Here is a 72,089-nt window from a genome sequence, read left to right on the forward strand (position 1 = left end):
TGAGTTTGCACATCTTTTACTTTGAAAATATTTAAAGGAAAAATCCTATAATCGAACAATTTTTCTTATTTTCATGCTAGGGAGACTTTAAAAATCAGAGTAAAAAATAAAATCAAAGTGCAAATTGTGTCAAAGTGCACCAAGTGCAAGATGCCAAACCTTTAAAAATCACCTGAGCTTTTATAATAAACCACATGGATTTCTTGTATCCAGCCTTGGCCTTGTCTATACCAGAGCTATGCTGTATTTATTGTTGTGCAAAATAACAAGCATATTAATGTTGAGGGGAAATGTATTTATTACCAAGTTTCTTAAAAGAATAATGTTAATTTTATTACTGTTTTCTATCTAATAACTTTTTTTCAGATTATGCAAGTTTTTACTTACATGCCTTGTAATAAAATAAATAAAATATATGACTGCCTTTGAGCCTCACCAGGAAACCCCTAGGAATTTTTTTAAGTTGAGAAAATATTTTGAATGCTTGGGAAGATTGCTACATGACAAGTGCAATGAGGATTCCTTACATGCATCTCTAAATACAGATTACTTAGCAACCTAGAATCACAAAGCAAGAATCACTGGCAATCTCCGTGCTGTTAATGCACACTATCCCCTGTGTGCAAATGAGGTTGTGATGACAGAGAGAAAACTAATCCTTTCTTAAATAAGGTATTTGGCCCTAAGCCTGAAAACACTTTAGAAATGAAGATAACTATCATTACCTCCATTTTAGAGACAGAAAGCAAAATGCTGCATTCAGGGACTAAAAGCACTTCATTGGCGTGGCCTCCAGGGCAGGCTCTGCCCTAATCCTCAATTAGTGTTGGAAATTATTTTACTCGCCCTGCATCCTAGATTATACTGGCTTTTGTGAGCGCACCTCCAAGGTCAGTGCGGATGTATAGTTACACCAGAAGAGCTGAATGGCCAGCCTGACGCCTCCTCTTCCTTGCCGACGAATGCAAAAAAATGAACCACTACAAAAGGAGAATTGGGTTCCGCGTCTTGGGCTGTGGGACATGTATCCAGCAGATTCTCTGGAAAGGCGTGAACTTACTGTCTGCCGAAAACTGCCTTTGGTAAGCGAATGGAAAAGGGGTAGCTGTTCTCTAGGGGTAAAATATCACATTACAGTATTCAAATCTCTCTAGAAGGGAATTCCTGATCTAGAATAAGATGTTGGCAAGAGCAGAATGCAATATTTTGAACAGCACAAAGACAAGATTCCTGCTGTTATCACCCTATATGTGTAGAGGATTTTAAAGGAATGTGTTTTAGCATGCAACATAAGGTCAATCCAGAGGAGTCTACAGAGCAATACTTGCTCCAGCACCTGAGGTCAGAACTTTTCAACTAGCATTTCCTCTTTCAAGGACAGAAAAAGTAGAAAAACTTAAATAGATATTAATTTTCAAATATTTAAAGTATAGTTGAGTGCAGGCAGAGAATTCCTTAGCTTTTTCTGTATCTGTCAATATATGGGCCCTACAAGTTTAAACTAAACAGGCTTTGAAGAAATATAAAATGTCTATGCTGATCATATAGACTTTATGGGTAAAAGCCTTTCATGTTCATGGCATCACTGGATGGTGTCATAAATGGCTGAAGTCACGTAGGCAGTTTTCACCCCCACCTCCTTCCAGAATAACAGCATTTCTTTATAAAACATGTAAATTTTGGGGGGAAAGCTTTTGACTTTTTGGTGTTCTATTTTCTGAGCCTTAAAAACAGTCTTTATGTTTTCAAGCTTTTCTCTGGATTAGATAAGTCTAGAATGTATTTTTAAAGGAAAATGGTGATGGCCATGCAGTAGGCTTCTTCCATTTAGCTCCTACCACTAGCAGCTCCGCAGTTGCAGGTCTGCTTCTGGGGGTGCTGCTAGGCCAAGGCTGGTCCTGCTGTGTAGTGTGGCAGTGACTTCAGACCAAAATGCTTTGGAGAATTATATCCACCTTATTATATGCATCCAAGTCAACTTCACACTGGCCATTTTGGCCCATCCTGCATGCTCCTGGCTTACTGCGAGTTTCCAGGAAAGTTTTCTGAGTGTGGAGGAGGCTGAAGAAGAACCACTCACAGAGCCCGCCTCTGAGGAGCTGTCACTTCAATTTGCTCAGGTATCATCAGCACGTGCTACTGCTCAACCACTGTATGTGGTGTGAAATGGTTGGTGCTGAGGATCCACTCTGTGCACGTGTCAGAGCTTTTTCTGCTTTGGACTTGGTCTAGTCTGGGCCTATGGACCGAATGACCATGTGAGGCTGCAGTCCTGAAGGGCACCTTTAATTTCATCTGAAAGTCGTGTGCTGCGAGACTCCTTCACAGCCCAAGTTGCTGGGCACAGAGAAAGGGCCAGGGTTTTATTATGGGATGAATTTTTGTCACCTTTTTTGGCTGATCAACACCAGCTTATCAAATACAGAAATGCTCACTATTTCTAACAGCTAGTGTACCTGGAATGACTACTTAATACTTAATTATTACCTGGAACATTGACATTTCGAACTCTTAATAGCCACAGTCCTGTTCATCTCCTATGTGAGTGTCCAAAATCATGGACTGGCTCAATCAGTGATTCTAATCCCTGCTCTGACTATTTGTGAAGTCAGGGCTACAATAACAGATCCTAATGCGATAATTATAATGTCGGCTGCAGAGATCTGGCAGTAACTATGGAATCAGTGAGTCACAGCAGTGAGTGCACCAAGACCAGAATGGCAAAACTCACGGAGTCCAAATAAAATATAATAAATAGAGCAAAAAAAGAAGAGTCTAAGAATACATTAAATGCCAATTGTAGTGTAATAGCTCTTACAAAAAACTTTTTTTAGAAAGCCAGATCAGATCAGCAAGAGGCATTAGGAGGAATGTCCAACTTTAATTAATTTAATCATGACAGATTTACTGCAAGAAGAAAGGTTTACTTATGCTTAGGATAAAATTACCCTGTTTCATTACTTTCCCCTGATAATTTACCTAAAGTACTATTCATTGCCTCTACTGTGGCACCAAGTTGATTGGAAGGTGCTACATATGTTCATATTTGGGAGAATTATTGATAAAATCTAGTTGAGAGAGACATCTTCAATTAAATCCATAGCTACACTATGCTTTTAACCCTCACCTTGACAAGCCTTTTAACATCAGTCCCTTGGAAAGCTATAAAGAGCATAGACCAGAGTTAGCTCACTTGGGCTGCTTTGGAGTGTAGATGTAAATGGAAGAAAAGGCTCCCAGCAGCAGTTCTGGAGATAAAAACATGATTAACAAAAGGCTGCACCAGTGGAAGGAGGCGGTTGCGCTCTACACAGCATTAACTCTGGAGCAGCCACACTTCTCACACCTCTCCCTTCCGGCTGGGCAGGTTTCTTACAGAAAGCTGTGGCACCCAGAGAAGAGGCGAGAGGGTGAGCTCTGCTACGGGTGCTTCAGCGGTGAGATCCCCCAAGTGATATATTCTTGAACTCTCAAAAGTGAGCCCTGCACTCACATTCTTTGCAACACCTCTGAAGAGCTGTCGAGCTGCAGCGATTGCGTGAATCATCCTTGGATGTGACCTGCAAATGCTCTTGCCTGTGCGGGAGACAAGAGCCAGCGCGGCAGGTCCTCCTCTGAGTCTCTTTTCTGGACTTGCTAGAGGCCATTGCTCAGTTAGAATGGCAAATGCTGCAGGCTGTTCAACACACTGCTAGCACTTGATGGGTGTTTCTTCCAGATGCACAAAATCATACTTAGAGTTGTTTCCTTTGACCACAGTCCCATGTCAGTTCTAGTTCAGTGGGGAGGCACCGGTCAAGCACAGGATAAAATGTGGTTTCTTCGGTGCTTGCCTACTTGAAGGACCAATGCAACTGCTAAGCATGATGTAAAGCCCAGGCTAGACGTGGCCTGTGGGATATTTATATTACCACCTTTAGGCCTCTAGATGTGGCCTCTTCCAGTTAAAGACGGGAGCACAAGTCTGTTATGCTGTTAATTACCCTCCAGAAAGGCTCTGGAGAAGCCTTGCTCCTTCTGCAGTTTACAGGAGGGGTCGCGGGAGGCTGCCTGCAGGTGCAAGGACGCAACGGCAGATGGCTACAGGAACCAGGATGAGTCTTGGTTCTTCCCATCTAGTGTACAGTGAGTGCGGCACATAACACTAGCCTGCAGACTGCACGTGGTTTCCCCGTGTGCTCCTTCCTTACGGCACTCTCACTCTAGAAATCTCCTACAGACATCAGGGCAAGCAGGACCTCATCTCTCAGCGACTACCCCGCACAAGTTGGAAATCTTTCTGATTTTATTCTCTGAGATTGCATAGGTAAGACTATCAAATCAATGGCTTTTTGCCTAGAGATATGGAAATTCAGTGTGCTAATTACTTGAAATTTTAGTTACTTTGCTGCAACACGTTGCGTTCTGTCAGAGAGCGAGGATGATACACCCACAAGACTGTAGTCTTGTGCAGCTTGTTTTACAACACCAGCAATGTCTTGTCACTGGGCTAATAATTTACTAAGAGAATGATTAGTGTAACACACTTCCTCTAAGACTTGAAACTTGTACCTGAGTAACTTTAAAATCAAATTATTTTTTTAGTGGCAGTCATGTTAATGTAGTTACGCCTTCTGGGTTGAACATCGTGTTTGTGAAAGTGCTCCTACACCAAGAAAACATGGTATTTCTGAACACCGCAGCATGCAGAAAGCAGAGACTCTCTGGGCGAACTCATAAGCCTCGGATTAGACACTGTTTGCGCTGACCTGTGATCCCAGAGCTGAACTCTACCTGCTCGTTGGCAAACAGTCCTCCCTCCCCTTTGGGTGAAACAGCAGGAGATGGGCTGCAGGAAGGCAGGGCAAAAATTCAACCGATCATACAGATGTGCTGGATGATCTTTGACTTAGGCTACTGTGCACACACATGCTGCCTCTGCACAGCCCAGCGCAGACGATCGGTCCCCCAGTCCCCTATGCTTGTTGGCCTTGGATGCCACAGTGCCCGTCCCAGTGATGCCACTTGCCTGCAGTCAGGCTGCCAGGAGGTCATTGGGAAAAGGTGAGCGCAGCCACAACCCACCTGGAGGAGGGACCCTGGCTCAGCTGAGCCTTGTGCCCATTCTCAGAGTGATTTTTGCTGAATGGTTTAAATCATTTAACTTCCACTGAAGTCAGAAGTGACCTCCCATTAATGTTTACATGAGCAGGGTGTTATTTGTGGGTCTACAGTCCCCATGTACAAGGTGGCCTTCACTGGAGTGCGTATTTCTCTGATTCACAATCTTGCTCTGAAGGTACTCAAAATATATTTCCTCTCTAAATACTGTTAAAGCCCAACTGATGTCTAGAGAGATTTCTCAAGCTTTGCCACTAGGATATTATTTTAATCACTTTTTCATTACATTTTTAGTAGTCTAAGTTTTAAGATTTTCCTCCTCACTGTGATGAAATCTTATTGTGTAAATGGCTGCATTTGCTTCTCATCAACTTGCTCAATTCAGAAGTGAGCAGCTGGGCTGGAATGATCCTTTCCCACCCATGGCAGCATTTTTGCCACCGTTGGCTCTTGGTAACCACCTACCTTCTCGCCCCACCTCTCCCCCTGCTACCAGGATTTACCTAAAATCTTTTGGCACCTGGGCTTGCATTGGAGAAGCTCCCACAGCACCTGTGCCGTGGTCAGGATGTTACGCACAGCTATGAAGCTCTGGGAATGAAGCTGCTTAGTGTGATTATGTGACACTATCCCATCAATAAATGGGAAAGCACCATGGCAGAGGAGTGCTGGGCTCTGGGCCATGTCCCAGGTACCTCACTCCAGGCTGTTGAGAGAGAAAGTGAAACATTTCAGTGGATGAGGTGGAAAGAGCTTGCTACCTGGGAATTACAGAGGTGATGAAAGAAACATGTCACTCACATCCCAGATGAATGTGCTACAGAAATCCCTCCTCTGATGTTTTTGTCAAAAGCGATTCATATTCTTTAGTTTATGGATTTCAGACTGCCACTGGAGAATGATCAGAAGGAATCTAAGAAATTGATAAGAAAAAATTCCCTACTGGCTTAGACCCGTAGTCCTTCTAGCCACAGATGTCTCTGAGAAAGTGAGGCAAAGCAACATGGTCGGTGTTCTTGGCTGCCGTTACACCATTAGCGAATGATTTCAGGCCATGGTCAACAGTGATGACATGTCACTTTCCTGAGTTGTAACTACCAGTTCCAAGTTTATCACATGGCTTAGATAATTTTTTGCTAGATGCATTATGTTACATTTATCTGCACTGATTTGCATTTGACATTTTTACCCTCTCACTTGGTTTTATGAGCTCCTTAATCATCAAAACAGTTTTCATGTAAATTATACTCTATTTAAATGCACCATACCACTCTCATCCATTATTTGAAAATGACAAGATAATTTGTACAGTTAATAATTTGTGACTCGAACGCATATATTTGGTTGCACTATACAGCTCGCGTATTCTGAGTGCAACAAAACTTGCCTTCGTAAAGATTATCAGAGCGAGCCCTTCTTGCAGATAAAAATCTTAAATAGAATCCTAAAAAGAGGTGACAAGTTGATAAAAGACAATTCTGTCACCCCTGCCAGTGTCTAGTGTCTCATCATACAAAGAGCAAGCAAGAGGGACACCTGCAGCTAGCACTTATAGATGTTTGCTCATGCAAACTGTCCAACGAATGTTATTTGCACTAGTGGTATTTTTAGGACTAGACTGTCTTTTCTGTTGAACTGAGAAAGAGCTACGTGCCAAAAGAAGATCTGTCATTTTGTATGTGACCAAAAAGCTACGTCATTCTCCTGCATGGATAGGAATATACCATGATTTCTTCTGATTCATCTAAGACTTTATGATGTGCTTTTATCTTTGTTGGGTAGGGCCTGAAAACATTCTGCACTTTGGCACACACTGAAACAAGAGATTGTATTGAAACTAAACACAGGCTTTTCTCTAAACTGTTCACTGCTGAGTGCATGTTGGATGGAGAAAAATTCAATTTTTGTGCACATATACTTCTCCATTTAGCTTATACAGGCACCCTCCTTCCATCAGTCACTGCCTGGGTTACCAACAAACATTTTAAAATGGCCAGAAGCCATGAAATAGCATGTAGGTCTACTAATTGACTCACATTTGCTCTGAAAGAGTGATTTCTTGCCTAGAGGCTGGTTGGAAAGAGGCCTCTCAGAGGTCTCAGTGACCTCAGGGCTGGGAAAGATTAACAAAATTATTCCTGATCCTAGCTTTGACTTTGGATCTGATTATAGCCAAACAATAAATTCATATCTCAGTTTGCCCTCTGCACCTGAGAGAAATACTGCCTCCTCTTATAACATACATTATTGAAAGATATCATTTTTAATGTCTGTTCAGGGCTCAATATTGCCTGCTTCATTTTGGAGGTATCTGAGACCCCTTCCTCAGGATACAATAGGTGACCTCCAGCTCTGCCAGACATAATGTGCAGCATGGTGCACCTGGTCCCTAGTGGATGGGAGAATGACAAGAAACATGTCCCTGTCACAGGCAGGCTGAGGACTCCTGGACCCGCCAGCTGGAAGAGGTCCAGGCAAAGCTTAACAGTAGTTAAGCTCCACATCTAAAGGCCACACCTGTAGTAGCTCCTACCTGCAATATTTCATCGGCATGATTATTGAGCACTTCTGTTTAAATGGAAGATGGAAATGGCCAGACTCTGCCTAAGATCCATAAAAGAACTCTTACTAGCTTTATACACTTTGCTCTGGAAGGCAGGATTTGCTACCAGCACCCCATGGACTGTGTAGAACTTCTGCATTGACAGAATGACGTTGACAGTACGTAGTTATTACCTCCTGCAAGAAGACTGCTGAAATACAAGCTTCTAGTAATATTTTTGGTTTCCAGAGCAGTAACTCAAAAGGGAAAGATGAGTTTTTGTTCCTAGAAAAGGAAATCAGAAAATCGTGCTTGCAATAGTCTGGACTAATATAGTAAAGGAAATCCTTTTGCAGATCAGTAGCTTCAGAAATTTAGGCTCTATTGGTGCCCATTTGCAATAGAGATTTTGGCTATACTTGGGAATGTCTTTTCCTAAATTTGCTGAAATACAGATAAACTAATAAACAAATTCTTCCCTCTCAAATTAGAAAACAAGCTTCGCATGAGTGCACGCCAATCTATGTAAGAATTCAAATTCGTACATAGTGTTGGGATTATGACCTGAAACCACAGGATTAAAAATTGCATATGCCTCCAGAAACCACATTATTGTCTGCATGCAATATGTACTTAAAACAGTTACAGAAATATTAGCCGTGTTTATAGAAGCAGAATACCATAGTCAGCTATTGATGCGTATGCTAGTGACTATCATAAACTGCAGTCAACCTATCTAAAGAAACTGAAACAAGATTCACATGTAAATAAGAAAAAAAGCAGAGTCTCTAATATGACTCTCCGTATGTCTGCAAGAATGTTAATACAAGATCATACAGCAGATGCCTCCTTGCACAGCACCTCTGAAAATCCTCCAGAAGAAATGCGCTGCTATCACCGAGCTCTGCTGGCTGAGGTCCTGCTGTAGGGGGCCGTGTAAGTAAGTAACACAAATGCTGGTCATTTCATATGGCTTCTCTTTCTATCGTGATCTTTGCTGGTTTGCAACAGGACTTTGCATCAAAAGTCGTGAGCAGAAACATGTAATCAAAGGTGCTGCCTTTGACCATCTGACCACCGTCTAGTCGATCTAACGACGACCCCTTCGCTGTAGCAGGCTGCTTGGAAGCTGACCTCTGCCAGTTCACAGCTGCTTGCTAAACAGGTCATACAAATAATGGCTACAGGTTCCTTGTCAAACAAGAGAGTCACAAGCAAGCAAGAACCTCCAGAGGCACATGAGACTTACTGCTGGGTCTGGAAAGGGAAATAAAGAGAGAGGGAACTAGTGAGCTGTTGGCTTTCAAATTATTCCAAGTCAATATTATTTAGACCCTTGAGAATACTGTGCTTTCTTTTCTTTCTTTTGCCTTTTCTTGTCTTCCTCTTCTGAATGGTGTCTTTTTCAGCGCATGTAGATGAGAACTAGGTGTGGCTTGGAACTGTAATACAGTGAGCCAGAAATGTTCCTTTCCGACTGTAAAGATAGTACGGCAACAACAGAAGTGTCAGCTGTGAATCCAGATGTGTTCCTCCTCTGAAGCAGTTTTACTATAACTACAGAACGCCTGTGCATGCTTTGTGGTACCGGCCAGCAGAACTTCCTACAGCACTGAACTCCAGCTAACCATGAGTAGAAACCACCAGAAAAGCAATTCTTGATTGCAGACACAGTTTGGCTGGCTGCACAATAAAGCCTGCATCTTGTATAGATCCTCACACAATAGCCAATGTTGTCCAAACTGAGGAGCAATAATCAGTTACGGAACTCCCCAATGACAAGAAAATATAATTCTGGAAGATCTACAACTGAATCTTTGCTAAGATACTGGTACTTATAAACTGAGCAAAAACTAATAAAAAAAATTAGAACTATATTACAGATATACAGAATAGTATTAAAAAGAAAAAGTAATGGGAATAAATTAACCATCTAAGAGATAAAGAATTAATATTTAAAAGTAAATTAAGAAGAAATACATGCATTTATATGTTATATAAATAATATCTTTATTATTTATAATAAAGAAAATAATGGCATGCTATTTAAATAAAACTTGTGCAGTGTCAGATTCCCTTTCCCATGTGAATGCCATTCACATGCCAGTCACAGCATTTCTATTGTTCTTTATGTCAAATACTTGTGCCTGCTTGATGGATAGGTTTCCATGCAGCAACTCCATGCAGCAACTAAGCTTTTTATTAAAAGAAAACCAAAACAAACCTAAAAACATTGAAGCAGATTTTTTCTCTTAAACTGTAGCAGAAAGTCTGCAAATATGGCATATTTAAAGCTAGCATACCAATAAGAAGTCAAAAATCAAGAACAAGACCAAAATGAGTGAAGTAAATTTGTTTCTGTCATGTCCATCAAGCTTAATCTAGTAAAAAAATTCCAGCGGTATGAAGTAAGCAACTGTAAGAATAATTAACACTGTGTAGGACGTAACTGCAAAAATAATGTTGCAGTCAAAACATATAGTCAGAAGTCTATCTTTCAATTTTCGTTTTCCCTGTTGTTGTCAACTGTTGCTGACAATTGCAACTTCTCCCATGCTTGTTTTTAAAACACAAATGGAATATCAAATGCTGTGAAAGTTCTGTGTTTGTATGTTGCTTTACAGGTTAGGAAACTACCAGAGGTAAAAGGACTCTAACTTAATGGGGCTTAATGAAAATAATAGGCTGACTGGTATTTTTAAAGTAAAGATGATTCAATTCCTAGTTTTAAAAAATAATTTGAAAATAAAAATATCATTTAAAAGATAATTCAGAAAGGTGTCAGTGTCTGACAAAAGTGGTCTTGCAGCTGATGCTTTTGCAGTTTTAGAAATGATTGCTCCTCAGCTGTGCATTCCACTCTACAGATTTCTGGTCTCACAGCAGAGAAGAGGGAAAAGTGTCCAAACATCTCAGTCACTTTGGTGCCAAGTGCTGCATGAGGCTGAATGAGGCTGACTTGAATGTCAATGTCTGTGATCTTGTCACAGCAGATTGCACAAGTACCAGGGATGCTGGACGTGTTGTATTGCTTCTCTTTCTGCATTAGATGCTCATTGTACTGTTTAACTTTGCAGCAAAAGTCATTCATAAAATTTTACTACCAGCACTACTGCTCAGCGAACATAGCTCAAAGCCCTTAGACAGATACCACCCTCTTTATCCTTCAGTTTAGGTGAGGATTGCTAAAATGTTTAGCTAAATTACCGAAACATCTCTGTAGTTCCAAACAACTTACTAATTTATTTGAAGAATACATAGAAAGTTCAGACAAAGCTGTATTTTTATTCTTTGAGCATACTGGAACAATCTTATTCTTCATTGTTTGTCTGATAGATCTACAGGCCTATGAATATGTGAGAAGTATTATTTTGTTCAATCTAATCTTCACAGCTGTAAAGAAATATAATGAGTCACATGGCAACAAGTGAATAAAAAGACACTCATTCACATGAGTGTTCTTATTAAGATCTTCTTAAGTCTGTCATGGTATTTTGGGGTCTGAATTATGTTTTCTTAATTCCTGGAATTGGCAGCAGCATTACATTTGTAATAGGGAGTTAATTTTTATTACAGTGAGGTTGTGAGGTTGTTGTTGGGATTAATCCAAGTCAGCAAAATGCTTGGAACACTTAAAATGTATTGTCAAAATGTAAATGTATTATTAACCATTAACTGATAAAGTTTATTCAATATCATGATCTGGCTATATATATGGAATGTGTATCTAGAGGGTCTGTCATTCTAAGTTATATCGTTAGATGTTATGCCTAGCAAATAGGGAACTGTTCCGTAAAATAGTAGCAAAGTATTTTACAGTTTTGCATACATAGACAGTATAGTCCATTTCCAGTGAGCCGAATACCTGTCATCAGACCTCCAGTGGCAAGACTGGCAAAACCGAGATATTCTCATGAAGTTCAGCTCACTGAAAGTAATAGAATATTGATCCTGAGAACTGTCCATTAGTCGTTCAAAAGCACACATCCAAAACCAAAGTTGGGAGATCATCTATTTTATTTAGAATGAACTTTGGGAACTTAGGGCTGTGACACAAAATCAGTATCACTGAGAAATATCTCTGCAAAATGATGCAGAAGATTGTTGCCTTTGTCCCCCTAATCATTTTGGGGTTGATGGTGGTAGTAACTGTCATTAGCTGTACAAGTCTGCAAGTACAGAGCATGAATGTTGCGGTAGGAAGCGTGGTTTCTTTGGGATGCTATAGCTCTCATGACTGGAATGCTGCCACGGATAGATATGTGCTTTTTAGGAGAGACAGGCCAGGAAGGCCAGGTGGTGGAGTTGCTCTTTATGTGAGAGAGCAACTGGAATGCATCAAGCTCCGCCTAGGCAGGGAGGAGGAGGAGGAAGTTGAGAGCTTATGGGTAAAGATCAAAGGACAGGCCAACATGGGGAACACTGTTGTGGGTGTCTACTACAGGCCACCTGACCAGGAAGAGAAAGTTGATGAGGCCTTCTATAGGCAGCTGGAGGTAGCCTCACAATCACAGGCCCTGGTTCTCCTGGGGGACTTCAACCATCCTGACATGTGCTGGAGGGACTACACAGCAAGGCACAAACAGTCCAGGAGGCTCCTGCAATGCATTGATGATAACTTGTCACAAATGGTGGGGGAGCCTACGAGGAAGGGTGTCCTGCTGGACCTTGTCCTTACCAACAGAGAGGGACTGGTTAGAGATGTGAAGGTTGGGGGCAGCCTTGGCTGCAGTGACCACGAGATGGTGGAGTTCAGGATCCTGCAGGAAAGAAGTAAGGCAACAAGCAGGATTGCAACCCTGGACTTCAGGAGAGCAGACTTTGGGCTCTTCAGAGACCTAATTGGTGGAATCTCATGGGTTAAGGCCCTAGAAGGAAGGGGGGTCCAGGAGAGCTGGCTAATATTCAAACATCACTTCCTCCAAGCTCAAGAGCGGTGCATCCCTATGAGTAAGAAGTGCAGCAAAAGGGGCAGGAGACCTGCATGGGTGAGCAAGGAGCTCTTGGCCAAATTCAGACAGAAGAAGAAAGTACACAGAATGTGGAAGAGGGGACAGGCCACTTGGGAGACTTACAGGAATGCAGTTAGAGTATGTAGAGATGCGGCGAGGAAGGCTAAGGCCCAGCTGGAACTGAGTCTGGCAAGGGATGTTAAGGAACAGGAAGAGCTTCTTCAAATACATCAGCAGCAAGAGGAGGACTAGGGAAAATGTGGGCCCGCTACTGAATGGGGCGGAGGCCCTGGTGACAAGGGATACAGAGAAGGCAGAATTACTGAATGCCTTCTTGGCTTCAGTCTTCACTGCTAAGGGCAACCCCAGAAATCCCATAGCCTGGACGTGAGGGAGAAGTCTGGAGAAGGGAAGACTTTCCTTTGGTTGGGGAGGATAGGATTAGAGACCTTCTGGGCAGGCTAGACATCCACAAATCCATGGGCCCATATGGGATGCACCCACGGGTACTGAGGGAGCTGGCGGATGTTGTTGCCAAGCCGCTCTCCATCATCTTTGAAAGGTCCTGGAGAACTGGAGAGGTGCCTGAGGACTGGAAGAAAGCCAGTGTCACTCCAGTCTCCCAAAAGGGCAAGAAAGAGGACCCAGGCAAATACAGGCCGGTCAGCCTCACCTCCATCCCTAGAAAGGTGATGGAACAGCTCATTCTGGATGTCATCTCCAGACATATGGAGGAGAAGAAGTTGATCAGGAGTAGTCAGCATGGATTCACCAAGGGGAAATCCTGCTTAACCAACATGATAGCCTTCTATGATGGAATGACTGGCTGGGTAGATGAGGGGAGAGCAGTGGACGTTGTGTACCTTGACTTCAGCAAGGCTTTTGACACTGTCTCCCCTAACATCCTCCTGGATAAACTCAGGAAGTGTGGGTTAGACGAGTGGACAGTGAGGTGGATTGAGAACTGGCTGAAAGGCAGAGCTCAGAGGGTTGTCATCAGTGGCACAGGGTCTAGTTGAAGGCCTGTGGCTAGTGGCGTCCCCCAGGGCTCAGTACTGGGTCCCATCCTGTTCAACTTCTTCAACAACGACCTGGATGAGGGGACAGAGTGCCTCCTCAGCAAGTTTGCTGATGACACCAAGCTGGGAGGAGTGACTGACACACCTGAGGGCTGTGCTTCCATTCAGAGAGACCTGGCCAGGCTGGAGAGCTGGACAGAGAGGAACCTCCTGAGGTTCAACAAGGGCAAGTGCCGAGTCCTGCACCTAGGGAGAAATAACCCCATGCACCAGTACAAGCTGGGGGCTGACCTTCTGGAGAGCAGCTCTGCAGAGAAAGACCTGGGAGTGATGGTGGATGACAAGTTGACCATGAGCCAGCAATGTGCCCTTGTGGCCAGGAAGGCCAATGGTCTCCTGGGGTGCATTAGGAAGAGTGTTGCCAGCAGGTGGAGGGAGGTGATCCTGGCCCTCTCCTCGGCCCTGGGGAGGCCTCATCTCGAGCGCTGTGTCCAGTTCTGGGCTCCCCAGTACAAGAGAGACATAGAGCTGCTGGAGAGAGTCCAGCTGTAGGGCTACAAGGATGATCAGAGGGCTGGAGCACCTGCCCTATGAGGAACGGCTGCGAGAGCTGGGCCTCTTCAGTCTGAGGAAGAGAAGGCTGAGGGGGGATCTGATCAACGTGTATTAGTACCTGAAGGGAGCATGTCAAGGGGACGGGGACAAACTCTTTTCAGTTGTCCCATGTGACAGGACAAGAGGCAATGGACAGAAATTGAAGCACAGGAAGTTCTGCCTGACCGTGAGGGGGAATTTCTTCCCTGTGAGAGTGACGGAGCACTAGAACAGGTTGCCCAGAGAGGTTGTGGAGTCTCCTTCTCTGGAGATCTTCAAGGCCCGCTTGGATGCAACCCTGTCTAACATGCTGTAGGTGACCCTGCTGAGCAGAGAGGTTGGACTAGATGATCTCCAGAGGTCCCTTCCAACCTTACCGATTCTATGATTCTATGTGATCCCACAAGCTGCTGGGTCCATGCAGCGCTTGCCCATAATAGCCAAGAGCATCAGATCATCAACAAAGCATTTTTATTTGATTGATGTGCTAACCAAGTGCACGATCTCCTTTTGGGCTGTAAGCAGAATGCTGCCTGTGGCAATGTGTTTGCTAGGCATTGAGCACTTGCTTGCTCTGCCTTACCCTACTGTGCCTGAGCTGGTGATACAGTCTGAGAAGTAACTGTAAGGAAAGGAAATGTAAAGCTGAGAATGGACTAGAAGCTTTGCTGTGGTCTGAGTTGATTGCAACATCTTGCTGGAATCACTGAATAAAAGGAAATGACTTTATTCTTCTCTTTCTTCAGTGAAACCTTCAACCTCGTTGTTGGATTCCTAAGAAAGAAGTCTGTCCTGTCTTCTGTTGTCTTTGACCACGAGATTAACACTGAGATTCACAACATATGGACCTAGTTTTGCTGGTCCTGGATTACTGAGGTCTAGGATGTACCAGCAAACCAGGCCATCACCCACTTAGCATCCCCTGGCTGCACTAAGCTTGAGATGCAACAAAGGCAAATGTAGCTATTAATTGAAGGATTTATCCCACTTACTGCCCTTTCACCTTGACAGGTAATGAAGCAGACACAAGTTTGAGACTTTCAGGTGGGAGATGGGGAAGGGCATTAAGTCATACAGTTTCCATTAATGTCAACCGAGCAGAGGTGTGTGTTCAATGAGTGATTTCCATATAAGTTGCAAACGAAGAAAAGAATGAGCTAAAATGGTGGTATTACAATCTTTGAGAGTACAGAAAAAGTGAGCGTAAAGTACGTACACTGATAGCCTAATGCCACAACTATTTAGTCAGACAAGTAGTCCCATGAGGTCCCAGCTTGTGTATGGCATGCCAAAGAAAGCGGGTTAGCCACTGCTTGCAGAAGTTAAAATTACATGATATTTCTGGCATTTCCTATTTTAAGCATAGGAATTAGTACTTTAAATAATGTTCGTGGTAAGCGGCTGCAACACCAAATGTGCACAATCCTCTCTTGCAGAAAATAGGCCTTATTGTCTCTAATGGCTCATCCATGTGACTAGCTTTTGATCACAAAAGTAGGTAATTGAAGTAAATGAGATTATTTATATCAGAGTAGGCCTCTAATGCGTGTAAAATTCTTTCCAACAGATAAAAGTCATTTTCAGAATTGATTCAAGTACCCAGTTTGTGATGTAGGCCATATATTTTGGCTCTGAAATGAAATAGTCAGATCTCTTGAGGGCTCAAGTCCACTTCTAGTACTTCTGTGGGAGTTTATAATGCTTTCAGTAAAGGTACTACTACAACCAGACCTCATGTTCCTGCTGAGATGAGAGGTAGTAGAACTGATATGTGGCAATTTTTCCTGCACGAAATACGTTTATGCTCATCTGGCAGTGCCTTTGAAAAGAACATACACTAAAATGAACCTTGAATTGGATGTTTAGACATAATGTACCTCCACTGCTGGTCAAAATCAATGTGAATATTCAGTTCCTTGCTACAAATTCTGACTCTCGTCAAAGGCTTCAGAGAAGGAAATTCAGAGTGAGAAATACAGATATTATTTAGGGAAACTTACTCTAGCAACTCTGCTCTCAGGAAGAATCCCTGATGAGCTGGAGTTTGCTTGCTCTTTTCACTATTACAGTTGCTGGCACAAATATTTACGAGGGATACTGTGCTCAAGGAAGCCACTTGGTATCTTATCAGGCTGTAAAAGTTCCACCCTGTGATGTAAAACAGTGTCATTCTGAATACTGTGTACGTGGGGGAAAGAAGGGCTAAAACCCATGGGAGAATGAATGAGGTGTGTCTGGTCCATGCTTATGAAAAAAGCGGGACTTTTTTAACCTGGTGGACCAAGTTGAAACTCTCAGTACAATTTCTTACGTTTAGCTGAGCATGACAACAATAAATGCCGCTGTTTGGAGGACTCCCCTTGAGATGAGGGTGTTGCACTGATCCACTGTGGCTGCTTACACAACCAGGCATCCACATCTTGACTACGAGGGACATCAAGGGAGAGCGACAGCAATCCCCAAACTCCTCATCTGCGCTCACCCTGCCAAGCATGGCGGGAATGAGCGAGGCCTGAGTGAGCAGCAAAAACTCAGTTTGCAGTCTGAGGTGTGGGGGCTGGAGGGAGGGAGAAATAACATCAGCTTCCAATTGCAGGATTGTGGTCCAGCTACTTGTGTTGGATTTTTAAAGCTTTTTTTACCTAGAGGCCAGTTTTCCATGTTCCCAGCTGGGCTCAGGGGCAGGAGGATGCCCAGCCACTGCAGATTTGTGCATCTAGTTCGGTAAAATTCAGTTTGGCTTTACAGACCTTTGTAGCTGTCATCATAGCATACTATAGTAGTGGTTTTAATAACAAAGTTAGGTGTCAGATCTAAGAAAAAGCCTAAACACTGCTGGGAATTTCTCTTAAGCACCTGAGCCTCAGAGTAAAATACAACCCCAGAGCCCAGAGGTTTTATTATTTTCCCACTTAACAGGAATGGTAGAAAGAATGTACTTTACCTTCCTGTTGAATCTTGTTCACGATGCAGAAAGAGCAGCAAACTGTGGGGCTAAAAGGAAAACAAAGAGTCCTCAAGTCATACTTCAGTCTGGAGAGGCGAGTCTTGGCAGCTGGGCTCCGCTCCCAGATTTATTTCTGATTTTTTATCCTGTGACTGCTATATGTAACAGTCCAGACAGTAGAATCTGTGATTACTGTGATAAATATGGTCCTAGAGACTGGTTTATTTTTTCACGGCTATTTCAATGTCCTACAAGTGGGCACGTACACCCAGATGACAGAGTGCTCACAGAACATCTGCTTCACGGATCTAGGGTCATTTGCAGTTGTATATGCATGTGGATAAACAAAAAACAGTATCAGCCTGCCAGCTTACTGGTTTTCTCATGTAATAATAGTGTGATGCTCTTTTCTAAACAGGGCATCTGAAAAAAAGGTTTTGGTTTTGTATTGTGTTTTGATACAATGTCCTCATAAGAATTAGCTGGAGGATACCAGCATGCTCAAAGAAAGTGAATTGCCCTGTGCTTCAGCATGGAACACAACTTTTAATCTCCTTTGGAGGTCTTGCAATAAGTAGTGTAAACAGAAGTAATCTCTGGAATATGCATTGTTTATTCCAGAAGAGCTATTTGGTTCCATTATGTCATTGCTTGCATGAAGAAAAAGAGGAACTAAAATCTATCATCGTGACTGAGGCATGTTTAAGAGCTTAAGAGTTAAATAGCATTAGCTCAACAACTAGCGGGGGCCAGGACATGGAAAGGCAGCAAATGGAAGAATTTATAACGGACCTCTTGTGTTAATGATGGAGAAGGCAAATGGTCTCTGCATTGGGCTGTGTTGTGGGAGAGGTCCGACCTCTGTGCCTGGGTGACTTTGGAGCTGTAGCTGGAAAGACTACACATCTTTGGGAACTGCTGCAGGGCTGAGGCTGACTGAAGCATTTGGGGAGATCCTCTGGGAACAAAGATGTAGAAGTGCTGCCACTGATGCTACTGATTCAGCTTTTGCCTGCATGGAGGGTGGCCACATGTAGGTACAACTGAATGTAGCTTGGGACAGCGCCACTCAAGTCCTGGTCTGGATTTACTGAACTGCAAAACAGTATCAGTATCGATGGAAGCAGAAACGAGATACTACATAGGTGAAGGGCCACAGGAGGAGGGGGTAGGCTGAGACACTTCAACGGCCATGATAATTTCATCAATGTAATTGGCATGGGGAGGGAAGCCTAGATGATAGCAATGTAGTGTTCCACACTTCCCCAGCAACCGTGGGGAAGGAGCAGGCCCATTTGTGGGGTAGAAATTGGCTGTGAGCTCCCTGACACAGGACAGAGGCCTCATCTCCAGTGGCTGTGCAAGTAACAGTGACATCTTCAAAAAAGAAAGCAGACAGTGCCTGCCTTTGAGATGGTGTGGGGAACAGTTTATGTACTTCTCCTACACTTCTAGTGGTCCATTAGCTGCTGTCCCAGCAGGCCCTAAGGATACTGCCAAGTGTTATGGTTAGTAGGTCAGAACTGACTATCAGGTTCTGGTGACAAGAATGGTACAGGTGAAGTTTCCATCATCCAAGGTATAGTCATTCACAGGCCAATCAGAAAGATATATATCCTTGGGATAAGTGCAGCATTGGCTGCACTGGCTGGGTGGTTTGACTTCATTGAACCTGGACATGAAACACTGCTGGATACATCTGCTTGCCATTTTGGGCTCCTGTTGCCTAAACAAGCAAGAATGATTTAAATTAGGATCAGAGAAGGCTGAAGATGAAGGCCCATAGTACAAAAACCATACTGAGAGCTTGCTAAATAATCAATGCTCTGCTTTGTTCTTATCCCACATACGTCTACATCCTTATCCCCCTTTACCCCATTTACCATGGTGGCCCCTTGTTTTGGATGATTTAGCTCATTGCTTACAAAAAGCTGCGCCCATCTGATTGTCCTTGTTTGTGCTTGGTGTCAAAGGTCCCTCTCCCCAACACCACAACACCTGGTACCATCATATAAACATAAATAATCTCAACATGGACAAAGATCTAAGCACTAGAAAGGGCAAGGCTATCAAAACAGAGTGAGAGATGTAAAAGGAAAGTCTGATGAACATTTGAAATGCAAGTAATACGGGGCCCTGGAACTCTTAATACGTTATCAAGATTATGAGAACTGCAAGGATTTTGTTGAATAGCTTGTAACTGGGCTGTTTGTATAGAAGGGTAAAGTGCTTCAGAGAGAACTGTCAGGAAAAAAAGTGAAATGTTTATGGGGATGAATATATTTATTTTGAAGTCCAGAGTATAGGAGATAGGGATGATGTAAGTCCCTGGTAATTATGCTGTGGTGAAACAGAGTCTACAATTCTTGCAAAGGGAAAGAGCGAAGGGGAAAAAATTAGAATGGACTTCAAGAAAGCAGATTTCTATAAAATCAGATTATTGATAAGAAGGATTTAATAAGAAACATATCAAAGAAAAGCATTAGCAGAAAAGACCAGGCCTCCGTATAAATGTTTTGAAGGGCATATTCTGTCTCAGTGTGTCAGTAGTGTTAGGAAGGGTAGCAAGAGCAAAGCATTTTATTAAATCAGAACTCTTAAGTGACATCAGACTCAAGAAGGAATCACAAAGACAGTCATAAGTAGATTTTATTACTAAAGGTGAGTATATAGCACAGGCAAATACAGACAAAATCAGAATAATTGAGGTACAACTACCAAAAAATAATAAAAATAACATGAAAATACTTTATAGCTAGATTAGTAAGACTTGCAATATTCTCAGGGAATATTATTTGTGGAAGTCTGTCCTCAGCTGCATTGGGAAACCTCATTTGGGGGGCAGAGCCCACCATCAAAGATGGAGAACAACTGAACAATGTCCAGAGGATGATAGTGTTAATTACCAGGCATCGGGAAATACTCAGATGAAGCAGTTGTGGAGACTAGGAGTGGCCGTTGCTTGCATTTTTTGCAATCAGGATGGTTGCAAAAAGACTGATTATGCCTCAGAGAAGTGAAGGAGATAGATAACTAGCAACTTGAGTTTTCTTTAAGCATTGTTTTTCTATGCTGCTATTTCCTCCACTGGTGCTAGCCCGCTTTCATACTTATTGATGCTGTTGTGAAATTATTGTGCCCTAAGAGATCTATAAAAGTAATGGTCTCAGAAGAAGCAGAAAAGGAAAGAAGCTGAGGTTAGGGAGGAAATGAAAATGAAATGGAAATTTCATTTTGGAAATGAAAGAGGTACATGGAGAGACATCAAGTGAATTAAAATGAGGAGAAAAAGACAAAAAGAAGAAGTGGAAAAGGAGAGAGGGAGGAATTTCAGAGCTGATAAATGGGAAGAGTGAAGAGGATGTGACTAATGATATGGGAAGAGTTGTTTCTGGAAAAACTGACTCGTTTAACAATGATTCACACAATAAACACCTAGACACTTGCCTTCTTTTCATCAGATTTACTCGAGAAACAGCTGGCTCAAGGAACCAGTCTCACTGCTGAGTTTCTTCTTGTGATTTTATCTGTGGCACCATGTTATGACTGTTGTAAAGCCTTAAGTGCTTCTGGACTTTGTAATGTTTTTGACATGGGAGAATTTTTTCCTGTGTGGTTACAACCTGCAAGCAGTTGCTCTGCAACTGAGAAATTATTTCAGCCAGAGAAAGACACTGGGGGTGAACAGACTCAGCTCTTCCAGTGACTTTAAAAAATATATGCATTCAGTTAAGCACATAATAGATCTTAAATTTGTATTTCAAATACCCTGCTGCACTTTCTAATAATAAGAGTTCTAAACATGGACTTCAGCATTTTAAGGACAAATATCTGACTTGTTTATGTGACTCTGACTCATAACATCATTACATGAGTTATTTTGCATAATTTTAATATAAAGGAAGAAAAGAATGAAATTCAGAGTTTGTTCATGTGAATTTGATTGTTACTGCACTATAAATTCTAGCCATTTTGAAACATTTCATACTGAAAATACTGCTCATTCATGTCCAACTAATACACAATTAATCTCCATGTAAGTCACTTTAAGCCAATATATTTCCAAGAAAGTTCAGTTCCCTCCCCCTTATTATATTTATTTTGATATCATTAACAATGAGTTGTAATGCTTTAATGGAAACTTGTTTTTGAGCTGCGCTCTAAAGATAACTCTCTGCTAGCAGCAGCTTTTGGAAAGTCCAAAACATGCTGAGTCTGTGAGCAAATGGAGAACAGTTGTGTTTGAAAGCATGCTGCAAGCACAGTTCAGACATTTTTCCCCTCAGAAACAAAAATTGATTTTGGGAGAAAAGCGTGATCTGAAGTACAGAAAGCTCACCTTTTCCAGAACTGTATACCTTCCAGCTGTAATCAGTTCAAACCATTTCTTTCTTTGAATGCATAGGCCAGAAAATGCTTAATACACTGCACAAAAAACAAGTATCAAGAGTTATACAGCACAAGCAGGAAATCGAAGCCAGAAGTTGGAACCTGGATGAAAATTAACATTATGGGAGAAGAAAATAAGGCTGTTCAAAACATCTGAAATAAATATGATATTAAAAAGTGAGCTAGCAGAAAACATACATCTCAAGGATTAAGACTTTTAAAAACGTCTATTTTTTCCACTTATATTTTCCATGGTATTTTATTTATTATTAATTTTACTATAGACCTTTATAGTCCAGTTGATTTCCATTCCCCTTAGTATAGGTGCTATGACACCGAGACTAGTGGGGATTGACTCCCTTGAAGAACTGAAAACCTAAACAGACATGAAAGATAAAACATGGGGGAGAGGAGTTATATCCATTATGAATATCTGGAAACACCAAAGAGATTTGCCCAAAATTACCCAAAGTAAATTTGTTGCAAAGCTCACAGAAAACTTAACTTTCTGAGTCCATATCTGATGATTTATTCCTATAAATAGGCTGAGTCCTCCCCATGCACCGAGCTGCTCTGAAAAAAGTCACTTTAATGTCCAAGTTCTTGTCTTCTGAATGTGAATTATCATTTTGACTGGGAGAGTAGCAAACGTGATCTCCACCAGAGGCCCATGCCTTCTCCTCTCCACCTTCTCTCCTACAGAAAGGACAACTTGCCCCAGGGGCACCGATCCAGGCACTGCTTGTTCATTTCTTGCAGCCACACTGAAAAACTGAATTCAGACAGAAAATCCCAAAGGAAATAAGGAGCCATAAATTATCTTAGAGCTGCACTGCTTCCTTACATGCCTGCTATTTCATACCACACACCTAGTCATTAAGGATCAATAATTCTCCATGCTGTTAATGTTTGAGCCACTGAACCTCTAGGGCGAGTCTGAGAAGCTATAAACTGTGTGGAGAAGCACAAACGGACACTACCACCCTGCAAAGGTGATTCCCACAGCTAAAAGAAAGAAATATTTTTAGAGCAAAACAAGCTTTTCATGTTACAGGTAAGAGGCGATCTGTCATTTCACTGAAAGATCTTTAAACCCTGAAACAAAGGGTTTGACGAAGTTTTTTTTCTGGCAATGTTAGGAACTTAGCAGTCCTTCTCGTAAAATGGATGACTGCTGGGCTAAGGCTAAGGCTAAGTCTGGTTTGTATTTGATTTGGATCAATTTCTTCCGTTTTCTCTTTACTGAATTTTAACATCTGAAATCAATCATTTAAAGAAAACCAACAATTTTTTTTTTCATGGAACCAAATACTTTTGACTGTTACTGATCTTTAACCTCCGGGAATTTTCTTTGTTCTCTGAATGTTTATTATTGAAAGTCACTGTGATATTTGTATGTTGGTTATCCTAGAGATTTCCTTTCAGGCAGAGGATCCGTAAGGGATTATGAGGAATATAGCAATGAAATGAAACTGAGGGGAAATATGGGTCCAGTCCTCAGCTAGATCTCAGGCTTCTTTCAGTTGAGCTGATCCTACTCTAATCCTGAAGCTGATCCTGTCTATTATTGAAAACTTTTGCATGAGCCTCAGGGGATCTGAATTTTATACTAGACTCTGTACTAGGTGCCAGGGAATATGGTGTTTTGGGGCTCTGGTTCTTGGCAGTGCCATAAGATTCCATGAGATTTAGTAGCAGCTTCCAGCTGCTCAACACTTGGCATTGAAAACGCCCAGGATAAAGCTTCAAATGCTGATCAAGCCATTCATTCTCATCTTACAGAAGGCAAAGCAAACGACATGGCATTAGGGAATTATATTTGCTTTCAAAGGAGAGGAGAACACAAAAGACATTTATCTTCCAAACCCATGATCTACAAAACGGCTCTATTTCTGCTGCCGCATTTCACCATCAGTTCTGGACAGAGCTACTGGACACAGCACACTAAAAAGACTATGTGAAGGAGTACATTGTCCAACATTTACTGTCCCTCTACTTTAAGGCCAGATGCGTCCCCTCCTTAAACTGTTTCCTTGCCTTAACAGGCCTGGCTCCCCGTCTTTTCCCTAAACCCAGGCTGCCGTAACCCTGCACCGCCGATACTCTCTTTTCCTGCCCTCTTGGTAGCCCCCAGCACTTCCAGCTCCTCCTGGCCTTGCAGCGGCAGAGCTGAGGGCAGGTGGCTGCCCTTGCTGGGCTGCTGGCGCGATGGAGGGCAATGGCAGGGCGCACAGCACAGCCTTGCCTCTCACCCCGGTTGTTCAGCAGGGAACTGATTTTTCAGAGGCTTCTGCCCTGTTGTTAAACACAGCTGAAATTGGCCAATGTATTCAAAAAGTCCTGGGAGGAGGGCACGGGGGAGGCTGTCTGACAGAGAGAGGAACTGAACGATCTTCCTTAGCGGATCTAACTGAAATATCAACAACAATTGGCTCAGACTGGCTTTTTGGGTGGATGCATCTAGGGCTTTACCCCTCTGCCCTGTCCTATGCGCCAGGTCCTCTGGCTCCTGGCAGGACAGCGAGGGACTCGCTCAGTAAGGACCAGCACCCTGCAGCAGAGGGTTTCACCCTTCAGCCCCAGTTTCCTGACAAATAGTTATCTCCTGATTACATCGAGTTTCAATGGACTGCCATTTTATTTTGTTCCTGTACCCATGCAGCTGGCTTCTATTCATGGAAGGAGCCCAGTAATTTCAAAGGCCATAATTGCATGAGTAATAAAAACCTGCTCAGAATGGGATTTGCAAGATGAAGCCCTATGGCACATGGCACCAGGAGCGCTGGGGAGACCAGCAGCGTAGGCAACAGCTTCTGTATTTACAGGTCCTGTCTTGTCAGCTGCTGGGGAAAGAAAAGGAGAGGGGAAAAAATAACGATGGAAAGCCCAGACAGGAAGGCATCTGAAGGGCGCTGGCCCTTCACCTGGTTTTCCTCTCCTCGGGAGCCCCCATGGGATGGAGCTGTGGTAGTCAAAGGACACCTGCAGCTCCGAGCCGGGTAACAAGGCACAGCGCAGAGGCAGTCGGCACTGTGCCGCGCTCTTTGCCCCTTACGTTAACATCGAGAAGCAGAGAGAACATCAGATTTCGTTTTGGGGGAACCTATTGATTCCCAGGAGGCTGCAGTAATAATTTTTTGTGGTGTTGCTGAAGGTGTTCCCTCGCGGCTCTTCAGCAGCCGCTTTCACTGCTCTGCGTGCTCGGGGTGTTTTTGAAGCTCAGGCTACGCCACGGCTGCAGCGCTTCGCACACCTGGAAGCCCTGCTTTTGGTAGCCGGGTTTCTGTGAGGGGTGCACAGACCCCCTGGCCCTCTGCAACTTGCACCAAATGGTTGTTTTGTGTACTCAAAAAAAGACAGGGGTGTCAGGATGGCTCTTATAAAACCTTCAGCTTTTTGTGGTTATAATATTTCCTGTGAACGTGTCGTTGCCTTTAGTAAAGCAGAAATAAAAATAGGGGTTGCGTGTGGCTAGGTGGTCCGTTAGTGAGGTTATATGACTTGATGGCTTGTGCCGGTTCTAACCTCTTTTTGTCAGCCCTGGGAGGCTGCCGCAGCATGAGGCAGCCTCGCGGGAGCCGCCGCCGCCAAGGTGGGGCCGGCGCCTGCTCCGCCCGTCCCAGCGAAGCCCAGGTCCCGGCAGGCTTCGCCCCTCCACCGCTCCTGGCCTCCAGCTTCGGAGAAGCTTAGCCATAGCCTTTCCTCTCAAAGCGAGAGGGCCCCTTCTACCGAGCTGAGGTGTCTGTTGCCTCTTCTTCACAGGAGCAGAAGCGAAACGTCCTTCGGCATGTTTAGACCGTGCGGATTTCAAATTCTGCTTGCTATTCCCTTGGTGAGTTACAGCTTCTCTTTCACTCTTCGGGGCACAAATGGCAAAAGCTGTGTGTGAGCCGCTAGGCTATAACCCGCAAAAGGCGCCTCAGGGCTGAAAGCCAGACTGGCAGCGGGCTTCGGGCAGGCTGGGGGCACCGGCTGTGGGTGTGCATCCCCAGTTCCCCTGCACACGTGGTCAAAAGTTCAGCAGTCATGTCAATCTTCAGGGAAGGGCTTGAAAAGTGGAAGAAGCCAACAACCCGTTTTGCTTCTTGTGGTTCCTCCTTAGATGCTACTTTTTCCAATAAATAGATTTCGTGCTAGTAAAGAGTTGAAAATACTGGAACCAATCAGCAAACAATGAAGGTATTTTTTCTTCCTAGCACTGAATTCTGTATTATAATCCATACATGTGCCGATAAATTGTATTCTGTAATAAATGTACTCCATGTATTCAATATGTATTCTATAACATGCAGTGGCATATGATTTAAATCATGCTTATTACTTATTTATCTTCATTTTTCTATGTGACTTTGTTTTCAGGTTTTTTTCTGGAGCTGAATTGTATTAATTATGTCATTTATAGATCTGATTATTAAGTAGATTTACTGATATTTGCTAGGGCTACAGATTTGGCTCCTACTTTATATTTGAAATTAAAAAGAACTGAAAGAAGAGTCAAACTGAAAGCTAACAAAAAATCCCGCAGAATATGGAGACCTTGGGTGTGGGGTTCATATGCAAAAGCGAACATCTAGCTGTTGCTTCCCATTTCAAAAATTTGCTGACCACAGCATCACCAGTACCTGGGAAGTCACTCCGTAGGCATTACAGCCAGCTTCAGAAGAGCCGTCAGCCGGATGTGGCCCAAGGAAAAAATCCTATTTTCCCTGCAGGCCCCTGAGTCATGATTCATACTGTAGACATACGTTTGAAAATATTTATGGTCCATATAAAGTAATTTTAATCGACAGGAAGAGATAACTCTTATGTGCTTCACAGCCTGCACTTTGAACCGGCTGGGTTTTATGGTGTCAGCCTTTGGGCTTTCATGGGCAGGCAACCTGCCCTATAAAACATGACAGAGCAAAAGCTCCCCACAAAACATCCCTGGGAAAAAACTCTTAGTTCCAGGTAGTGCCCACCAGTGTGGCATGGGAACAGTGATAATGGGTCAGATCCTGGTCCTGCTAACCTGGTGTCTTGTCCCTGGCAGAGGCCGGTGGCGAGCAGTGAGTGTAGCCGGAAAGGACACTTTCCTAGCATGCCTACCTACTACATGGCTTTTAAAAATGCGCTTCTCATGTCATTAGTGTACCCTTAACATCCTCCTGCCCCCACAGCTCTTTCTCTAATTCTCACAATATTACAGCTTGCCTGATTGCAAAAAAGTCGCAAACCCTTGTGGGCGAGGAGGGCAAAATCTTTGGCTATTAATAAGCAGGATCCGCCGTTCTTCAAACACAACTTGTGACACGCACACAGCAGTGCTTTAGGGTAAATTACGCTGAACTTAGCCATGCTTTTGTCATAGTCTGAATTAAGTTTTCCCTTGGTAATATGTACGCTGTGTCTTTCTGTGAGAGGCCAAATAGCTGTCCCACAAGCAGTAGGGACAAATTCAGGGGAAAAGTCATGCAGCAGAGAACATCCACTGGATAGTATCACTGCAACAGCAGTCCAAATTTGTATACCAGAGTAAAGTCATTTTTCCTCTGGAAGACTTGATCTTGATGGGGAGTTTCACCTGCTCAGCCAAACGACAGAACCCAAAATCTGGTAGCCAGCTCCTCAGCATTGGCAAGACCTCAGGAACAGGGAGAGAAGAGTAGGAGTTTAAGGGGGCTTGGTTTTGCCTTTTAAGAAACAGATATATTATCTGAATCACAGGCTGAATGGTCTTGTGTATGCAAAAGCTGCTCTAAGAGACTGATTCTGGTTTTGCTCTTTTTGATTTGCAGCTCTGAAATGCTAGTGCAAAAAGGGCACTAGAATGCGCCCAGAGGTCTTCAAGAACTAGGGAGGGTCTTGTTCCTAAAACTCACAAAAGTTTTGCCACCCGGTGAACCGAATGCCAGCCACTAGGAAGAAAACAGAGGCTGAGACAATTGTATGTGTCATTTTTGCTGTGAAGTGGAAGTCAGAGATCAGCAGAACAGCTTTGCTCGGGTTATTGCATCTGTTTAGCAGCAGCTGATGAGAAGGGACAGGGCCTGAACTCCTTGCTCACGTGGCCAGGGCAGCTGAGGGCAGTAGGGCAGGGGACCTAGGGATGCACAGTTTTTCCACAAAATAATGCACGGCCACGTTTGGTTTTACTGAAGAAATTGCAAAGGGTACAGCCCCAATTTCTCCCAATCCCCAGACCACTGTTTGGGGTGTTGGGTCATCTGACACACTTGTGGCCACAGGATTGTGCAGCTCTTAGATGGGGTGTGGCTGATCCTGCTGGGGGCAGAGGTGGTATTCAGAAATGCTTTTATGGGCTTCCTCTTGCTCTCAATCTACCCTCAGCTCTTTGATGCATGTTTTTGCTCCTCAGGATAGATAAAATCACATTCATTTATGTAGAGGTTTATAAAAGGGCAGGACCTACATGTTTGTTTTGAAATCAAATTAAGATGGTTATACATTTAAGAGCCAGGAGAGGCTCAGTGTAGGCTAGCAAGTATCTCTTCCATTATGCTACACCAAAATAATCCATGATAGCCTCTGTGAGGGAGGATTGCTGTTCGTGCTTGATGACACTAAACCCCTTCCACCAATTTCCTCCACTCCATCTCTCACATAGGCTATGTGCCAGAATTTCGGGAACCTACATCTAACTGGACCTCTGAAGGACATGAATTTCTCTGTTCCAGAGGGATCTGGAGTGCGCCTCATATACCAGGTAATCAGTGTGTCTTACTATCCATTCAGATCAAAAATCTCATACTTTTCGCACTCATCTCATAGACAGTGTGGCTGACTGTGTTGGTGGGACAGTCTCCAGAGATGATCTAAAATGAACTTTGACTTTCACAATCTGAGAATTCAAGTGTCTTCATCCAAAAAAATGAAGAAAACCCCTTCTGTCAAATGCATTTTAAGAGGGTATCCTAAAACAGGGGTTATCACAATCAGCAGTCCTAGAGAATGGACTTCCATGTAACTTGTGTCACCATTTTCTTTAGGCTCTGTGGTTCCTTTCCCAAAATCATAATCACAGAAGGGCAGATCCAGCTCCCAGGCAAATGGAGGATGTGTGTCATTATTTTCCATTCCAGTGCTCAGACAAACTCCTGTTTTAGGCAGACATTTCCTGTGGAGGAGAAACCACAGCTCAGATTTCCTGCAGCATTCAGGAAATAATGTGAAAACTCCTCTATTGAGGACCAGAAAAGGGCAGCTTTGAGCAGACTCTGAGCATATCATTCCTCCAGCCAAACACACTGTTGGCAATAAATTTTAAAAGACACAAAAACATTAAATTCTTTAAATTATTTGTGAAAAAGGCATTGAGTTTTCCTCTGATTTTCCCCCCTCTCCAGTTCACATCTGAGCCACCTGCTGTGAGTTTCAGAGCGACTGGTGAAAAAGACGGAATACTCGACGTCACGCCGGAGACGGGAGTCCTGTACCTCAATGGGTCTCTAGACTGGGAGAACAAAACAAAGTACAGCCTGCAGGTGAAAACTCAGTAAAAAACAGGAAGAGATAGTTATTCATGTTTACTCTTTCTTTTTGGAAAAACTTGAAAATAGTGGAAAACTGTGCTGACATTTCAAATTGTTTCTTACCTCTCCGTTTACAGCTACCTTCTCCATTTCTAATGCTGTTAACCTAATGATGGCTGTGGAGTGTGAGCAGTTAGAACATGAGGGTGCTCTTTAGCCTAGAAAGGTTACGTTGAGAACAAAATTTACCCTGATCTGAAAACTAATTCTGTAATTGGATATAAGGAGAAAACTTGATAGGAAGTGAAATGATTGATCTGGCACCATGAATGAGACCTTCTCAACATCGCTGAAGACTGGTGGTGCGAACCCCAGGGTTGGAATGTAAAAATAAATGATTATAAACTATTTAGGAAGATTATAATTTATTTGATGACAAATGATGTGACTAAATAACATTCAGACAGAGAGACACAGATCTAACCTCTGGCAGAAAACTGTTTGACAAACATCGGAGGCTATTAGAGGAAAGATCACTGTGTGTCTGTCCTGTCATTATGTTCTTTTCATAAGCATTTCACTGGGAGCGTTGTTGGGAGCAGGGTGGTGAGCAGGAGATCTCCTTGTCAGACTCAGTACAGCCTTGTGTGCTTGTTCTGTGTTAAAACTGGCACTGCCTTTTTCTGCAACACTGTCAACTGAGAAGAAAATAATCATGAAAGGGTCACTATCTGAAAAGGCAAAGTACACGGTGATGTTTTAGCTAGCCTTAGCTATCTTTTAAAGAACAAGATGCCAGGCACTTCAAGCTTAATGATTTCGTGTTCTCAGCTCTAAAGCACCCTTGGATTGGTAGTATTATAGAGCACAAATCTTTTAACCCTAGAAGTTGTTAACCCAAAACTTGGAAATCCTTTACAGATAAGAAGTGATGACAGAACTAAAAAGTGATGCTTGCTTAGGAAAGAACAGTCATGATTTGATCTATTATGTGCAAACAAAATAATGCCTGACAGACATAGCATATACTTAAAGAGCATTGTACGTTCTCTAAAAATCACACAAGGCTGAAAAATGAGAAGTCATATTGTTTGGAACAAAAATATTATCAGAACTAAGAATTAAATGTTCCTAACAAACAGTTGGATCAGCTTGTTTTTGCAGCTGATATTTACAATAGCACACTCAAGTCCTCTATATCATGTTGGGGTTTCTCCTTGTTCTTTAGAAACTATTTATTTCTATTTAAAGAAAAGCATGAGGTCTAATTGCGCAAGAGTCCCAGTAGTCTGCTGAGACTGGAGGTCAGAAATAGCTTTCTGAAAAATATCAGCCAAAGCAGGGGTAGATTATTCTGTGCTGTTGGCATTATATACTGCGATGAACTATTGTCAGTGAACTACTTGAGTGAATTTGTCCTTGTGGATGGAGCCACACAGGGATGGCTCTCCTCAGATTTGCATCACAGTAAGAATGACTTGATGTTTGCCATCCTGATTGATTTAGATCCTTTAAACTCAAATGTATGTATTTGAAAATGTTTCTTTGTTTCTCCTTTTTCCAACTCAAGGTGGAAAGTCTGGATGAAAAGGGACAGCGAGTGAAAGGTCCATACACTGTTATAATTTTTGTTGAGGATATCAATGACAACCCACCAGAATTTGATCAGCTAAAGTACACTGGAGTAGTGAGGCAGAACTCCCGTCCAGGTAATTGTCATAATAATTAAGTATTATAGTTAATAAGAAGTGAAATAAAATGCAAGTGTAGCTATGTGGCGTGAGTTTACTGTGACTGATGCTTCTCAGAATCAGACAGTCTTAAATTATGGGCTGCAGTAACCCTGTCCAGAAGAGCAATACAAGATCCACATCCTGGAAATGAAATAAGTAGTTGGCCAACTATTACCACTATGACTATGGAGTCAAGAAGAAATTTTTGCTAAAGAATGAACATGTAGGGCCCCATGGAGCCAGAAAATCATTCTGTATTTTTTCAGTATATTCTTCAACTCCGTCCAAGTCAAAAAGGTTTTGAATGTTGCATGGATCAACAAAGGACAAAAAATCATTTATGTAGCCATGGGTCTCTGTTTTCCCCATTATCTTCCACTGTGCAATGGCAGTGTGTGATTGTTTGTATGACTGTTTCTTTAATCCCAACTGTGTCACAATAGCGAGGCACTTTGCTCAAGGTGCTTTTGATTGAACTAATTTGTATAAGGACTGTAAAGCGGCCTGAAGGAATGAGAGATGCCAGTGGCATACAGTCCCTGTGCTGGCCTTCTTTGGCTGGTGGATAGCTCTCTCAGTTGATTCTGTCACCTCTGCGTCTGCTAGTCTTTGCCTCTAGTGTGACTCTACTGAGCAAGGCTGGTGGAAGGGTGACCTGGAAGTACACAGGCAATGTAACCTCCACATAAAGCATGGCTTGCCATGAGTAATACGTTGTGGAAAAAAACAGCAGCTCCCTAGGAGCTGCCTTCCCAGCTCCACTCAGTTGGTCTTCCTGTTGAGATTTCAGTCTCCTCTTATCACACCTCCTTCTCTAATCTGAACAGGGAAGCCCTTCATGTATGTCCATGCCACCGACCGTGATGATCCTTCAACTCCTCATGCACAGCTGACTTACAGCATTTTCCACCATTTTCCCAACCCTTATTCGAAAATGCTTTTCCAGATCAACAATGTAACTGGAGCAATCTCACCGAGTATTACAGGTATGTAAAATGATCTTGTATGTTTGTCAAAAAATAAGCATGAATTCCTTGTGTGCATAGGAACATGGAGACAACCGTTATGATGTCAAATTTTGAGTAAAAGTAGTCTATGGGACATGCTATACTGTGGCCCTGCTTCTGGACAGTTTGTTCATGTTTCCTACCAAATTCAAGAGAAGTTAGCAGAGCTGGACATTGGGATCTGAAAGGACAATGAGACATGATGTAAATCCTTTTGCCCTCTGGAATGTGCAGTCAGATCTTAGGGTAAATTCTGTTCCTTGAAATCAAGAAAACCAAATGCAGTAGCATGAAAAACGTGGAGAAAATTGGGCCAGCCACATGTTTTTATCTAAACTGCAATGACGTAAATAAGCAGGCTCTTCAGCTGGCCTGGACTAATGCTTAAAGAAAAGAACGAGACCTGTTCAGTGATGCACGACAAAAGAGACTGCAGCCCAGAGACGTCCTGAGGTTAGCCAGGACCAGTGGAGTGGCTATGTCCACACGATGCAGCGCTGCATCATTCAGAAAAGGGAGAGAAAACAGCTTGCTGAGATTCAGCACAGAGGGCCGGCTAAGGAGCAAGCCTGGAGCAGATGCAGAAGCAAGGTGCATATATGGGACGATGGGTCAGATGAGTGTGTAGATGTCCGCAACCATTTCACTTTTGGCTCTTTGTTCCATTCTCTAGGCTCCTATTACTTAGATCCCAAAAAGCAGGACACCTTCACTCTTGTGGTCACTGTGAAGGACATGGCAGGGATGACAACAAACGCTTTCACCAATAGTGCTGACGTGGTCATCACTGTGAAGGAGAGTCTGTGGAAGGCACCTCCCACCATCCACATCCAAGAGAACTCCACCCAGGACCACCCTGTCAGAATCACCCAGGTAGGGCCTGGAGCTGCAACAGTGATGGCTGGCAGCTTGGCTGTGCTCCTGGCATATCTCCTGAGCAGCATTGAATCATCTTCTCCCGATGAAGGGTGAAGATGCACTCACTGCACTCAACATCGAGCTCTGCAGGAGCTCTGCCTGGCCTGGATCTGAGTGAAAAGGGACTTTGGCACCTCTGAATTCTGTTCCATGTGGCATCCTCTGGAAATGATCAGTAGTGCAGGTCTCATTAACCCATCTTTAGTATGAAAGTAATGGCTCAAATGTGACTGAGATGCAGCCTAAATCAATATAAATATCAGACTGACTAGGCACTGCCCTTCGGTTTAGAGAGGCTGTTGGCATTGTCCATACATGAGAACATGATATGAAATGGACAATTTTTTTACGGCTTAACAACTGGAAGAAAATAGGTACTTTTCAAGGCTGTTTGGCACAATATGAAAGATAAAGGTGAGGACATATCGAATTAATTAGTTTAGGAATTTAAGCAGAGCTTTGAAATGTACTAGCCTGGTGGAAAATTTCAGTAGGACAGTAATAGGTGATACTTCCTGTGACAGTAAATGTGTTAGCCCAGTTTCCTTGCCTGAGGACTTGCCCTTATGTAGGTGTCCCAGAGAGAGGAAAGCCACGTGCTACTTCTGTTGGGAGGTGTGTTGCTGCCTGCCGGAGGCAGGACAAGCAGCATGTCCTGCTATACACAGCGCAGTTGTGTGCCTCCGCAGGTGTGCTACAGTTCTCTCTTGCTGGGTTTCTTGGTAGTCCCAGCCTTGCTGTAACCAAATGCTTTGGATGAATCAAGAGCTAACTTTAAGGTCATTTTGATGTTACCTTCTTCCACCAACAAAAGAGGCAGTAAGGGGACCAGCTACATTGAAACCCTGGTGTGATCAGTTCCTTACCTTCAGAGACATCTGCTGTGGCCAGTTTTGTGTGATATATCACACCTGCTATATTAAAAGGACCTAAATGCCCTATTTCAGTTCCCTGAATTCCCATACTGTTATTTACCACTGACACTTCACAGTGCAAATGCAAAATATTTTGCCTTTAATTGCACAGTAAAAGTGATGTAGACAGCAGTAAATATTGACTAACAGGCAAACATCCTTTCAGAAGTATCTGACTTTATATTTGCTGCATTTCTTTTTAAATCTAAACACCCCACATCCTTTGTCACAGGCTTTGATGAGTGTAAATAGCATGCACACACACATATGTGCAGATAGGTACTAGATATTTCCTTTGATATTCCACATTTGTGAGCTTGCTAAACCAAAATCAAGAGACATGAATAGATAGTTTAAGAAAATGGACTAAATTATTGTCAAAACATTCAAATCGTAATAATATTTCCCTTTCCTGTATCACCTTTTATCTGCACATCTCAGAATTCTTTCATACAATGGTAAATGTTAGGGCCTATCTAGGACAGCTGAAGAAACTGAGGTAGAAAGGCTTTGCTGGAATAGTTTGGTGAATAGATGTGGATTATCAGTCTGGTTTCCTGAGGTCTGCTTTCAGCACTGTCTAACCATTAATTTTCTCATTTATAACTTAAAGAGAAGCTAATAGGAAAGCAATCTTTTCTGTTTGTGGCCCACAAATGATTCTTGCTAAATCGCAGCCTACAATTCTGACTTCCTATTTTGACTTACTTTTTTGTTTTTAGGTGCACTCAAATGAACCAGATGTAATATATGAGCTTTTTGAAAAAGAACAGCTGCCCAAGCTCCCATTTTCTGTCGATCAGAACGGAGTTATTTATGTGACTGAGCCACTGGACAGGGAAAAAAAAGATGCTGTAAGTAAACATAAACCTAATTGACAGGAGAGACCATAGCAGGAAGCTGACCTGGTGTGTGAGCAAATAAAAGCAAGCTAGAGAGGATAGAGGAAAAAAGGAAAGAAAAGCTTGATTTCTTGTCATTTCTGTATGGAAAAGAATGGCTTAATAGACACAAAAACACATTCATCTACTACACTGTTAACGGTCTTCAGCTTCTACTTAACAATACTTCTCTGTGTGGTAGCAATCACTATCCACTGCATATTTGGAGCGCAACATGGAGCTTGCCATGGCAAAGCTAAAGGTATTTGAGCTGTGGCGTAGCTGGCAGCAGGAGCTTTGGATGTTTCAAATTGTCCTAATCTACTCCAGCATATAGATCACAGGGATCTCTCCAAAACAGAGAAAGCCAAGAGCTCACCAGGTGCTGTGACCGAGTCCTGGTGCTTGCTTTCTGCTTCTTGGTACATTCCTACCTGTGACCTTCCTGTGCCAGGTTAAGCTGTAACCACGTGTGTACATGTGCATTTTGTTAATTAAAGGAGTTTAAGTTGCAGTTGTAACTGCAAAGTTACTCCAGAGTTTCTCTTCTGGGGTCTTTTAGACAGAAAACCCTCTGTCCCGTCTTACTCTTGGAGGAAATTTGAGAACAGAGAGGCCAAGCTATGCTGGAGAAACCCCATCTTCGTATGTGACAGATTCATCTATGAAATGACAAAACTGAGTTCCTGCCTTTCTGGCGGTTTTGAAAAGACTAATTTCACAGGGCAGTGAGGTATTCAGGCCTTTTCAGTTCTTTAGAGAATCCAGCTCATAAGCAGTAAGATGTCGTGGAGTATCTCTGAAGTAAACAATGAAGGATATTTTGTTGTACACATCTTGTGTCCATAGTTATCAATTCAAATATAAAATACTGTCATTCTGGAAATGCAACACATCTAATGGCAAGGTTCTCATTGCAGTATTCATTCTTTGTGATCACAAAAGACAAAGAAGGAGAACTGGTGGACAAGCCTCTGAAGATTTCTGTTGAAGTGGAAGACATAAACGACAATCCTCCCGTGTGCCAGAAGGCTCTCACTGTCTTTGAAGTTCAAGAGAATGAAGGTGCAGGTAAGAAAACAGGCCCTACTCTTTTATTTACATCATTTTGGTCCTGTTATTGTTTCCAGCTGGACACAAATGAGGCTAAAAATTCTGATCCCACGTAGTCTTCTGGAGGAAAGTTTTCTAGTGCAAATAGCCCCTTTATTTTCACTTTGATAATTCATGTGAAAAGGATGTCAACAACCTAAGAATGGCTGACCACAAACCAGTATTTAAAAAAATGTTTCATTTCAAATATAAAATTGCTCTGTACCACAACAAGAGTTTTGTACAACTGTTTAGACTGTAAAAAGAAAAATATCCCTCTATTATCAGTGGAAAAAATGTTGTTCTAAATAGCATGAGCCCCTTTTCCCAAATCCAGGTGCTCCTTCACAATAATTCCTTTTGACTTCACTAGACCATTACTGAAATCTGTCCCTAAGTGCTCAAGGCTAAAGTGATCTGCTGTGATCACTTTTGATCAAAACACACAGCGTTGTCCTATGGACTGCCCAAGCCCAAAACAGTTGGCTGGGATGCTACAGGAAAAGCTCCCCAAAAGTTGAATGATTGTGTGCATTATAATGTTTGCCACGCACTTGTATTTTTATTGTGACTTCTACTGTTTGCATTGGTATCACTGTCATCAATGTGTGCCTCTATGGGGAGATGGGACTACTGCATTATCTAAATAACTCAATCTTTCCTTTGTTGCAGGAAGTAATATTGGAACTGTGTCTGCTACGGACATGGATGAGAAAGACACCCTGAATTCTCGTCTGCAGTACAGAATTGAGAGCCAGGTTCCGGCAGTTCCTGCAAGTGATCTCTTCTTTATTCAGCAAGACACTGGGAAACTGCAGTTAATTAACCGTTCGTTAAACAAGCGTATTGCTTCCAATTATTCCTTGAAGGTGTTGGTGACAGATGTAGGTATGTTCAGCCTGTTAAACACCAGAAAAACTTTGTTCACCCTGACATCCCCAGTGTTTATTGCCCAAGGAGTTACAGGAATTGTGAAGGATGTATTAAAGAGAGTAGCAGCACTGAGCTGTTTTTCTCTGGAAGTGTACTTTCTTGTTCTAGAGATGCAAGTAGGTTAATAAATGGAAAACTACAAGCTCTAGGGCAGAGCACAGGAAAACTGGGTGGGCAGTTTGCTAACAAATACTCTTCAGTAAAAGATTTCCTTCTATAAGGCTAAAAACAGAAGTGATCATATGATTTAGGGTTTATATACCATTTCCCCCTAAAATCTTTAAAAGGCCTCACAAAAATAAAAAAGGAGAAATTAAATGCAGCTGCACAGAGAGTCCAGATAATGTATTTTAAAAGATTAAGAACTTAAATTCATCTTCAAAAATAACCTTGCCCATCATGCAAGATCCTTAATGATTCACTAAATGGAAAGGGAATCAAACTCCATGCTAAAGGTTAAAGTAAGTTTTATACTGGAATTCTTATAGCTAGACAAAATTTATTCTTTGGCAGGAACTGGCATGTAAATAATGGAGTCATGTATCACTTAAAAAATAGTGTCACTGAAACAGATGATATGAAAACCTTTGAGGTGGAGAAGGTGGTGATTTGTTTTGGATGCTTATTTGGACTTCATCCAAATGGTTTTGCTTAGGATATTCCCTAAGTTTCAGTTCATGAAGCACATGCGGAAAATACAAAGCCCAGATATGTCTGATCAGATAGAGCAGACTTGCAGATCCCTTCCTTATGGGCACCTCTGCTTAGGAAAAACTGTTAGATTTACATGGATCTTAGGTTCAAGTTCTGCTTTAACAAAAAAGATGGTGTTGTCTGATGGTCCACTGAGAGGAGAAGATAGAATAACATCTTGGGGTTTACTTTTTGACATGCAAAAGTCACACTGAGAGACCAAAGATAATTCATAGGTGTCTTCTCCTCAGTAAAAGGGTATAGTGGAAAACAAGAGGGAAATGAAAAGAAACAAGGTGAGCAATGTTGAGGGAACTCAGAAAATGAACGAAAAGAGAGATAGTGAATTTCTCACTGACTACAAAATACTGGAGATCGTGTTACAACAGCAGGGTTTTTCTAGGGTCAGGTGATTTGGCAATGTTCACTGCACTGTGAATCCTTCTGGAGCAAAGTTGTTTTTTCTGCAGGAGTCATGCTCTGATGTTATTTTATTCTCTTTCCGTGCAGCATTCCAAACAATCTGTGATGTGCAAATACATGTCATTGACATCAATGATCAGATTCCCATCTTTGAAAAATCAGATGTGAGTATTTTGATGTCCCTAGCAAACTTTTACTAAACATTTGAGTCTATATTCAATGTCTCCTGAAATTAATGGGAATCCATCTCTTAAGAACAGGTAACAAAACAATCCACTGGTGAAAATAAAAGCAAGAGGTGTTTCCATAACACCTGCTTATAAGGCCTGCCTAGTCAGTAAACAGTGGGACAAACTCATAGTTAATTCTGAAGTATAAGCTAATTTGCTCAGTGGAAAAATATGTGTAAAGAAAGAAATGGTTCTATTAAAGCAGATTGTTCCAGAAATGTAAGTTCTAGAAGGGAAGGGATGGGAAAAAAAGGCTTTACAATTGATTAAAATGTTTGGGGGGGGGGGGGGGGGGACAACCAAACCTAGCGTAGCTTCTCTCAAGTTCTCTTCCAAACACAGTATTAATGTAGCCAATAAACAGCAGAAGGTGAAATGTGCTTCTATCTGAATGAAAATCAAATGGCTATTTTCTTTAAACAAAAACAGTGACCCATTGATCTATGCCCAAATGTATGCCTGCTGGCCCATGTTTCAGGTGAGAGTTTTAGGCTCTTGCCTCTTACTTTGCTGAAGGTGCTGAAGTCTGTCAGAGAGACCTGCAGACCTACAGTGAATTCCATTAGTTGGCCTAAGTCTCACTTTAGACATTGCAGTGGGTACGGCGGGTCCCAAACATTTCCACATTGCCTGAGGAAGCTACAAGTAGGCTTCCACTCCAGATGTAGTCACTTCTACTGAGTGTCTAAGCTCCCGTGCACTTGTAGGCAATACTGGCAGTGTGGTCGGGAGATCGAATGTCGCACTGATCAAATGTAGGTGTCCTCTCTTGGGGAAGCTGAATTGTTTTTTGGGCTTGACTGACTGCATTGATCGTCCCTCTGCTGACTATAAAGGGAGCTTCAACATGTGCAGACTGTCAGCCCATGTAGCAGGCTGTCAACCTTCTCACGAGATCTCAATCCAGGTCACGATCTCAAAACCAAACTGCTCGGTCAGGGCACACATCAATGCAATAAATGGAGTTGGGCTGCCAGAATGACAGTGGGTTATGGTACATGGAACAATTGAACATTTAGCAGTCTCAGTGGCTAGGGCTTTCACAGGGACAGAAGAGACCTAGGTGCTATCCCTACTGGGGGGAAATTTGGAAAAAGGGATAAAGCAGTTTGCAGAGACTGTAGAGTCCAGCTTGCAGCCCTGCACTTCCCTGGGCAGCAAGGTACCTCAGCTCTCCTGCTATCAGGTACTTCATTAATGCTTTTGTACATCTCTCCTTAACCTTGTTACATCTCTGCTGTGAAATGGAGCCAGTGCTTCTCTACCTCACAGGACTGCTGTGGGTTGAAATGCCGTAAGGCTTGTGGGTCATGAGCCTGTTCTAATATTGAAGTTCTTATCCCCAGATGGTGCTCAATGTGTCATGTTTCAATGATCTCTCTTTCTCTCCTCAGTATCAGAATGTGACTGTTGCAGAAGATCTCCCAGTAGGAACAGTGATACTAGAAATTCAAGCTACTGATGCAGATGAGCCTCTCACAGGGAGTTCTTACATTGTTTACGAAGTTAAGGAAGGAGATCCGAACAAAACGTTCATCATAGCCACAGATCTAGAAACAAACCGAGGATTCATCAAGATTAACAAGGTGAAGAGATATGGTTTAGTCTTTTCATTTCTATCATTTCATTTCATTTGTCGTATACAGTAGCTATACTGGTGATCATTTGTAGACTGACATGCATTATTTGAATGATTTCACAGCAGTCTCTCTTGAAAACAGAAAGCCAGCTAAGCACTGCCATATCCTGTGGTCCCAGTGAGGAACAGTCACAGTGCAGAGCCTCCTGCTTGATGGTGCTCTGGGCCCTTAGTGGCTTTTGCAATGGGAGGTGCAGATGACTGGCTTGCCTCCGCTCCAGAACAAAGAGGCAGTTTGTCCCTGTGGAGGCAAACATTAACAGAGATAAAGTGAAGATCGATGTGCGCTGCAGCAGACAATAAATCACACATTCTGAGCATTGTGATCAAAAATATCAGGAATATTCTCCATTACATTTATGAATTTCAATGCCAAAGGTGTTCTCCCTTTGAAATGAACCTTCTCAAAGGCACTTGTAATTATGGGCCCCCAAAAATTATCATTCATTTTCTAAGTAGTGACATACTTTTGCATGGAGTTCACCTGCAGCCAGCCAGGCCAAGGGCAGACTGGCAGATGTGCTGAACCTCAGGGTAATTTTTTCCTGAGGAGGCGACTGTGAGAAACTCCATGGTGTTTTACACCCTCACATGGCTTTTGTCAACCAGAAGTCACCAAGGCCTTCTTGTACAGGAACTATAAATACTGTTGCTGTAAACAGGATATACTTATTAAACTTTGTCAGGTAGGTGGCAACATTATTTGGAAATGCAGTTGCTGAGGGAGCCTCTGAATGGGCATACGATTTCATTTAGATTCATTCTTCCATTCATTTGCTCTTGACAGGTCTCCCTTATTTCACCTGAATTTGAGATACAATCTCTTCCTTGGGAAGAGGAGGATTTTAGCCTTGCATCTTTTGGTTTGCCATGGAGGGAAGGGCAGGGGAAGCTCTTTTTCAGTTCAGCAGCAGCACTGAGGGCACTCTGACATTGTGCATCGAGCCCCACCGTGGGTCAGACGTTGACAGATGTGTTAGAGATGCCAAAATGAGAAGTTCCTCTGCCTGTCTGTCTAGGCTTTGCTAAAACAAACACTGGGACAGCTCTTTAAAGCACATTTTTCTAATTTATCCAGGCTCTCGATTTTGAAACAACACAAGTGTACAACCTGGTGATCAATGCCACAAACCCTGAACCTTTGGTGCCAGGAGTGCAGTATAACTCAAGCTCCATCGCGGTCTTCAAAGTTTTTCTAACAGATGTGGATGAACCGCCTGTTTTCAGCAGAGAAACTTATATAGGAGAAGCATTTGAAAATATTCCTGTCAATACCCTGGTCATGACAGTGGAAGCCTATGATCCTGAGGGGGATACTGTACGGTAAAAAAAAAAAAAAGACTATGATTTATTGATTATAGTCAGGATTTAGTGTGGTTGTTATTATCAGTGTTAATCCAGGCCTCACTGTGGATATCCAGTTAAAATTTTGAGATGGGGTAGGGCTTAGAAAATTTTTGTAATAAAGGGACAAGGAAATCATACCTGGTATTTGGCATACAGGAAAAGAAAAGACGTTTTAACAAAGTTGTCTATTTCTCATCTAATAGTACAAAGTGGTAGGTAAAGCTCGGTGGTGGCCTGGGACTTAACCTGAAATAAACTGCTGGGAAGTGCTTTCAAAATCATCTTTATGTATTGAAAGAAGCATGACCTAGTTGGACCCTTGAACCAAGAAACTGAAATTGAAAAAAGGCCAATATATTTCTCCAACGTAAAGGTAGAGCTGGTTTGAGAATAACAGAGTTTCCAAATCCATACTACCAAATAGCTTTAACAATGAATGAGGTATGTACAGAATACTCGTAGGAATCAGTAGGACCACGGCTGCGTTTCGTGTTACTCAGGTAACAGCACAGGGTTTGTATCCAGCAAAACACACAACTTAGAAAGAAGCTCAAGTCAATATTTGATAATTCATTCATTTTCTTTTAAACTAAGTCTTCTCTACATAACTGCCAAAGAATAAAAGGCCTGCTTCCAGCATGGATGCCAAGATACACTGGCAAGTCCACGCATATGATTGTGAGTGGGATACTAGAAGCCCCAAGGTGATGCATCCAGGTGACTCGAGGCTGTGTCGTGTGGTCAGATCACCTCGAGATCCTGTCAGGTCATGATCTGTGCATCATGCTGTGCTGCACGATGTACATGTGTCTTTTATCTTAGTGACCGACAGACGAATTGTTTGTGGTTCTTGCTGCACGATTCCCAGCTAGAATGCTGAAAAGGTCAATCCAAACCATATTGAACAATCCCTGAAATTTTACTTAACTTCAGCAAAACACCAAGCAGTTAATGGAGTTGCGGGGTCTGACTCTTAGGCCTCCCGTGGAATTCTGTTCCCAAGGGGATTTCATCTGTCTCTTTACTTTCCCCTAAATGTTGGGAACATAGCATGTTTGGCCTTCTGTCAAGCTGGTTTGAAAGTGAGCCACATAGTCCATAAGCTCTGGGGAACGATGACAAAAACAGCTGACAGGAATTCATGTTTACATAAACCACATTTCTACTAAAAAAGTAGGTTAAAAGAAATAAAATCAATAGTATAAAAATAAAAGACATATAAGCACGTTAGCATGCTGTTTTTAATGCAACCTGTACTGAAAGAATGAAAGTGTTGAATGGAAAGGTTGGGTCACATATACTCAATGTCTGTGTTTTAACTCGGTCGTATGTTCATCGTTAAATCCGTATATGTGAATACCCTGAGACCTCGTTTTTTAAAAATAACATAATGGCAGGTGGGCAGGTTTAGCTCAGTTGGTTAGAGTGTGGTGCTGCTAATGCGAAGGTCGTGGGTTCAATCCCCGCATGGGCTATGCGGAGAGTTGCACTAGATGATCTCCAGAGGTCGCTTCCAACCTTACCATCCTATGATTACATTGATGTGGTGGAGTTTAAAACGCTCGTTGCAAGGCTGCTGCTATGGTAATTACAGACTGCATCTAGATTGGCAGCAGATGACCGCTGCAGTATGTCTTGGGGTCCCTGTCCCGTGGTTGTCCAACACAGGGCCCTTGGCTGTGCGGCTGCCTCCACCCAGACTGGCCTTTGGCTTGTGCCACCATTGAAACCAAGACATGGGGGATGTGATGTTGAGGGAGGGACACTGGGTTAGGACAGTGGACACTCTTACCTGAAAGGTTGGTCTTCCCCAGTTAGGAGGAAGGCAGAGTTGCGATATGCATGGGATGCTTCTTTGGAGCAGCAGTGACATTCCTGGGGATCTACTCTCACTTTTTATTCTCTGAACTTAATCGTCACCAGAAACCAATGTTTTTGGCCTCTATTCTCTGTCTGTATCTCCTAGCTGGCTGTATTATCAGGACTTTTCCAAGAATGTTTTGAGTACAACTGTAATCAAACCGTTTGCCTGTAATCAGTGAAGAAGTACTTGCTTCGTCAAGATTTTTTTCCTGATTTGGAATAAAATATGTGATTTTTTTTCCTTTTCCTTTCCAAAGATACTCCTTAGAAGGAGATGTGAAGAAATGGCTGAGGATTGATTCATCCACTGGGGAGATATACACCGCTTCCCCGCTGGATCGAGAACAAGAACAAGCGTATGAAGTTCAGGTTGTTGCATCAGAGTCAAGTAAGTAAGGAAAGGACTGCGTATACACACAGTGGGATCCTCTGTCCTTGCTGCCTTATGAGCAACTACCGTACTTCTTGCAATACCATGCTTTCTTCAAGAAGACAGGGGCAGCAAAACTGAACTCATGAAAATACAGGAGCATGAGTTACACAAAATGGTCTCCTGGGCTGGGATCATCAGGTGCATTTGATGTAATACCATAGCCACATGATCTTATATAACTTTTGATGTATCCTTAGAAGGATTTATTCCTTAAGCATTTACTTTTTTTAAAAGATATCTTGATGTTACAGGTAATGAAGATTAAAGCAGCTTTTGTGAAATTAGCTATTGTATGTTATTATATTTGCTAGAGCAACACAGCGTACAGAGAAGGGCATAATTTCTTCGGTGATTTCAGTATTAACATTATCTACTGCATTTTTCCCTCTGTAGCTATAAAGATTTTAACCCTTCTTGTAGATATGTTTTGGTTTCCTGAAAACACCTGTCAAAAGTAATTTGTAATTTTTTATAGAATTTCATTTTATTATGAGTAACTCCCCTCCCACACATTAGTTAGTTTGAACCACATTAGAGTTCATAGTTCCAGTCACTGGGATCTTTCAGGTAGTCCATCTGAGGAGGATTTATGTTGAATAGAGGTTAAAAAAGCTGCTTGGTATTTGATTAAGGAATAAATCTAGTTTTCCTTTGTTAAACACAGATAACCAATAACACTGGCCATTGCTTTCTGGATATGATATATAAGGACGAAGTTACTGTATGTCAGGAAAAAGAATGCTTCCTCAAACATGGAGCTGGAGCGGGGCCATTCTTGGGGGACTGCGCAAAAGAAATGAACAGGAAGTTCTTGGTCCGCTTGCCTTGGGCCTGAGGCAGAACACTGATCTGCATTTCCTTCCTACAGAAGGGAGGAGAGGAGGATTTGGCGTTTCATACTTAGAAGAGTGCTCTAAAGAGAAAGTACTCTGATCATGGATGTGATCACTTACCAGAAACAATGGTTTAGGTGTCTCCCTTCATTTGTTAGTGTTCCGTAGTTACCAGGAGTTGGGGGTAAATAAACTCTATTATTTTATAAGTGATAATAGATACCATGAGTCCCTCAGGACCTCCTGAGACCTTGCCTCTGTGTCCTGCAGACAGATTACGGCTACCCATCGCATGTCTGATGGTGGGCCAGTACGCTTTTACTATAGCTGCAAATGCAACAGCTCAGACTATATGTCCACGATATGATGTATAAGTCTATTCTATTAAATTCTACAGATAGCGTAGCTCAGAAATCCAAAGCAACCTTCATAATGAACTTAAAGGATGTGAATGATAACCCTCCACGCTTAGCTATGGATTATATTCCGTTCTTCTGCCACCCGCTCAGTGAAGGAGAGAGAACACTGATTCAAGCCACTGATGATGATGAACAGAAGTTTTATTCAACGTTTACCTTTTCTCTTAAGGATGATATGAATACAAGAAATAATTGGGAAATCTCAAAAGTCAACAGTAAGTTGATAAACTTATACTTAAATGGATATGGCAGTCTCTAAGTAATTTGGGAAATATAAAGAAATACTGAATTCCTTTTCATTCTTACTAATATATGTCAAATATTTAATGCAGAAAATGTTTAGGTTGTTAAGAATTTACATGCATTTTAGTATGCATTTATGTGAACACCTAAGTCATTTTTTTTTGAGCGATAACATTTAGCATGTTAGCATGGTAAAATTTCACCAGCATTTAGGAGAAGAGAAACATATGTGCCTAAATGAGTATAAGTCACTTCTGATAAAAAAATAGAGCAGCTTGCAAATTGTCTGTTACAGACATTTCTTGCACAAAGGGAGGTCACAACTAGCATTTCCAAAGTGGTCTTTGCTAGGAACTGAGATGTTCAATATATCCATAATAGATGTGGTGGACAGTGAGCAGTGAGGAGGCAAAGTTCATTGATAATATGAAGTTATCTGAGAAGGAACCAAGTGTGAAGAATTACAAGTGGTCTTTGTGAGACTGAGAGACTGAACAATAAAAGGGCAGATTAAATTTGGTGTGAATACACATAAAGTGATACATATGAACGATCCCCTCTCTGGTAAATTCACATAGGAAATAATGGGTTCTGAGCTGACCATTACAAGACAGGAGCGATACTATAGCCTAATGATAAGTAGTTCCTTGAAAATGTCACATAAAATCATCAGGAGTGTTCAGAAAAATCAAATCAAATATTAGGAATTATTAGGAAAAGACCAGAGAAGAAACAGACATTGTCATTATGTCCTTGTGTAAATCCATGGTTTGTTCACATCTTGAACGCTGGTCCCTCAGTCTCAAAAAGATACATTAGAGCTAGAAAAAGTTTAAGAGAGGACAACAAGGACGATCAGAGTTATGGAATAGCCTCATATAAGGAAGTATGTGGAAGCAGCAAAGTAAGCTTCAGGCTTGGAGGTAGCGGGGAAGAATATGGTCTGTAAAATCATAAGTACAGAACAGCCAGGGGTTGGTCATTCATCCTCTTTTGCAATGCACTGACTTGGGAACCTCAAATGAAGCTTGTGAGAGTTACTTTCTGTGCAATCCAAAAGAGTGTGTAGTTGACCATGGAGCTGCTTGCCACAGGGTGTTGTGGATGTAGAAAGTTTCCAAAAATTCAAAGGGAGATTGGACAAGATTGTGGAAGAGAAATCCGCTTATGTTTGCTAAATGGACAGACGTTACATCTGGCTTAGCCCCTGAGCTGAAAGTGTTTAGAGAGTATTAAGAGAAAATAAAATATATGCTGGCTTTTCTTGTAATCACCACTTATTCTGGAGGCAATGGACTGGTCTAGATGGACCTTTGGTCTGATCCAAATAGCTGTTATGTTCTTCCTATGCTATGTTTAAAAGGATCTCACAGTGTAAGCACACTAGAAAGATGATCTAACATATTAAGTTATCTTAGGAACAATTTAAATCAATTATGATTTATGAGAGTGTGGGATCATATTTTTAGTTTAGGTGTGATGACATTGGTGTAGCACTCCTCAAGATTATCGAGAAATTAAGAAGGAAATTCTCTGGCCATATTAGGCAGGAGGCCAGACTAGGCATTTGGGTGATCCCTCTGACTTAATGTCCAACCAGTGAGGCCTGGGGAGATACAGCGAAAGAGGAGAACTACCAGAATGTGCAAAGCAGCCTTAAGAGACCTCGGTCACAGGGCATTGCAGCTGAATGTCTAGCTAAATTTCTTCCTTGTGCTGACACAAATGTCACATTTCCTACGTTCAGGTACTCATGCTTATCTTTCTCCAAAACATACTAACTTTGAAGAGAAGGTCTATAATGTTCCAGTAATAATTAATGACAACGGAAGACCACCTTTGGAAGGAGAAATAAATCTTGAAGGTATGCCATGCACAGTTGTTAATTTCAAGAGAATATTAATATATATGAATAGTGAAAATGAGGTATTAAAATTCTCATTAATTTCATGGCATTTCTTTTTGCAGTAAACATCTGCAAGTGTTCAAGCGAAAGGTCATGTTTTATAGAGGTACAACGTGAGCACTCCTGGCCAACTGCAGGTCAGGCAATTGGGATTATTCTTGGGGTATTGCTCATCATTGGTAAGTAACTTTCTCCTGGTTGATAAGAGGCTAATCCTACCAAGTGTGAAGTTGCTGCTGCGCTTACGGCAATGATTCATTCCTTCTGTAAAGAGATGTCATGAGTGTTACAGAGTAAATGAAAAGAGAAGATCTCTATCCTTGGAGATACTCAAAATCTGACTGCACACAGCTGGGCAACCTGCTCTAGGTGACCGTACTTTGAGCAAGGGGGTTGGACTAGATGATCTCCAGAGGCCTCTTCCAACCTCAATTATTCTATGATTCTATGAAAAGGCAAAAGGCTGCATTTGTAGTAATATCTTTGTTGCTACCTACCACCTTTTGCCTGTCAGGGAATGGACTGAACTCAGGAACAGTGAAAACTCTGGGTTTTCAGATTACAGTGAAAATAGTGAAGCATCCAAGGATGTTTTGCTGTTTACCATCTGTAAATTTCCATTAAATTCCTAAACATAGCTTAGAAATTATGATTTTACTCACCCACTTCAACTTCTTAAGTTTCCATTTTCCAGTGAGAGAACTGCTTTGAGCTATGGGCAACTGGTGTTTGTATGAACAAAGCGTGATTATATTATTAAATGGTAATGAACTGAATTACATTCTTATAGGCATGAGCTGATGCAACTTTGACAAATAGCTTAATACTTTTTCCAAAACAAGAGAAAATCTTGTTTGGCATTCTTTTATAAATGTAAGAGCAAAGCAATCAGGACTGTTTTGACTGTTGATGGGCTCCAGTCCCTAAGGAATTCAGTGTGCAGTCCCATGTGATTTTTGAATGTGGTGGTCACAAGCAACAGACTGGGAGACTGTGAGTCACCTGTGAAGAGGGGAGAGTGTGTGGGAGATACATGGAAAAAATCAAAGAAAAGGAATAAAATACATCACAGACCTTGTATTCAAAAGAGGCAGCTGAAATTAGAGGATAAAAGGGAAAACTCCTGAGAACTTATGTAAGTTACTTCATTTCTAAAAGAAAAGAGAAGGAATCCCTGAGAGTAAGTACCTAAAAAGACAAAGCTAACACTTTGTGCTGACTTTCTTGGTGTAAATCCCTAAGGCAAGAGAAAGGGCTGATGCGTATGTGATGCATATGTGTTTGTCTTTTGAAGATAAAACATGAAAAAGTTCCAATTCAAAGATCTAAAATGGCAGAAGCCATACTTGGACCACGCAGTCGACAAAGAAAATCCCTCAAAGAGGTCTAGAAAGACTTTAAAAAACCTGGGAAGGTTATGAACTTTGAGTTTGACTTTGAAACTCAGAAGATAGGACCATAAAACCAGGCATTTTCTGGAGACCAAGGCTAGAACGGACTCCCCAAGGAACTAAGGACTGTGCCAGGTCTCAGCCCTTTCCCTTTCCAGAGCAAGGCATCTGTGAGCTGATTTTCCTTAAGAGAAGTGCAGAGCATAGGCACTGGAAAACAAAATCCAACAAAATAAAGAACAATTCCAAATCCTCAGCCAGGCCAGGACACCACACACTTCTTTTACTAAAAAAAACTTCCCCTCTCTTGTATGGTGTTTTTCTCATGTATGAGAAAACGGGAGAATAAACATCATATGGTGGATATTAGGCAGGTTGCTTGATGCACTACTCAGATAGTACAAGGATGAATGTAAAGTAAGAACAACTAGTGAATAGAACAAATATTCAGACAAATGAATAGGGGAGGGGGAGTACATGAGCACTTCCATATATGTTACAACTATTTTACAGTATATTTTACTGGAACAAGGAGATGTTGAAATTGAAAGAAAATCCAACATTGATAAAGAGGAAATAAGTTTACATACTGTATAACAAGTTCATCATGATTTTAAAAGTACTAAATGTGTGCGTGTGTGTGTGTATATATATATATACACACACATATATATATATATATATATAAAAACAATATATACAAGCAATTTGTTTGATATAAAGCAATGTGACAATTACAGTGGGAGTGCTAGCTCCTTTGCTAAAATGCCTTTTTAGAAAGTTTTCTCCGCCCTTTCCTGACCCCCTGTTACCTCTGTTTTTCAGGTTCCATTATAGGCGGTGTGTTTTTTCACATGAAATACAAACAGAAAGATAAAAAGAAGAGCCATCAGGAAGATGTAAAGGATCAGGCTGAACTCTATAATCTGACTAAATGACTGTTTATTTCATCAAGAGAAAAAATGACGTTTGGGCTGGGAAGAAGTGACCTTTGTAGCTCCCAAAGCCCAGAAGCATATTACCATGAACTGAGGGTATGAACATGCAAAAGCAAGCTCCCATGGTTTTGTCCTCAGTTTGTAGCTAATATTATTCAGTCACAAGACCAAAACCATCTATAAACTTCAGCAGCAGCCATTAATAAAAATATCAGCTTTGGCAAGTGTTAACTCACGATGACACCAAATGCTGAGCTCCTGCAAGGATCAGTGCGTGGGACCAGTTTTCTTTGTTTGGCAGCTAAAGTAAATGTGAACTTTCCAGAGGACTACATTTTATCTGGCTCTTTGCCTCTTCATGCATCCACATCTATGGCTATTTTCATCTCAATGAGGTACTGAATAGCAGAAAGTGTAGTAAAGTCCACGGCTGCATTGAAGATGTCCCACGAAGTAGGAGGAATCCTTCTGACTCTCAGCAAAGCAGCTCCCAAACTTAGTGCAATCTGTTCGCTCTCCTGGGTCATGCCTGTGTGTGTTGTGCTTGTGAATTTATGCTAGCAATATGTAGGGACAATGTGACATTTCGGTTTCTCATTGATGATATTCACTGGGTATAACCAGTTTGTGAAGCACCATGGCTTTCAGTTTCTGAGTTAAAAACCCACATGTTGAGTCATGTGGAAATTGGGTCACATGATGTTTCATCATACTGCTGCAGATAACTTGCTTGCCATTTTGATAAGAATAAAAATGTTCTCTAAAGGTTTTAGTGTGAACTTATTAAAAAAAAAAAAAAAGGAGAGAGAGTGTGAGACAGAGTGCATGAGATCAAACCATTGCTGCTTGGTTACCTGTTTTGTTTAACCTTACGTTTTGCATAACACAGGTTAGAAATGGCTCGCAGGTCAGAGTGATGCATGACTATCTGAATCACATGCTGTGACTTCTGGGAGCACTGGCATATTGGTTTCAGTAAACTGCATTTGGGCTCAGGATGATACTCAGAGAAGGAAAGACTTTCTCTTAACAGCATACCTATAGAAAGGCATTTCTGATGACAGTTTGAGGGAGACTTTTCTTTTATGCAATAAATAAAAACTGATAAATACTGTGTTAAACTGAAAAGACAATATACTTTCAAAAACATTGAAGAAAAGGTCATATGAAAAAGAGCATGTTTGTTTGTGTAGGGCTTTTTAAATAACTTTCGCATGCAGCACAGAACTAGAAAGAAAAGAACACTTTTTTGGTAGCACTGAATTTTAATAGGTTTTCCTAGAATGCTGCCAGTAAAAACTTTACTTTTGGGCTTCAGCGATACAGCTCAGTTGTTACATCTTTTGCCCCAGCTTACCCAGCTGTTGGAGCTCTGTTACTTGCTGTGGGGCTCACTCCTGGAATGCATTTATTTTATGATGGGGATGCAATCCATTATATTTGGAAAGTATGACATTAAATTACGTCAGTATGACCAGGGTTTGGGATCAGTATATTGTTTTATAAATAAAGGAGTCAAAGCTCAGGAGTCGTTGTACTTGTGTATAGCAATGCAGCATTATCTGAAGATGGGGAAAATATGCAGAAATTCCCTTTTATCTTCCTAACCCGAATGTCCCTCTGTTTGCTCATCTTGCCTAAATGTATCTCCTATTTTCATAAGTTTGTTTTTTGCAGCAAGGGCAATACATCTTTTGCTTACTCTACCTGCATTTATCTCATTACCAAAAGACTGTACTATGTCACTGGTTCGATGTCAGGACCCTACCCTTCACCTTAGCCTGCAGAGGCATTGCTTTGGTTTCTGTATCTCGTGGGGCAATTCACCTGGCTTTCCACCTGCCCCCCTCACACCTGCGGAGAGCAGAGCCTCCAGCTCAAATTAAAAAGTCCTCCCTGTTCAGGGTCTTGGCTACATCTTCAAAATCTTGAAGACTTTCGGCCTCCTTGTAGCAGATGTCACTCCTCTTGCCTACAAAAAGTCCTTTGCATGTACTAGGAGGGTTTATTTAATCCAGTCCTGCTCTGGCTCCTCTGTCCGTTCAGTCTTTTTTGGGAGCTATACAACGGCTGTCACCCAGCTTTTCCCCCACCCCGCCCCAGCAAACTGCTGCCTCAGCATCCTTTCTAGAGGCAAAATTCAGTTTTCTCTGAGTCTCTAGAGCTTCTGCAGAAGCAATATTTCTTCCCAACATGCTTTTCCACCAGCCCCAGCTGGTTCAGAGGTCCCTGCAGGAACTGCATACAGATGCTGGAATGTTTTGCCCTTGTAGATCACAGTTTGGCCTGAATTTGAGTTTTAAAGCATGGGCACATCCTTTCAGCTCCTAAAATTCCTATCAGTGTCTGTTACTCACTGCATCTTCAAAAGCACAGTCTTCAGTTTCCCTGAAGTTTCTTGGTAAGAACTAACATGACGTAAACTGCAGTGTAAAGATACAGTCAGCACTGAAAACAGAATGGAGAACAAACCTTTAAAAAATAGTTTGCTAAAGTTAGACATGTTATTTTTTCTTAGAACAACTTTGAAATGTTGGCCTATGTTCATTTCTCAAGTTTGAATAGTAGGTTTGACATACCTGTATGACATGCACACATGTGTGGTCTCTTACCAAGTAATTGGTAAGGTCCAAAGCATTAAGCCCGAAATAGTGCTTTAAATGTAGGATAATTAAAATAAAATGGAAGGAAAGCTAAAACTCTCCTACTTCATACCCACAAATTATTAGAACAACTTTATACATTGGTAGAAGAAGGACAAATTTTGAAAACAGTGTTGATCGCTTTGGACTTCAGTTCCAATCTTTGTGCCAAAAATAATATCACACAAAAAGTCCAGTGGTGAAATCTGCTGAGAATATGTCCTCTGGCAATGTTCATTGCCATGGCTCCTCCTTCAAGTATGCAACATCTCATTACAAGGTTCAAAGATAGCAAATGATGTTTCAGTGCATTCTAATTCTTTTTTATGAGATTAGAGACTTATCAGGATTTTGATTATCTCCAGAATTAATAACATACATTAATTAAACTGTCATTATACCTATTTTTCAACCCTCTTGTAAACACAAACTTGAAAAAATACGAACAAGATTTTTATCTGGGTTTACAGAACAAATGCCACAGAACAGCAGCTCCTAGAAAAAAAGTGCCCTTAATCCACGTTTTGAAGCATAGTTCATCGGTCCTGCTCACAGGATCAAACACTACACAGAGAAGGTTGCATCCATCATGCATAGCTACTGCTTTGCCTGCGAAGCGGTGTAAGATAGGGCAGCTGTAAGCAGCGCGGCGGTGGGGGCGGTGTGGGCGTTGTGCCAGGAGAGCCGCTGGGACGCGGGGATGGCCCGGCCGGCTGACGCCACCAACGCTGGTGGGGAGACAAACCTCTCCGGCTAGCTGGTTGAACCCAAACCTGGTAAATGCCAGGAGAACTGTGTGAGCGGATCTCCCTTTTTAGCTGTGAACAGCTTTTTAGTGAGATACCCTGGACTGTGAGGGTTTGCCCACCAGCGTGTGGAGCAGCACGGAGGGAACTGGGAGGGATTAGGGACTGGACCTGGGAGGACGGGTGCTCTACCAATCCTGCTGAATAGCAAGTGGTGCTAGATGCAGCTCCCTAGGAGTTTGAGAAGATTTTACACTTACAGTTAATGAGTAAATGAATCTTTTTGATGTTATGTCTCCCAGATTTGCCAGAACTAGGAGCTGAAATTAGCTAATTGCTTACTAGAACAAGGAACCGCATAGTTAGCAGAGTTAACGCTCCTTCGAGACACCAGAAATCTTGTACCCAGTCTCCAGATGTTATTCCAATGGCATTCAGCTCCCAGGCAGTCCTCCTTTCTGTTGGTTGCCTTGGGACACTGAACAGAGGACCCAGAAACTTGCATTTTAAACTACAAAACAAATCCCTAGAGCAATGAGACACTGTCGCAGCAGGGCAATATCCTCTGTGGACTGAGCTCAGAAAAGCAAGGCATCACAGCTTGTGTCCAAAGGGTTATAATGATGCATCCATTAGTGTGGTTAAAAATGCATGGAAACATTCAGAGAGACAAACAACAACATAATGTTAAGGATCTTAAGCCAGGAAAAATACTTGCAGTTTGTTAATTACGTATTCCAAAAGCAAAACAGAAGATTAAAAGAAAAACAGCAATAGGTCTTTGAACTTGTTGCTGAACAGCGTGTTCCTCCACTGATAGCGGAGGTTTGTACAGGCTAGGGAGATGAACTAGTCGAGCCTGTTATGTTTACAGCTTGAGGGCCAGAGATAGTGATGAGTATTGTTGCAAAAGGATATAACGCCACAGATTAGCTCAAGGGGAAGAAGTGTCATGCTGTTGCCATTGGGACGATGACAACTATTATTTCCTTGAGCTGCATATGTACTTACGTCCAGTTCTTACAGTCATGACATCAGTATCCTAAGTGGACCTGTTTCACCATTCCGAAACTATTCCTTAGGATGTATGTTAACTTTGAGTATGGTCAAGAAATGTGTTTCCAGGATGTCCTCTTCCAACATACTGTCTTTCAGGACTAACATTTAACCTTCAAGTCCCCTAGGGAAGCGTAGGCCCATCATTTCTCGTTGGGAGAACTGAGCAGTGAAAAAAGAAGGTGGAAGCTAGAAATCAGAGGTGCTCACCCTTGTAATGATCCCGTCACCAGATGAAGTGCAGGGATTACCACCTGCTAACAATCAGCATACGCATCCTTCATGTTGCTTCTCTGCTTGCAAGAAGCTGCCTCTTCTCTGAAGATTTTACACCCTGAGATCTTCAATGCAGAACTAAATTTTCTATATTTGAATTATTTCTTTTGTTTGGCAAAATGGAAGTTGAATTTGAAGAAGCAACACCTGAGCAGTGGTGTCCACAGAGCATGTACTTGGGGAGACTCACTGGGGGGCTGTCACACACCTCCGTGCAGTGCCACAAGCTCGCTCACGTTGCTCACCACTTCCCAGCAAAACGACTTGTCTATCCATTCTCTACATCTAAAGAAAATTGTGGGAGGGCAGTGGAGGACTAGCAGTATTGAAGTGGAGCCAGTAAAGATCTATTGGCTTGATTTACCTGAGTTACAGCTACAGATAACTTTTCAGTGAATTTGTAAGAACAGAAAACCTTACCTGTCCCAGCAAATGGAGTGTAATAAACACAGGTGGGCTTAATCTAAGCGAGGAAGGGTTAGAGGTGGCAGTGGAGAGCGTCAAAGTGCAGAAGGAACAAGAAGGCATTTCCAAGCATGACTTGCCAAAAGTGAGAGCAGAAGTGTACTCCAAGCTCCAGATGAAAACTTGTGTGAACGGCCATGCCTGAAGGCTGTGAAGCTCCTCTGAACTGCCTGTCTTTCCAATCTGGGCAGAGGTTGCTGAACCTCAGGATGCAGGTGCATCCTTCAGGGTCTGGCGGCTCTTGTAGGGAAAGAGGCAGCAAGTGCTGGTGGCTTAGGAAGCCGGGGGATTTCCAGGTGCCACCCCTCTTAAGCTCCTTTTGGTGGTGGCTGCTGCTGCCAGACCTGACTGAGAAGGCGCCTGTTTTTCTTTCATTTTTGGCCAATGTCTGAAAGGCTACAGACTTTTTTATTGCCCTTTGGATAACACTATTGATGTTAAAATCTACTCTTACGAAACATTTTCCATTTCCCCAGGAAATATTTTATGTTAATATATTCTTATCCCTTCCTTATTGATTTTATCTGCTATGCATTTTGCCAAGTCTAATTTTTAGAGCCTTACGTTTATTGTCTTAGGCCCTAGTTGTAAGTGTTTTTCTGGGCTTTTTTTTTTTTTTTTTTTTTTTTTTTCCATGATGCACAGTGCACTTCTCCCAAGTGAAGTGCATCTAATAGCAGTTTATTTCTGTTATTTCTGCATAAGTCAGATTGTCAGTGTGGTCTAGCAGACAGTGTGAATGAGTAAGAGATGGGGCATCTTCCTACGCGCTTACATCAGTGGAGCTGAGGCCAAAAGGAAGCTGAATGATGCTTAATTGGTTAGGACAAGAAGTAAATGAAAAGAGTAAACATGGAAAGCACTAGGCAGTGACTATAATTGCTCACTCTTTTGGGTACGTGTGTCCATACATTAGTAAAACATTTTATATCCACAAGTCATTTAGTTATGAGTATCTTGTATTTTAGGAGCATCCTGGATGTTGGACTTGCAGCTGGATTGGTCACCTATTAATCTCTGCTACCTTGCCTGAGCTTTGTGATGGTGCAGACGAGGGTGACCAGGGGACAGAGGAAATCTGAGTGTCCACAGAGCATGCACTGCAACACCCCCCTCTTTGTCTCATCGCTGCTGATCACTCGATTGCTTTTCATGCACCAACCCCACATGTTTGTCTCATTTTCTAAAGCCTAGAGCCTGAATGCTCTAAGCTGTGGAGCACAAAAGCAGATGTCTTCTCTGCCAGCAGTATGTCTCATGTTGAAGTAAGATCTGAGAAATGCCTTTTAAATCAATATGCAGAATTTTATCATCTGCGAGCAGCGGTGGACATGACCAGGAAAGTCCCCATCACAGAACTGCCAGATTCCACTAGCACTGCTGCGACACTGCCTGCTCCAGCAGATCCCACCTCCCGCTCACTCAACCTGGTTGAAGCCATCAGGATGTTCCTCTCGAGCTGTTTGCATGAAAGATGCACCAAGCTTTCATGACTGGGACAACTCTACGGAAATTGAACAAGCTCCTGACACAGACAGCAATGAGCAAAAGTGGTAAAGCCATGGCCCTTGGGGGGTCAACACCACAGCAGAGCCTCTGGGAGTGCTGAGCAGCTCTGAACCGGGATCAATTGGCCTGAGGAGGGAATTTGGAGAAAGACCCGAGTGACTCATTGCCTCCCTTCCTGGGCACTAACAGACCTGCAGCTCTGCAGGGCCCTGACACCAAAGCTGGCTGCAGTGGGAAACCGAGGGCAGGCAAGTCCCAGACCAGGGAAGACTGTATCCCCGGGGGCTCGGCAGTGGAGCTGTGATGACAGCAACTTTCCCAGAGTATCTGCAGTGAAAGACACCGGGGACATTTAAATATTACTGATATTAGCAATCTCCAGAGCTTGTTTAATTTGCAAAGGCCTATCACCCAGCCTCCTACTGCCTTTGATGTGCATTCCTGCATACACACAAAGCACATTCATTTCCTTTTGCAGTGTTTTCATTTGCTGCTAGAAAGCTTCTCTGTCAGGCCTGTGGCTATTCAAACAGTGTCAGTAGTTTTCATATCACTGAGAGAGTCTTAAACAAACACTGCTAGTTTTCTCCTGCACTGCATACCAGAGTATTACTGTGGTCAGAGAATTTTAAAATTCCCACAGTAAGAGCTATAGCTTCTGTTCAGGAATTACCCACCATCACCACTACAACTGTCTAAAACACTTACCTGAAAATGGAGTTTTCGCAAATACCCACTGCGAAGCGATCTTTCTCATACCACAGCATAAAACAAGCCTTCTCTTTCCAAAACAGACATAAGTGTACCCACAAGAACATGCTACAATAGAAATAAAATGTGATGTACATACATCCCTGCAGAGATTTGCATGTGGCAATGTTACCTCGAGTTAGTTAGAGATAACAAAGCAAGTCTTCCCACTTCTCCAAGAGACGTCTGCTTAAAACTAGCACAAATGGAGGTACAAGCTGTTCTCAGCCATCATGCCGTTCCCTATTCCACCTCTACTTGTGCCATTTTTATGTTTATATCAACTCACAGAGGAATGAGCATAATGAATCTGTCAAGGGCATTACTGTTTCTCAAGGTCCCTGTGTCTTCAGAAGGAAGGAAAAGGCAGGCAACCATATTGCAGCTGGTGTGTATTATTGAGAATGTGGGGTGGACCAGGCTGAAACCAGAGGAAAGCAGAAGAAGTAAAAGGAAGTAGAAAGCAGAGTTTGCATCAAAATAGGCTAGAGTCAAAACTAGGGAGATTATGGAAGTTTCTGTTCAATAGACAAGGTAGGCCCATAGTAAAAGGCCAAGTCATGATCCAAAAATCAGTAAACCTTGACCTAAGGACATCAAATAGGGAAGCAAGGGTGCAGTCCGAAATCAGGAAAATGTCAGAAAAACTCGAAAACAAGGAGGGTAGAGGAAAAATGACTGAAGCACCATGAACAGTATGGTTAGGAGCACTCACAAGGGTATATGTTGAAAAACAGAGGATAAGGAATGGGACATGAGGAACTAAGGATCTCAGAGACAAATTAGGACCCAAGAAATGTAAAGTCAGTGTACAAACTCCCATGGAGTCTTTGAATAGATGCTGACACAGTGTCTGCCTTGGAGTCCTAAACCCATGACTGAGCAGTCTGTAGCCAACAAGATAAAATGTGCTTGGGTAACCTGCCTGGCCTGTAGGTGCTAGATCATGATATTGCAGGTCCCCCATAGATCCTGTGTCACGTCTGCAAGACCCAGGCAGACGTCTGGACACCCCAGGGCATACAAACTGTGCAACTGCAGCAGACACCCATGTTTAGGCAGCTAAATTGAGCCATGGCTATCTGGGAAACAGCTCATGGCAGCCCAGGCTCATTATGGTGGGTATCCGCTGTCTGCATTTTCCCCTATGTTATTGATACAAGGCATGCACAAAGTCAGGGAAGGGGTCACCTTCTCCTGGTCCCCCGAAACAACCTGTAATCAGCCTTCCTAGACTGTGAACATCAACATTTGTGGCATGACCTCCTGAGGCTCAAGATGTGTATAACCCCTCGTGTTTTAACCCCTCATGACCAAGGATAATGACTAATGAGGGAGAGAAATGAAGAGGATGTGAGTAGATAGAAAGTAGTTAAGTAGCGAAAAGTGACCACTTTTCCTGGACTTTGCTAGTGCTGGGCAATAGAACATGGTGTACGTCAGTACTCTAGCTGAAAAGAGGACAAGGTAACAGTGGCAAGGTCATCTGTAATCTGAGGACTTCCAGTACCTTAGGTGTCAGATGAAAAATGAGGGGCTTTCACAAAGCAACAGTTCAGAAGTTCTTGTCAAATTTTCTTGGCTTGATTTGGTGGTGGCTGATGAAGGGATTCCAGCAGAGCCAACATGAATGGGGTGGAAGTAGGGATGAAACCCTCCACGGACAAAGAAGCAGACCTGCAATGCAGAGGCACAGAGGGCGTCATCCTGAGCAAGCATGGTTAAGAGTTAGATGTAAACCACATTACTCTCGTGAATTTTGAGAAGACAGTGGTGTTACCTAACAGCAGTTTCCCTTGCAGAGGACTAACTGACAGAGCTACATAGAGCAATTTGAAAATGGCATCTGGAGGACTAAAGATTAACAAATGAATGTGTGCCTCAGCCTGAAAGTCTCTAACTGATGTTGCAGGGAAGCAGCTGCTCTAAAGAGCAGTGGGCAGTGGGGATGCCTTCCTGAAAGCCATCTAGTTTGCAGGACACTGGTTGCTTGATAGAGTCTTGTGAGCAAGGCGTGTCAGAGATATTGCTAAAGACAGGGTTACCAAAGTCTGGAGCAACCAAGTGCTGTGGGCCTTCGTGGACTGGTGAGAGTTTATGTGAGTTCACAGATTTTCAGATCTCAGGTTTATATGTTTGACCACTAGAAATTCCTGATATTCCAGTATTTCCAACTCAAATTGTATCTCCAGAATGAAATTTCACCTTTTTATGACAGAGCAGACAGCCTTCAAGACTTAATTTAAATCCAAGACAGCTGTTTTTGCCCATCAAGTAGGGCAGATCTTTACTAGGATCTTTATTGGAACGATTTTTCTAGGATAGTTCCAGCTGAATGGGCTCTATAAATTGAGCATTTTTTTCACTGTTGAGACTGGGAGGTCTCAGAATAGCATAACTTGTATTTTGCCTTTACAGGGCATCTGCCTTGCTGTTCTGATTACTTGGCTGATAAGTAAGTTACAGAAATCTAAACAGTGAGGAGAACAAGGAACATGACTCCCGTTGCTTTGATAGCACAGCCTTAATAGCATAGTTAGAAGCATCTGCCTCTACAAAGAAGAGTCTGCTGGGTTTCAGTGTATCAGTGTAGGGGTGAAGTGACCATGCAGGACCATCCACTTTGGCTGCTCCAAAGCAAAGTGGGCTTCTCTGGGAGAGTGCAGTTAGGAAGACCACTCACTTGAAAAGCCTTTAATGAATCTGTCATATAAAACAGCATGGAAGCATAAATTCTTCACTTATTTGGAAGAAATGAGCTCCTGGTGTCAAAACAGTAATCCAGAAGTGGAACATAATCAGTCCCTTTAAAGACATTACGTAACTCAGAAATACTATGACTCAAACTTTCCAATTAGATAGACAGATTAGCTTGATAAAGATGTCTCAGGACAAAGGAAACATGAGGATTGCTCTATGTTTCCAAGAAAGGAATCATCATTGTATCATGTTACTATACACAGGTACAATTCTAAAAGGTTATGATAAAATCCTGGAACATTGCTGGAGCATTGAAAGACTAAGTATTTCAAGATGCACAAAGACTCATATCAGAGGTACAATATAGTTTCCCAATCAGTGCTCTGATAGATGTAGCTGTGTTCACTGAATACCCGCTTAATGAAGATATGTGCCTTCTGCTGTCTTTGAAATAAGTCATTTCTGAGGAACAGAAGATATAAATTCCCAAATCTCACTGAATTCAGAATCCAGTGGTTTACATAAAAGAGAAAAAGCCTGGGTTTGCCCGCAGTATGAACTTTGTCTTTCACTAGCAAATTCCAGAGCACCCTCAGGCAGTGTTCTAGTATGATGCACTAGCAGAAAGTATTATGAGTTTATTCATGGGGGCGAGGTGGATATGCTCTTAATATTGTTAATTCAACTGAACCACTGATGCTATGAATGGCAAGGTATCTGTTCATCTAAGATACTGCAGAATATCTGCAACTCTCCCTCCCACCCCTGAGCATTTTTTTTTGTTTTGTGTTTTTAAGTTTCTAAACAAAGTAGAGTCCGTCATGTTCCCAGAACAATTTTGGGCAGGCCCAGGAACATCCTTGACCAAGTCCTGTGTCAAATGTCTTGACTATGGTGACAGGATGGCAGAAGCATGGTCAAACAGCAATATCTTATACATGTTGAGGGCTATGTGTAAAGGTAGAAATAAAAGTCTAATGGTGGTATCCGGATATTCTTGTGTGCCCTAATGAAACAAGAGACTACTGAAACAAGAAGAGATAAAAGGGATAAAGCAATCTATTTCAGTTAAAGCCATTTAGGGGAAAATCAGAAAAAATATGGTTAGAGCTATGAACTTGTCTTGTGTCTCCAGAATCAGATTTTGATTTGGACTAACAGCCCTGATGTCATGGGAGCTGTGTGGTATGTTTGTTACAGTCTCAAGGAATTGAGCTGAAATGTAACAGCAGATCATGTCCCAGCCATCCTAGTGAAGCAGAACATAAATCTTCAGGACATAGTGACTCAAACAGATGCAATCATGCAAATATATTCTAACTTTCCAAGTTCAATTTGGAGAACTAACCCTACTAGGGCTAGTACAGCCTAGATGTTCCAAGAAGAGATGGCCAGAAAATGCCTTCAAAAAGTTACTGAACAAACAAAAACAATATCTTTTTTTAGACTTGACTTTGGCAAATGGGAGGAAATTATGCAAGGTTTGATTTTAGAGTAAAACTTTAGCAACAACACTGAAATTTAAAATTTGGCCTGTAACTAAAACTTGCAAGCCCTAAAGCCCAGACTTTGGTAAAAGAGTCCTCAAAGAACGCGAACAAATTCTTATGAGCAAAGAAAATTATGTTTTGTGCATCAGGAAGTACAAAGATAAAGTAAGAATAATTCAAAATTCAAAACAGATTTAGATGCTGCAAAGGAAATTAAAAAACAAAACAACATTTTCAAGCAGTATAATAAAGAAAAAAGAACAAGGAACAAAGTGGAGCCACAAGAGAGCAAGGACTAGATGGCTGACTCAGTTCATATTTTTCCTTAGTTTACAATAAGAAAAATGAAGTTGAACATGGAAAAAGGCAAATCATCTAAAAGAAATTATGAACTTGAGGCTGAAGCAGAATTTCAGGTATGCTAACAGTTGGCTTTGGTCCATCTAAATTTGGAAGTATTAGGTACATGAAACCTCAGTTTTGGTAGCAAGTTAAAAATGGTACGACCATGAATGGAGAAAAGCAGATATGATACCTTTAATTTCAGGAAGTAAAAAGTAGCATTCTGGGCCAGGAACAGAAATTTGACTTCAGGAGTAGGTGTGGTTTTACAGAGCAAACATAGTTGGAAAGAAAGAATAATTAAAGACCTGCAGACAAATTCAGAATTGGATAAAAGACAATACTGGTTTACAAAGTTTACATACCCAGACTGACAGAAGAATAAATTTCTTTTGGAAAAGGAATGCAACAGATCTAATCCTACTGAGCATCAGTCAATATTTTGATACATTGTCAAATGGGAAATGATTAATATAACTGAGGAAGTTGGAGGAGAGCACCAGAATTTAAAGGCATATAAGGATTCCCAAAGGGGAAGAAAAAACAGACCATGTTGAAAAGGAAGCTATTGGGCATGTTATTTGCACAGTTTGTCAAACATCAGTCTCGGTTTCCTCTAATTAAATATTTTCCTTTGAGACTTCAACAAAAAAATGTAATTTTATTAATGACATTTGCTAGATACACAAAGTGGTCTGTAATGGTCAATACTATGCTGTTTGATGAGCATGAGCCACAGTTGCAATACAGCTGTGAGAAAAGCAAACATATTCCTAGTGTGTATCAGAGGAAATACTTTCATACAGATAAGAAAGTGTGAATATCATTCTCCAAGATGCTGTGAGACCTCACCTGAAATGCTGTGGATAGTTCTGCACACCCAGTCAAGAAGGATTAGTTGAAACTGGAACCAATGCAGACAGTTATCAGGAGATAGAAACTATCCTACATGAGGAAACAGAGCTTAGTTTACTTTGCGAGGAACAGAAAAGAGTAAAAAGGAATACAGAAGCTTTCTATGGATATATCAAGAAAGAGTAAACACCAGGAGAAGAAAAACAGCTATATTAAGGAAATTGGCATAAGATGGATAGCTGAACTAGTTTCAAAAAATGTTGATCTAGAAGACAGAATACATTTTTTATGAATCAGGAGAGTGAAATTGTGGGACAGCCTCCAGTAGAAGCAGTGGAACAAGAAAATTTGTTAATATCAGCTTGCAGCTTGGTCACAGTATGGGAAGGCAAATACATGGCATGGCTGCCTGAGAAGTGGGAGGTTGCACCTAGCACTCCCTTGTGCTGGAGGAGCAGGCAGGTGCATGTATCTGCTAGTATGCCAACCAGTCCACGCCTTCCTAGGTCCAAAACACCAGCCTGGCTTAACCCGAGCTCTGCGCCTCTCCTTAGTCCACAGGCACGTGGAATTAAATGTTTTATAAGAGTGAACCTAAAGGAACTCATCTCCCGCAGCCAAGAGCATCTCTCACTCCAATTCTGCTTTGACAATGTAATTCATTCCTCACTTTTGAATGAGAAGCTGTCCACATCAATCTGGCTCTTATGCTTTATGTGTTACTATATAAACTATACTGTTTAACATATATCGTACTATATCACCTGTCAGTTATGCATCATTGATAATATTCTATAGTAGAAGAATGCATTCCCTATATTGTGTTCCATTTTTGGGCTTGCCAGTTCCCTTGATTGCCAAGAACATATATTTCCATATAGACTCTTCAGCACTTCTTGCAATGGAAGGTTATCTCTCTTTAAGTTACATAAAAATCATATATATGTAGGCCATGAGTTATATAAAAAAGCTATAAGCTGTTACATGTTTTTGTAATGTATTTTGCTTGTAACAGGAGATGTCTTCAGTAGTACAGTGGGTGAAGTATAATAAATACAGTCTACAGTTAGTGTCTAAATGAAACAAAGCATAAAGTGGATTAAGTGCTACCCTAGTTGTATCATAGACATACAATTAGGAGAACTGCTCTGTTTAAAACTTTCAAAATCTGTTTGAAGTCTAAGCTTGGATGAAGCTAATCTGCACAGGAAGCAATCATTTTTCTTTCTTTCTGTGTAACTTTTTCTCACATTTCAGCTGCCCTAGAGTTTGTGCCTTTTTAAGCAAACACGCTGCTGGCATCAGGGAATGGGACTACTGCAAATCCTTCATCTTGCACTGGCAGGAATGTGTTCAAACATTCAGGTTTGCTCTAGCGCCCAGGTCAGAGCACATGATCTCAGAAGTCAGACGTTCAGGGTTAAGGCTTTGATCGAAGGTTTTGGGTGCATGCTGCGCAGTTGGAGATATTCTGATCAGAGCTCCTGTTTTCATCCTCAGTCACGAAGTGTACATTATTTCATCATAAATTCAAGGCAAGTCTGTGCTCAGAGTCTGCACTGAGTGGATCAGAGAGCAGCGTTCCTGTACTCAGAAATTCTTCACAACTTAAAACACTTTCACTCCACTTTGAGACAAAACTGAGGCCTTTTCAGGTTTTTCCTGGGGGGAGGGGAAAAAAATCAGGAATAGGACCCAACCTAAAGCACCCTGACCAGGTTAAGTACGCACCCCCGGCCCAGGAGATATAACTGCTGGACTGCCTTCTCTTGGCTTCAGAGGCTGTCTCCAAACCTCAGGGTGCTGAGGTGAATTCCTTGTTCACTGGAAGTTTATAAATAACTTGGGATTCACTGGGCCTAGGGTCAGGAAATAAAGAAGAGAAAATCAATGCTTGTGGCAGAGAATGCAGGACAGGAGAGGAAGCAGCTCAGCTTCTGCTAGCTGAGCAAGCCTGCACAGCAATAAAAATACAGTGAATACAGGAGGAGCTGGTATAGTTACTCAGGGAGACAAGCATTGACCCACAGGAATAGGATGGAAAGAGAAACAAGAAGACAAAAAATCACAGAAATATTAAGAAGCAGTTTACTGACTCTGCAAAGCAGATGCTAAACTTAAAACACACTTACATGCATTGAAGATAGTAGGTTTAAATTAAGCACAAACTTAATTGCTTTCATAATTCCCACCCTAGGACAGAAGGCAAATTAAGAACAGAAAAAGAATATTATGCCTTGAACACCCAGACAACACCTGCATTTGTAATGGAGTAACGATTAGTGATCTTCAGTTTGGGAGCTGATTTACTCACTCCTCCTTCCTCCTTCCCATGAGCGCAAAAGGAAAAACAACACTGGGAGAAGCAACCCGGAGCCGTTCATCACCCGTGGGCTGAGCAGGCAGTTTGGGGGTGCTGAAGAGGCGATTCCTGCTGGCTCCCTCTCTCCATTCTGTGATCTAAACGCCTGCTTTCTTCCTTCCACTCTCGGTGTTTCAATGCTGGTGGGGGAACCGGAATTTCTGTTTGGGGGAATTTCCTTCATTTTCTAGCTTGGAACTTGAATAAAGCACCTTGAGGTTTTCACAAAGCAAATATACTTGTTGAAAACTTGCCATTTCCAGGCCATGAGAATATCTCAGACCGACTTCTGCTTTTTTGATAAGAAAAAAAGAGAATTTTTGAGAAAAAGATTATTCTGAAGTAAAAGAAAAACAACTAATTCTTAAAAATTGCAGTTGACATGTTTATTTAAAAATAAAAAATTGACTGGAATAATCCATTCTATTTAAGGACTTTTTGAGGTTTTCTTTTTCCAAAATAAAATGCTCTTGACGGAGCCATGTTTCCACACAAAGTTTCAATGTTGACAGGCCTGGCATTGTTTGACTGAAAATCAAGAGTTCCACTGGAAAAATTTTGACCCATTCTTGTGTAGCCCTCCCCACCCTTCTTTTTCTCAATATATTTTTTTTCAGTTTTGATCAGTTAGTTTCCTGCCAAAAAAGCTCCACCCTTCAGAAGAAGAAGCAAAGTATGTTTGTTGCTCTTCTGTTCATTGCTGTAAATGTCCTATGCTCTTTCACCTCAACTTTTCACCAGTCTAGTTCGTCTTAACTGCAGGTTTCTCAGAGCAACCTCTGCATCCCGCTCTGTGTTTGCCCCCTGGGACTAGCGCGATGGGCAGGATCCCCTCTGGCATAGCTCCATGTCGTTATAGCAAAGATAATGCAAGAAGCCTGCACTGCGTCCAACAAAATATGGAGCTTGGCTGAACTTCCCCCATCACACAGAAGACATCTCAGGATGGTCAACGAGAGTGCCACAGCCAGAGCGGGCAGTGGCTCGTCCAGTAAGCATGCTAGATTTTGTCATGCTGCACATTCACTGTCCTCTCTTATCAGCTGTCTCAAAAGTAAATAATGTGCAGTAGGTGCTTAAACGTGACACCCAAGAAGGTCTCGCTGGTGCTGCTATCTGTGTGACAGCAGCACTGAATACAGAGGCCAGAGGCAGGGCTGGTATTTATCTGTAGCATGGGAAGAGGATTTCTAAATGTGGATAAATGTACTCTCTGCATAAAGGCATTTCTAGGAAAAAAGGGTTATTGCACACAGTATATCTCGCCATTAATTCTACATAATCCCAAGACAGGTGAATTCACAGCTTCAGTGGCAAATTCAGGGCCTGAGGAAGATTTATTGTTATTACTTGTGTTTATTAAAGGAGGCACCAGTGAAGAAGAGGGCGTTCAAGTAAACACAGTGGAAAAATAGCCCATGCCAAAGAGCCTCATGTATCCCAAGAAGCCAAGTGAGCGAGGAGGGAACCTGCCAACTAAGTGCCCCTGAATGATATTTAAACTATCTTCAACTCTACATTGAAAACAGGCACTTGTTTGAACACTTCTATTACTGAAACATTAAACATAGCTAAATATCACTCAGACTCCAGCTACTATTTGCCTTCAAGTTATTATAACATGCAGGTGGGTCAAGTTTGGGGTGAGATGCTTTTTGGGGTGAGATGCTTTGCTGTAATGCCCAGCTTAGTCCAGAAAGCTGCTGCTGTATACTGGTATGCTGTGAGGTGCCTCCACGGTGGCATGCGGTGGATGGTGGTGCCTGCCATGGTCAGGGAGTTGTAAATCTTACTGAGTGGAAAGAACAAGCATAGTAACGTAACTTCTTGCTGGAACTTGGCTGCAAGCCCAACACTGAAGGACTGGTGCCCCACCACAGGCACTCCTTTTGGGCAGCGCTGCCTAGTCATTGTCATCTCCAAGCACCAGAGGTATCCATCACCATCAAGGGTTTTGGTCATGTACTCTGAAAGTGCCCCAGATCTCTGCCCTTGAGATGCTACAACCCTGCTTGTGTGAGTGGGATCCTGTGTGACACTAATCACCTCTTCCAAGAAGTACTGGGTACTTGCTCTGTGGGAAGGTGCTCTTAATCCTCACCATTGGGAGGAGGAAGAAGTTATTTTTAGGGCTTAAACATGGCTACTTTAGAAGAGATATTCCTCCAGTTCTTGACAGGCAACAGACATCATCCACCAAAGGGATAATATCAAAACCAGCAAGGCAGAGCTCGGGGTTACAGGCTGTGAGGAGCTCTTGGCAGACAGTACTGGGCTCATCAGTGCCTGAATGTGATTTCAAGTCCGAACTACATGTCTGTCATTTGCAATTACACATGCAGTGGCACAGCACAGAGGTAAAACCTGTGGTGTTTCTTTGCACTCAGAGCTGCTGGCAAGAGCATTCAGCAGGCAAGAAGAAAGAAGCTTTACAAATCCTTCTCCTTACACAAGTGTTTCTCTCTTTGTGTCAACGGAAATGTTCATCACCATTTATCCTGGCCCTGGCCAGCAACTGCAATGAAGTCAGAGGTCTCTTTTGTTTGTAATCTCTGTCGAGCAGACAAATCATTGCTGTGCATCATCAGATCATTTCTGTTTTATAACACCCTGCTCATTTCATTACAAAAATCTAGCCTTAAGTGTAGTAAATTAATTTCTCCTTTTTTTGTCCTCATATTCCTTTTGATAACAGTACGTGATTTCCACAGAGGAACAGCAATGCTGGCCTGTGCCTGGGGCTAGCTAACATCAGACTGTTGGTCGTGTCTAGCATAGCACTTTTGGGGCACCAACCATCACTTACTAGATGGACTCCTTTGCAACAGACCCCTCTTAGTCATCCAGTTCACACCCAGTCATCACTGACTTGCTTTTTCATCCTTCTGCAATAACAAGATAGTTCTGGAAAGTTTATCAAGCCCAGTGCTGTCTGTCTAATGTCAAGTTTAAAGCTTCCATGGCCTTTTTTTGTGAGATTACCAGGGTATATCCTATCCAAACTGTATCGCAATGCGCTAGGCTTCCTGCATCTGCTCAGCAACTTCAAATAGGAGACAACTGTGTCTCAGTAGTGCTGTGCTCTGTTCCCTGTATAAAAATCTCCAGTGGACCCACCAAAATGATAAGCATGTGTAGTTATCCACTCTGTTGTCCAACCATACCAACCCCTAAGAGAACAAGGAACACTGGGCTCACCAAGAGCAATATGGATCCTCCCCATGACTTTGCAACAAGGCTGATATTGCACCTGTCTATTATGTGTGTTCACCAACACCAACAGTAATGTGTAAAGTGGAAAGTATTCTCTAATTCCCCTCCAAACAAAGGGAAATTGTGGCTTGGATAAACACAGTTAATATAAAATAGCTCATCCTCTGGTGAGAGTCTTCTAAGATATTGTACTACAATATCTGCTGTCTTTCTAGTTTACTTTTATTTTGGGGACTTCTTATATCAGCTGTTAATTTCTTCGGTTCTGTAAAGTGGTAAGGATTAATCCTCAGTGCACTGCTGATAGAAAAATACCACTACTAGCAATGGCACAGCCAGAACTGTAATGTAGTAAAGCTAAACAGAAAATTGTCAGTGGGATAGAAAAATTCACTGATATACAAACACAGATCCTGAAAGAGGGGCTAAAGCCATGGCTCATGTCCCTGCTCTGGGCTCCTGGGGCTGATGTGGATAACTACATGCAGTCCTGCTGTGCTGGTGCATACAGATTCCTGCTGTGCGCCTCCCTTCCATCAAGCTTCCCTCTGACTCAGGCCCTGGGCTCTCATGGCAGTGTAAGGGGGTGGTGAGGACTACAGCGAGCTACACTGCACCAGCTGGCCCAGGCTTTAGGGAGAAGTCCTCACTGTTGAGGTGGCGCTGAAGCTTTATAGTTGGGGTACTGATTTATGTGGGTATAATGTACACAGAAAGAGAAGAACCTGTCATCTTCTTCCCTATCAGACTGCAAATGCCATTTGGTCACTTTGTACATCATGTCCCAGGTCTGGGTTTCTTGGGGACAGATGCAGAGACCTTTCCTCTAACATAAATCTCTGCAAAGTGGTTCAACTTGCTGGCAGGCCCTGTAGCCTCTGTTCACAGGCAAGGTAGTTTAGGGAGTTTTGCCTGCTGATCCTCAAGTTGGTGTTGGGGCTCTGCATGTTTCCGTTAAGGAACCAAAAATACTTCCAGTGTGGCCCATTCTTAAAGAAGAAAACAAAAACCCAAGAAAATGTTATATGCAAAAATATTTGTAAACAAAATCTGATTTAGAGTTTAATTGAGGCTTTGCATGTACATACTGATGTCAAGCTTAACTTACTGTGCTTAGTTGCTTGAAAAAGCATGGCAGAATCATCTTCCTATATTATTTTTAAAAATGGAATCTGTTAGTGGGATGTTGAAACCTAGACCAATACAGGGCAGAAGAAAATAAATCCCTTCACCTCTGTGTTGCTATTTTCCTTCTTACTTCTGTAGATCTACTTAAAACAGGAACTTTTTAGGTCTTGAAATGCCTAACTGCATGTTTGTACAGGGCCTAGTGCAGTGGGATCCCAGCTGAGGCTGGGGCTGCTGCTGCATGTAAACTTTTTCAAAAAAAAAAAAAACAAAAAAACAAAAAAAACCCAACTATATACATTACAGAGGGAGTAATCAAGGTTCTTATGGTCAATTTTACAGTTCAATCACTGCATCATTACTACTAGCCAAAATCACACCTTCCCCGCACTTGACTGTAGTGAAATAGAAAAAAGGAGCCTCTCTCCTGGCTTGCTCGCAAACTGTGGTGTGGCACTATGAAGCAGAGTTCCTCAACCCCTGAATCTTGGCCAGCAGAAGACATTCAACTCACATAATCAGGTACCAACACCCACCAAATGGAAAACCCTTCATGCTGTCTTATGAGAAGATTTGACCAGATGTAGCAAGAAATCACAAGGCAAGAGAGAAATCTCAGACAGTACAAGTCGTTTTTGTTGCTCATCAGAACTTTGCACCATGATGCACCTCCAAGGAAAGACCAGAAAAGCAGTCAAACTAGTGAAGGAATTTATTTGAAGGACTTCACAGAGACAATCCATATGTCTTTGAAATATGCAGTAGTTTATTCGGTCTCCCAAGGCCAAATCTTTATGAGCAAATCTCTAAATCTGTTGAGCTGTGTGACCAGCTCACTGCTCTCGAAGATCCTTTCCTGGGCTCACCACATTCTCATCTGTCACCAGATCCACCTAGTCTGGGTCATGAGTTGTCCCACAGCAGAACTTACCCACTCCACTGGGTCCTGGGTTGGGAAATGTCCCACTACTTCCTTTGCCCTGGCCCTGCTTGAGTTATGGTCAGGGTTTGCATCCAGGAGAGGAGCCCAATGCCAAGGACAGCTAAGTCCTCCTTTGGTCAAGACGGCTTTAACCCTCACAGGAAATTCTTGTCTGCTTCTCCCCATCTTGGTCTCTTTTTATAGTTAGTAACTCTTTCCAGAGAAGTTGGTAGGGAAGCCCAGCCCAGAACACTTCCTGGAGCCCAGCCTAAGCTCTTGCTTAGATGATCTGGCCAAATTTTTCTCTATTATTCACTGCCAACTCAGGGTCTTCCCCGCCTCCCCTGGTCATGACAGCTTGCTTTCACTGTCCTACTTACATCTTCCCTGGTTGCCTGTGTGGCTGCCCTCACGCTTGTCGCTCTTGGTGACTCCCCATCTCTGTGTGGAGACACATGTTCAGGCCTCCTTCTTTGCACGCAGCTCCAAGCATGGCATATTCTTCAGCCATCCCCCGTCTTGTCAGCACCAAGGCCATGCAGTGCCCTGACTTTGGACAAGCCACATCAGCTTGCCCATCTGCCCCACCTACAGCCAACCCAACACCACCCATGAGACCAGCCTGGAACTCTGGTTACAAAGCTCAGCACTCATGTCAACCAACCATAAGGCTCAGAGGCTGAGGAGCCAACATTTTATCCGCAGCAAGGCAAAGAGTTCCTGGACTGATACAAAATCTCAGAGCCTGTTAAGATCTCTGAGATGCTGAGGTGGGGATGGGTGGTAAGTCTGTGCCGTATGCCTTGGAGACCCAGACATACTTCCTCACATGTAACAGCAGTATAGGACAGAGTATTTTTAAAGGGTGAGAAAGTCTGTGATAGTCATAGTCTTTTGTCTATGATTTAGGATTAAGGGAAATATTTCTCCTGGAGACTGCATTGTGGTAGAGGTGAAAAGTATGAGGAGACTCTTTTTTAATGTTTCAGAAGTATATTAATGCATGTCTTTCTACATAAACTCTTGGAGTTTTAGCAAATTAACTGTGTCTTGATTAATGCAACCATTTATGGGACTATGCCTTTGTTTCACAGATAAGATCATTATTTGCGAGTAAGTCTTTTTCTGATTTGGCTTTTGTCACATGTAGTTATTCTGGATTATTTTGTAATGTGGCTTTGCTTTTTTGTCAAGAGACAAACACAAGCTACAGACTCCAGTTCCTACTTTGTTGCCATACGAGATACCAAAAAACGAGGCAGATCAGAATCCAGAGTTCTGGATTTTGACATTGCTCAGTGGTGCAGATTAGCTATATGTGGTTTGGGAAGGGAGCCCTCCTCTGAAGTCACTAAATACCTTCTAACATGTATTGAACTCTGGCATTGCAAAAAGACAAGGATGAGTGTCTGTGACTTCAGTGAGTGATAGCAAATCTGGTTACCATTTTCCAGGGAGCAAAGAGCCTCAGAGGAACAACAGACATCTCTGCATGTTGTCAAGTGTGTACCAATCACAACAACAGGAAGCATATTGCAAAAGCAGGCATTGGAAAGCACATTTGTCTAATTTTGTGCTTATACCAATCAACCAAATTAATTCTTCAGCTCTTTCTCATCTCTTCACAGAGGACAATGAGGAGACAATGGTTTCTCAGTCTAATTAGAAAATTTCATCTAACAAAGCATTCAGCAGACCCTATCTTTGAAGGAGAGCTTTTCCATCATTCAGCTCTCCTCTCCTCAGTGGTAGACTATAATAGAGCTGGATATTATCATCCAGCTGTTGTGGTGTTTAATATGAATTCATAGTGCTCCCCATAATCAATTAGCTAATCTCATTTAAAACATTTGGCCACACAAGAGGGAATGGAAAGCCAGCAGGAGACAGAGCTTCTCAAACATCATGCTTTCAAGCTGTAGTAGCTAAGAAGTAGAATCTGAAATACTGTGGGAAGGGGACAGGAACAGCCATGAAGCATTGAAACTATCCCTAATATATTAACCAACAAGGAAGTGGAGGAAGCTGTGTAAGATTATGAGTAGGATCAGGAATGGCATGTTTCCCCCTCATCTCCTTTGCTATATTTCTCTAAGCAATTTATGGACAAATTTAAATTTTGTTTAGAAAGTGATGGTTAGCTCAAGATTGATGACAAAATAGGACACATCCAACCTCCTTCTCCTTGAGAAACAGAGCTCAGGGTAGTGTTGAACAGAAGTTGTTAACTTTAATCACTATGCAGAAGTATTAATGAACAGAGATGCATTGCTCTTAATCTATTTTTTGAAAAATAGATGTTTACAGCTCAAATTGCTCCCCCCATCAAAGCTGGCATGTCTATAGGGACAGCTGCCAAGGAATAACTGAAGATGGAGAACGAATTGTCCTCTGACCCCTAGAGATGAATATTGCCTCATCCTATTTACAGTACAGGAAAAGCAGGAGGTACCACAGCACGCAGATGCTTGTGTGCCTTGAGAGAATGAAAGAAGGGGATCTTGTTGCTGTCAACATTATTCTCATCTTTTAATCTTCCTGAAGTCAGCATCTCAGCAGCACCACATTAACTTTGAGAATAAGTAGCTCATTAGTGTGTTATTGATCATCATTTTTAATGGTGACTTAACATATGGTGTAGAAAGAGACAGACCGTTTGAAGATGCATTACATGCTCAATATTAACATCATGCAGATGAGAACTGTTTTGCCACATGTTTGAATTCAAAGAGTTTATAGGGGTTTTCAGACATATACTATGTTTTTCAGCTTTCTCCAAATC

At 42.2% G+C, this 72,089-nt stretch overlaps 2 protein-coding genes across 2 annotated transcripts in view; both read left to right on the plus strand.

Annotated features, from left to right (window-relative positions):
* The window catches only part of GEM (GTP binding protein overexpressed in skeletal muscle), an 8,480-nt gene extending 8,056 nt beyond the window's left edge, over positions 1 to 424 (plus strand). Inside the window, exon 5 of the mRNA XM_062570510.1 lies at positions 1 to 424. This exon is cut by the window's left edge and continues 801 nt beyond it. The gene's annotated coding sequence lies outside the window, so the exon portion shown is untranslated.
* A 27,729-nt stretch (positions 425 to 28,153) lies between these two features.
* On the plus strand, positions 28,154 to 48,988 carry CDH17 (cadherin 17). The gene is made up of 16 exons (XM_062568555.1): positions 28,154 to 28,249; positions 28,890 to 29,027; positions 30,586 to 30,724; positions 31,576 to 31,734; positions 32,429 to 32,628; positions 34,310 to 34,441; positions 35,389 to 35,539; positions 36,233 to 36,448; positions 37,697 to 37,773; positions 39,234 to 39,425; positions 40,557 to 40,801; positions 42,946 to 43,076; positions 44,352 to 44,588; positions 46,364 to 46,480; positions 46,585 to 46,701; positions 48,739 to 48,988. Exons 1-16 carry the CDS (start codon positions 28,154 to 28,156, stop codon positions 48,849 to 48,851), a joined length of 2,460 nt encoding a protein of 819 aa, XP_062424539.1. The 3' UTR covers positions 48,852 to 48,988.
* The last annotated feature ends 23,101 nt before the right edge of the window (positions 48,989 to 72,089 follow it).

Source organism: Rhea pennata, chromosome 2 (assembly GCF_028389875.1).
Source record: "Rhea pennata isolate bPtePen1 chromosome 2, bPtePen1.pri, whole genome shotgun sequence".
Taxonomy (NCBI): domain Eukaryota; kingdom Metazoa; phylum Chordata; class Aves; order Rheiformes; family Rheidae; genus Rhea; species Rhea pennata.

Excerpts from the sequence above, each read along its gene's own strand:
- CDH17 (XM_062568555.1), top strand. The coding sequence starts at position 28,154 with ATGTGCCAGAATTTCGGGAACCTACATCTAACTGGACCTCTGAAGGAC. Across the intron at positions 40,802-42,945 it reads CCTGAGGGGGATACTGTACG|ATACTCCTTAGAAGGAGATG; the intron begins GTAAAAAAAAAA and ends TCCTTTCCAAAG. Across the intron at positions 43,077-44,351 it reads GGTTGTTGCATCAGAGTCAA|ATAGCGTAGCTCAGAAATCC; the intron begins GTAAGTAAGGAA and ends TAAATTCTACAG.